The sequence below is a fragment of the Ruditapes philippinarum genome, unplaced genomic scaffold (genome assembly GCF_026571515.1).
Source record: "Ruditapes philippinarum isolate M1 unplaced genomic scaffold, ASM2657151v2 ctg420_1_1_1_1, whole genome shotgun sequence".
In the NCBI taxonomy this organism is placed as follows: Eukaryota; Metazoa; Mollusca; class Bivalvia; order Venerida; family Veneridae; genus Ruditapes; species Ruditapes philippinarum.
In genome coordinates this window covers 198,888-270,976 of record NW_026867374.1, presented here as the reverse complement: position 1 = coordinate 270,976, position 72,089 = coordinate 198,888, and the positions used below count along the sequence as shown (strand labels likewise).

Genomic DNA, 72,089 nt, shown 5'->3' with positions numbered 1-72,089 from the left:
ACAACTCAGTTCCACACTGGAACCTTTTTTCACTTTTCAAAATCTCAAAACATTACATATGATTTTGACCAGTCAGCCGTCATCCTTTCCAACTCACTGAGGAAATGAATTTACATAAGTCTTGGACTTATTTTAAAATCCTCTTCCAAATGTAATTAAGTTAAAAATTCTTGAGCATTGTATATCTTCAACTTATATCATCAGTCTTTCATGTATTTTATTATACAATGTATTCTGTTTGTAATGTATATTTATGTTTTGTAAATTCTGGAAATAAATATTGTTTAAACTGAAAGGATTTTCTGTAATGACAGTGGTATGACGCCGATGAATCATGTGGTATTAGAGAATATTGGTTAAAAACGAGTGGAGAATAATATATTCAATACAGATTAAGAAAATCGGAGCTTTATTCGTATCAAATTAGGCGTCTTGGAGTCAAATTAAAGAAGGAAATTGGAATTTACATTGCTAATTAATGTCGATTTGTCCACAACGACGACATTTTCCATCAGTAAATGTTGTTTTTTTAATTTGTTAAAAGTAGAAATGTACACATTTGATATTCTTAAAAAGTATTTCTTGACAAAAAATGTTGGTGGAGTTCTGAGTGATTTATAACGGACAAGAATTTGATGAACAATAATATTTTGTTTTAGAAAGTTTTCTGACATGTAGGCGTTAACTGTGTTAGCCAAGACTTCTAATGAAATATAAAAGTGCGCGGCGCACTAAAATCTTATATATATATAACTTCACTCAATTAAGCGAATATGTTAAATGAAACATTCGCATAAAGCTGATATCTCTTTCATTGTCCTAGAATTCAGACTCTCATTTATTTTATAATGGTTTATATGTACTAATACAGTGGTAAGTGGATATGAACTTTTTTGGATTATGGACTCTGGAAATGAAAACAAGGCAAAACGGGTGTGATATGGATTTGACATGAACTTTTCGGACTCAGGAAATGACAATTATGCTATAAGGGGTCTGATATGGACTTTTTGGACTATGAGAATGAAAACAAGGCTGAAATGATCAGATTTGATCCAATAATTATTTCTGTTGGAACATTACGTGGTGCATATTCTGAAAGGGCATTGGTTAAATTTTGATTATATAAGGTGTGAAATAAAACACAATACAATGCATAATTTATGATATTTTGTTATATAATTTTATATTGGTTTATTGTCATTTATGGTACAAAACACTATCAACATAATCATTTATCATGGACAAACAACCTTCCATTAAATGTAGACACAGGCAAAATTTTCATTCCTTTGATTTGAATGTTTCATTAATTATTCTGTAAATGTCCTCAAAATGAATACACTAGGCAGTCACAGGAACAAAACTTTCCTCCCTATAAAGAATAAAATGGTGATTTCCTAACTTGACCCACGTGGGTCAGGTTAGAGTGTTAGTATTTCACAAAAGTTGTCACAGTGAACTCTCGAAACGTTAAAGAACATGTCAAATGAATGGCTTATTCTTGTTTTAATCCTACAATATCCACAATATCTGTTTTTGTAACTACCAAGCGTTAGTTCAAGTCACATGACTTGTTTTAAAACTACTCGGTGATACTGTCCGCGTCAAGATTTTGTTCAACATATATAGAAGTATTCAAACCCAAATATATAGAATCTATACAGAAATTCATGCTGGGACTTTCAAAAATGTCATTTTAGCGTGATTTTAGTACAAAATATCATTTTAATAGCTTTGTCATTAATTTACCCGAGTATCCCTTTAACGACCAGTTCACTTAAACAACAATTTTTGTATTTTACTTATTTATTTATCATATCAACAAAAAAAGACATTTACTGTAATTATAAAAAATGTTAATTGAGAAGAATTTTATTAAAATAATATTACATTTATAAACCACTGGATCTTTCTAAGATAACCTTAGAATGAAATAAAAATGGCATCTCATTGACATTCTGTTAATTGAGAAGAATTTTATAAAAATAATATAACATTTATAAACCACTGGATTTTTTTCTAAGATAACCTTAGAATGAAATAAAAATGTCATCTCATTGACATTCTGTACCATTTTCTTTCTCAGCTAAAAATTCTTTGACATTGACATTCTGTTAATTGAGAAGAATTTTATAAAAATAATATAACATTTATAAACCACTGGATTTTTTTCTAAGATAACCTTAGAATGAAATAAAAATGTCATCTCATTGACATTCTGTACCATTTTCTTTCTCAGCTAAAAATTCAGGGATTCTTTGGATTATTTCTTATAAGAAAGCTATGCAGCTAGCTTACAGAAGGTCGGTTATTCTTCTCAGGTGCCTGCTCGTTCCTAAAAAATTAATGTAGAGAGTCGGTCACTCAAGGTCTTCCTTCTTCATTAAAGCTGAAAAAGCGCCATATGATCTTTTCATACTGTCGGTGTCACTTAAAAACCGAAACAGAAAAAAAGTCAATAATAAACAGTACAACAAAAGTTATAACTATGAACGTTTAATGTCGGAAACATTTTTAAATATTAGTTTTGATCATGGTCCAGATGTCTTTAACCCTTGTATTTTTGTCCTGCTTAAACCGAAAGTGATAAGCTTGTTCCACCAATATAAATCCAAAATAGTGCAAATCTGTGAAGTATGACTAGGTTCTATACTGTCGACTGACTTACTTCATATTTTATCTTGATATCCCCAAAATTGATAAAACTAGTAATAAGAAATTTATTATGTAAAGAAAGTAGAAATAAACGGGCCTTAAAAGTGGTTTCAAAATAAAAAGAAAATGAAAAATAATAATATGTTCTCTATTCATTAATTGAAAAAAATAGCTTCAATAGTTTTTCATAAATTCTTTAAGCAATTGACAAAATGTTTTAACTGGGCTTATTGATAATAACGGTAATGTGTATATTTTATATTATATATATAGAGTATTTAAAATGCTTCAAATGCTTTTTGTTTTATTTCATGTAACAAAATAGATTATAAAATACCAACGATTTGAATTCACAAGTGAAAAATTATTAGAATTTGTTGTTGGTCATCGGCGATCTATTTAATAAATTAAAATGTTTACGCCAAATAAGTCAAGAAATGCATAAACAGAAGCAACTATAGTGAACTTCCTCCATTAGTGCAAAGGAATAATTTTATAGATAAGGAGTCACTGAAAATCATAGAAAAAAGAAACGCAATGAGACCGGTTGCCTTTCGTCTTGTTATCATCCAACTGAGGGAACTTTACATTTCTATTGCACTATTTATTTGAGGAAAGTAAAATAGTAGCTGCTTTGATGCCTAGGATCTATACTATAGTGTGTGTATTGAAGGGTAGTGATGAATTGTAAATAATTACATATATTAATTACCGTAACGTAGGAAATCTGCAAACCAGTTTATCGTCAAGTCATAGATTTGACTATTTTTACACTGCTAAAAAACACTGCTATTTTTTACACTTTCTTTCAGCACCTCCGAAATTAACTGTCTTAAGCAATAAGGAAATGACATACAGCTGTAGATTTAATATGTCAGAACTTAGGCTGTTAAAAAGTTAAAAAGAAAATTAGAAAATATAACGTAATCAGGGAAACATCAAGTATTGGAAATCATTATTTAACCAATCTGATTATTAATGGCTAACGAAGACATATATATGTAGTACATCTTGCATAAAGTATATTTCTTCTAACTTTGATTTTAGACCTGATCGAAATGAAAAAAAAATGATTGAATGTTGTTTATAATTATCATTAAGGTATGGTATGTAAGTAGAATGAGGTTATCATGCATTGTTGGGTACAATACTGATTTCTATTGGACACATACACATCTGCCAAAACTATATTGGGCGAGAGGCTTGCCGAGTCTGATATATGTTTTGCAGCTTTTCACAAACTGTTTTGGAATTTGGATAATTCAATGTCTCACCTATTTATGTAACTCAAAATGAAAAGTACGGTTTTAACAACGCACACAGCTCTTTCTTTTGCAATTACATCGTAAATGCCATTTGATGTTTCTTTCCTATTTTTAGTTAATTCGTTGTCCAGAGGAATTTGTACGATATCAGTCAAATAACATGAAACTTGACAATTGAGGACCTCTCTTAGGAGGTTGACATTATTAGAAAAGTTTACAGTTCATTACCTAGACTATACATGTCACTATTGTTATACTCCTCCAAGCAGATAAGTCAATAACATATTCCACTGATAGCCAAATGAGTTTTATACTTTTTCCTTTAAAAGTATGACTTAATAAACTGATTTGTTGCATGACTTTTCTCTACGAAAAAGGACTCATCGACAAATATTTTAAACATGTACAATAATGAAATTATTTAGAAGGGCTTATCCATCGGTAGCAACGAAAACAACATTTTTCTTATAGTAATTTACTTATCTGTTTTTCATTAACAGGTGGCATTAATATGTTACTTATTACATAATGTTTTAACTGCATTGCTTGCTAATTAACGTTGCTTTTTTCAATCTACATGTATATTAAAATGTTATGAATAGACAAATGTATTCTATGTATTTTCTGTAATATATGGCATCAATTGTCCTCTACTCTTTTTCTATAATTTCATATTTGCAAGAATACAACAACTGTCTCTAGCCCTCTATTTTGCTTTGTCGAATAAATATTTATTAATCATGAGGCTGGTTATGAAAACATATTATTCCTACAAATTTACTTATAAAATGATATTACCAATTTAAATGCAAACTGTCTGCTCTGGCTATTGCCTTTGAGGATAGATATTCATCTAAATAAGCCATTTAATTGGCAAAATATTCGATTACAAGACATTGTTCTTAAATGGAACTAACAAATCGTTTTCGTATCTATCTTACTTGACTGATTCAACATGATTTCATGTTGACATCGAATAATAAACTAGACAGTGTCTACTGATGATTAAACAAAGTAGTTATGTGTACATAATTGTCTTTGTCGTGCTTGCAGTTTTTGGTATGTTGTATATTGGAAACAATTAGCAAGTTGAGTTGAACAGTTGCCGAACATATAAGGTGCCAGATAATTGTACAGTAAATTCATAGATATTGTATCATTGGATCGAAGTTTACAATCATGAATCTCAACGATGCATACTAAATCACATTCAATTTTTTTTTTTAAAAAAACTAATAAAAAAAAGATAAACTGCTAATAGGAAAATTTCTCATTTTTCTTTTGTCATAACCTTTAATAGGAAATGTAAACCTAGAAAAATGTCGGCTTCTTTTTAAGTTGTATGTAAGTTTACTATTCTAATCTGATTTTTGTATCTCGAATTAAGATTATGCGAAAGCATATATTAAAGTAAGTAAATTGAAAGAGACTGTCTCTAAAGTGTAACTTTATTAATTATTACATAATTATTTATTTAAATATCAAGAATATGTTCAGAAATGGACTTTATAAATTTTAAATGATCAATTATGTTTTTTTTGTAACAGGCAGACGGAGACATCTATTAATTGTTATTTAAAATTGTAGTAATCGGGGTATTAAAGTATCCTTTCTTAATCTTTCGCAATTACCGAACAACATCAATTTATGATATTTAATATTAAAAGAATTTTCTGTAATGACAGTGGTATGACGCAGATGAATCATATGGTATTAGAGAATATTGGTTAAAATCGAGTGGAGAATAAAACATTAAATACAGATTAAGAAATTCAGAGCTTTACTCGTATCAAAAAAGGCGTCTTTGAGTGAAATTGAAAAAAGTTAATTTGAATTTACATTGCTTAATTAAAGTCGATTTGTCTTTAACAATCATATTTTAGTAAATGTATTTCAAATTTGATAGAAAAAAATGTAGAAATGTCAGCATTTAATATTCTGATAAAATACTTGTAAAGCCCGACAAAAAAATGGTTGAGTTCTGAGTGATTTATTTATTTAATACAAACATCTATTTGATGAACAATAATATTTTGTTCTAGAAATTTTAACATGTAGGTCTTAACTGTGTTAGTCTAGACTTTTAAAGAAATAAAAAAGTGAATGGTGCATGCCTAAAATCATCGCTAAATGGATAAAATATGAAAAAGTCCTTTGATGTGAAAACATTATTCAATCTGGCCTACGGACTTCAAGGTAAATTCATACCCATCGAATCTACAAACAGGTGTTTAACAGCCGAATAAACACCACTCAGACTGATATAGTTTCTTAATCGTAACATTTTACGCTGCTTAGGCCGCATTCTTGTCTGTTTTCAGGACATTCAGAATTTTAAAAAACAAAATTAGGTAATTTTGAAACACAATATCAACTTCTCACAAGAAACATCCTCACTTGGAATATGTTTATTACTCCTATTATATTCTATATGACCCAGAGTATGTTTATTACTATAATAATAATAATAATAATAATAATCTTAATGACCTAGTATATGTTAACACTGTTATAATGATATTATATTTGTAAACAACTAGGATATGTTCATTACCATTACGGTACAATTATATTCAAAACGACCCTAAATACGTTTATTTCTGTAATACCTAAATTTTAAATGACCCAGAATATGTTTTACAGTTATAATGATGTTTAAAATTATCAAAGGTATACTTTCAATGCTAAAGAAATATTCTAAATGACCGAGGATTCCGACTATCAGATATTATTTGTTTTACAGAGAACAAAATAGATACAAAATCCTCATTTGGTAGTCTGGTCATTTAATTAAACATTTCCAACACAGTGGCGACTTCAGCCATAATAGTTCCTGTCTGATTTAAAAAAAAAATAGCAGAGGTTATTTAAACATATGTTTCTATATAAAATATAAAACTTGAATAATGTTTAAAGGTAATTTTGTCAAACTTTTGTCAAACAAGTAAAGTAATTTATTTTTATTACATTGCATGTACAAAAAAGTGATTTTGTTTATATGGAAAGTTGACCTAATTCGCAGCTTCATGAAGTGTGGAGTGTGCTGGGTTTCTCTTTCATTATGTAGGAAGTCCTCTTGTTATTAAAAATATACTATATCCTTGAGTAAAATACTTTAATCAAAGAAGTGTATAGAAATCTATGAAATTCTTACTGAAAAGGTCTCATTTGAATAAAAGAATGAAAATTCCATTTTTTTGAAACTGTTTCCCATTTTACAGGTCAGGTAAAATTCCCAATTTCTTTAAAAAATGCCAGTTTTTTAATTAAGCTATATACTCAAATTGTGACTACCTATAGTGTGTATAGTTTTAAACAGATCATATCTTCTTTGTGTGAAGTCAAACATGTTTATTTTATATTAACAAAGGGACTGGACTGTTAAGCAATTTTAAATATTTTCTAATATGAAATTTCAGCATAGTATATCTTTAAACATCGTTCCATATAAAATTTAAATACGATGAAATAATCAACAAAACAATAATCTTAATTTTTTAGAACTTGGTTTCCTCCTTTGGTGGTTTGTCAATCCTTAACTTAAATAGTCTTCATGCATTATTATAAAGAAAACTAACCATTATATCAATAGAGCTCCTACACATTAAGCGACCATCATAAAACTCGTGTTTGGATACACCGAACTAATATGGTAACTTTGAATTAAAACAACATGCCATGCACTAATTTGAGTACACAAAATGTATTTTTTTTTTCATATATTTGCCTATTATAACGACAAGTAAAACATAATACATAGAGGATATTCAAGTTTTTCAATAAATGGAGGATTGAGTTTCATTGAGTGGTATATAAAAAGATGTGTCATGAGTGGTGGCAGTCACTCTTTTTTGTCTTTTTGACATTACAATTTGAAAGGCTTTCCCTTTTATATTGTGTACTGGCAGAATTCAAAAGAAAGTGGTGCAATACTGATTTCTATTATACAACTTCACAACTGTCAAACCTGTATTGGACGAGGCACAAGCCGAGTCTTAAATAGGTTTTGCAGCTTTGTACAAAATATTTTGGAGTTGGGATAATTCAATAATTCACTTATGTAACTCAAAATGATGAAGAAAACAGTATTATAGACGACATATTCATTTCTTATGCAATTACATCGTAAATGCCATTAAATGTTTATTGCCTATTTCTAATTAATTCGTTGTCTAGAAGAATTTGTGCCATATCAGTCAAGTAACATAAAACCTGACAATTGACGACCTATTTTAAGAGGTTGACATTATTAGAAAATTTTACAGTTCATTACCTAGACTATATTTGTCACTATTGTTATACTCATCGAAGCAGATAAAATTATATGATCTAATTATAGCTGAAATCTTATTGCTAAATTGTATTTTCCCAGTTTAAAAATAGATTGAGACTCATAGCCAATGACATTCATCGTAGACTGTTAATAACGTGTGCTTACGAGTATTAAGAAATAATTGTTGCGTTTTGTCCTTTGTGATATATTTCTTGATTAAAGTATCAATACTTTACAATTATAGTTAAAGTTACACCGCAATGATAAACTTGAATTACTTTTGTATGCACAGTTGCTCCACGCCTTACACCGCGCTTGAATGAAGTAGGCAAAAGTTGTACAAGGTATAAAGTTGTACTTTCTGTGTTTTTTTTTTTAAGTTCTTATAGCCTATTCATATAATATTTGAATATTGAATATGATGATGATATTTACTCGCAGAAAATCATATTGACCTCGGCTATCGCTTCGGCCAATATGTCATCTGCCGGCGAATATCACATCATATTCAAAGGCACACTAGTCAATAATTGTAAAGTATGCAACTGACAGCCAATTGAATTTGATATTTTCTCTCTCAAATGTTTGAGTTCATAAACTGATTTGTTTCATGATTCTTCTCCCAGAAACAAGAACTCATCGATAAATATTTCAAATGAACAAGAATTCTTATTTGGATAAAGGGTTATCCATCGGAAGCAACGAAACCAACATTATTGTAATAAAAATTGCAGACTCAGAGACTGTTCATGATAGATAACGTAAATGTGATACATCTCTCACCCTAGCACCGGCTTAATCGGTAACCAATCTTCAACACAAATGCGCTGCAGTCAATGATACCGAAGGACTAGAAAAATATAACTACACCGAAGTGACAGACTACAAAGCTAACTTCAAATCACTTGCCCCTAACAGCTCTGGGTTCTAATTCCGTCAGGGACTTTATGTTTCTTCCATGTGATGATACAATTAAGCTAGCTGCTGGAAAGATTGTGACAGCTTTTTTCTGCAATCGTGCAGGAAGAGGCACCTGGACACTTTCTTCACCAGTAAAAGTTCCAATATCATTTTAACAGTGTTGATGTAAAATGCCACAAAATAAACAACGAAACTAACAAATAATGCATTGGTATGTTAAGTCATCTGTAGGCATTAAATATTATTTGAATGTAATCAATAAAATGGCCACACTATTATGTTATAAACAGATCCTTTGACCTTTACCCTGGACCACCAATCTTTTTCATAACATCTTTATATTGTTATACAAGTATGGACCACGTCTACCTATAATATAGAATTGTGTATTTAACATTACCTCATTTCTCAGAATATCTATAATAATTAACATTCATGATTCCTTTATTCTTTTAAATTGTGTTACTGATCAATAGAGTGATAATTTAGTTGCTTTAGATTATGAGGAATTCAAACCTATGCATAAAAACTACCATACAAGTTGGTGTGGAGTTGGTTTAGAAAGTTTTAGCTGAAACTGTTAATAAACTCTTTCCAGTTAAATAACAAATTAAGCGTTTGGTTGATCAAAATATATATCAAAAGCCATAGAGAGCTCTTATGTTGCCAACCAACTTTCAGTTTGAAAAAGAAAGTTGCAAAACAATTTTTTTTGTGATTAAACAGACGGCTTAAACAATGAATTGCAGTTCTAAAAACTATTTGTTGTTGGTAATACAATGTAATATAAGGCTGTACACATCAAATACACCACATATTGCCTTTTTTGTTTACTAGGAAGATAAAGAATAATACATTATTATCTATGTAATACTACAAAATATTTCTTCTAGTAATTCAATTTGTTTTTATTGAGCAATAATAGTTCATGTCCGATTTTTTTAAATGTATGCAAAAATATTATCTTAACATATATTTCTGTATAAAATATTTAAAACAGAACTATATTGATAAACGTGAATAATGTTTAAAGGTACATTTCAAACTTATCAAGTAAAATATTTTATTTTTATTACATTGCATTTACAAACAAAGTGTTTTTGTTTATAAAGAAAGAGAACTTGATCCGCTGTTTCATTTATTTTATTATTTAGGATGGGCTCTTGTTTACTATCATAAAGATATTAAAGGTCGTTGCTAATTTAAAAACGATAAAATAGTGTTAACAAAACAATACTTTTTAACTCAAACGGCTTGGTTTCCGGTGGTTATTTGTCAATCCCTTTATATACTTCAGGCATTATTATTTAGAAAAATACCATTTTAGTAATACAGCTCCTAACATCAAGCGACCATCCTAAACCTGGTATTTGGATACAAATAACTAATATGGTAACTTTGCATGAAAACAACATATCCATGCACTTTTTCTAATTCAGAAAATGCTAATTCAGAACTTTCATAAGTTCCCCTATATAACGAGAAGCAAAACATAATACATGTTATCATACTTTTAAGGTATTTGATCTGCTTCAATACGTTATTATTCTATATATATTAACATTAAATAGATTATAAAATAACAATAACAATTTGAACTTACAATTGTAAAATGATATAAATTTGTTGTTGGTCCTCGGCGATCTATATCACAAACTAAAGGGCTCTTGTCTGTCTAATTAGTTAAGAAATGAATAAAAAGAAGCAAGGATACTGTACTTTCTCGGTAAGTGCAAAGGGATCAGTTAATTATGTACCACATAATAAGCATTTTAAAGGAATCAACAATGTGAAAATCATAGAAGAAACGTTTTTATTGTTATAATATTATGATCAATGATCCAGAGTATGTTTTGTATTGTTAAAGTACTATTCTAAATGACCGAGGATTAAGACTAGAGGTTTTTATTCATTTCAAAAAGAGCACCATAGATATAAACTATCATTGAATTTCGTCGAGTCATTTGCTTAAACCTTTTCAACACAGACTCCATTTGAGCCATAATAATTCCTATCCAAATTTTTAGAAAATGTTTGCAAAGGATTTACTTAAAAATGTTTCTGTAAAATAAAATATTAAAGACAAACTTATGCTGATAAACCTGAATAAAGTCTAAAGGTAAATTTGTCAAACTTATCAAGTAAAGTATTTTTTTTAAACTTGATTACAGTGCATGCACACACAGTGTTTTTGTTTATACGGGAAGTGGACCTGGTCCGCTCTGTCATGACAAGGAGTGTGATTGAGTCTCTCTTTCATTATTTAGGATGGACTCTTGTTTACAATTATAAAGATATTAAAGGCTGTTGCTAATAAAATCTAAATGCGATAAAATTGTGTTAACAAAACAATATTTTTTTTTAAAATATAACATTTAGGTTTCCGTTGGTGGTTTGTCAATCCCTTTATATACTTCAGGCATTATTATCAAGAGGAATACCATAAAATCAGTAGAGCTCCTATACATCAACTGGCAGTCTAACACTGGTGTTTGGATACACCGAACTAATATGGTATTTTTGAATGAAACAACATGCAATGCCCTTATTCCTAATACACAACATACTTATTAAAATCTGTTATATAACAAGCAGTAAAACATGGTTCATTTAATATAGAGTATTTAAACTGCTTCCAATGCTTTATTTTATTTCATGTTACATAAATATAAAATACCAACGATTTGAAATCACAGATGAAAAATTATGTGAATTTGCTGTTGGTCCTCGGTGATCTATTTAATAAATTAAAATGTTTACGCCAATAAGTCAAGAAATGCATAACAGAAGCAACTATAATGAATTTCCTCCATTTGTGAAAAGGAATAATTTTGTAAATTTTGTACAACAATATTATAATTTTATAGATAACGAATCAATATGAAAATCATAGAAAAAAAGAAACTGTAAAACGCACTGAGACCGTTTGTCTTTCATCTTGTTATCATCCAATTGAGGGAACTTTACATTTTTGTTGCAATATTTATTTGAGGAAAGTTAAATCAGTAGCTGTAAGATAATATCTAGGATCTATACTAAATACGGCAGATTGTGTATTGATAGATAGTGATGAATGGTAAATATACCTATATATTAATTACGTAGGAATTATGGAAACTAGTTTACCATAGATTTGACTATATTTTACACTCTTAAAGGGCAGCATCTCCAAAATGAACGATTAGGCAATAAGAACATGACAAACAGCTGTAGATGATAAATATCAGATCTTACGCTGTTTAAAAGTTTACAAAACCTTAGAAAAAGAAAATAAGAAAAGATAACCTAATCAGGGACAAATCAAATATTGGAAAAAGCTACAACAAGAATCCTTGACACATGCAAAATTGATACATAAATAAGTAATTAAATTAAATAGATCAAACATAATTAAACACAAACCAACAGGAAAGTCATGGCATGTATAGTCTGATTTTATTGACCTGTCAATTATGAATACAATAAAGCACTCATTTAAATATTCGATCCCACTTCAGTTTGATCCGTGTAGTTTACGAGAACTATTGTGGAGTATATAGTCAATGTGTTTTGAAAGTCACATCAGCTTAACGTGTAGGTTTTCGTTAATTCACAATAGCACATTCGGTTAAGTGAATGTCTGATAATTGAGAGGTCTTTTATCCGATCCTTGCAGATGACTTTGTTTTAGGCCTACTCTTTCTGAATCGATTTGTAAAGTGTAATGACATTTATTGATTTTAATCCGAATGATTTTTAAACATGAATTCTTAAACCATGTTAATTAAAAAGAGTATAGACTTTACAAATTAAGGGAAACATAATAAAACAAAACTAACAACATACAAAAATCATATATAGCATCAAAATAAGAAAAAAAACACGGACGAACGCGGTCTCGAACTTAAAACACGTATGGCACTTAGATTTTAAACTCGTACTTCACCCTATTGCGCTATAACAGTCAGTACACATTGTTCACAGATACAAATTAAATTAAATTCCATCGTACAGGGTACATCTCACGAAACTTACCGAAAATCTACCGAATATTAATATATTGTGTGCATTAACCGTGTAATGAGTATGTAATTGACAGGTTAATAAAATCAAACAATATTACATTACAAGACATAGAAAATTCTTTGTGGTGATAACGTATCAAGTGAATGCATAGATTTTAACCAATCCGGTCTATTATTGCTATCGAAAACATAGATATGTATAGCTTGCATAAAGTATATTTACGTTAATTTTCATTTTAGACTTGATCGAAAATGACATGAAAGGATTGAATGTTGTTTAGAATTATCAGTATGGGATGGTATGTGAGTAGAATGAGGTTATTATACATTGTTGAGTACAATACTGAATTCTGTTTTCAAGTATACAAATTTCAAGACTATATTAGACGAGTGGCTAGCCGAGTCAGATATATGTTTTGCAGGTTTGCATAAACTATTTTAGAATTGGGATAATTCAATATTTCACCTATTTATGTAGTTAAACTTAAAATGAAAAGTACGGTTTTAACACCGCACACCACAGCTCTTTCTTTTACAATTACATCGTAAATGCCATTAGTTATTTATGTCTTATTTCTAGTTAATTCGTTGTCCAGAAGAATTTGTACCATATCAGTCAAGTTACATAACACCTGACAGTTGACGACCTATTTTAGGAGGTTGACATTATTAGGAAAATGTACAGTTATTACCTAGACTATACTTGTCACTATTGTTATACTCGTCCAATCAGATAAGTCAATAATATATTCAAATAGCCAACTGGGTTATATACCTTTTGTCTTAAAAGCATAAGTTCATAAACTGATTTTTTCATGACTCTTCTCTGAGAGGACTGACTCATCAATAAACATTTCAAACATGAACAATAATCCTAATCTAGACAAGGGGTTATTCCTCGGAAGTAATGAAAACAACATTATTATATAAAAAAAAGTTCAGACTCAGATTGATTGAGTTTGTTTATGAGTTGCAATGTCCACTTTGTTCCCTAGCACCGGCATAATCGGTATCCAATCTTCAGCTCTTATAAATGTGCTCGAAAAACCGAAATCAAAGGGCCAGAAAATTTAACTGCACTGAAGTGACATAATTCGAAGCCGACTTCAAATATCTTGCACCTCACAGCTGTGGTTTCTAATCCTGATTCATGTGAAAACACAAACAAGCTAGCTTTTGGAAGGTTTGTGACCGCTCGTACCATAAATCATGGGGCACCTGAGCACTTCTTTTACCATTAAAAGTTACAATATTACCTTGACAGTGTTGGTGAAAATCCGACAAAAGAAAAAAAACGAAACTAACAAATACAGCATTGGTATGTTAAGACAGCTTTAGGAATTAAAAATTTTAACATTTGAATAAAGCCAATTAAATTGCCACACTATTATGTTATATTCTGATCCTTTGATAGTTATCCTGGACCACCAATCTTTTTAAATTGTTATAAGAGTATTGACCACGTCTACCTTTAATATAGAATTGTATATTTCACATTATCTCACTTCTCAGAATATCTTTATGAATTAACATTAATGATTCCTTTATTCTTTTAAATTGGGTCACTGATCAATAGAGTGATAATTTAGTTGCTTTAGATTATGAGGAATTCAAGCCTTTGCATAAAAACTACCATAAAAGTTGGTGTGGAGATGGTTTGGAAAGTTTTACCTGAAACTGTTTATAAACTCTATCCAGTTAAATAACAAACTGAACTTTTGGTTTACCAAATTTTATATCAAAAGCCATAGAGAGATCTTATGTTGCAAACCAACTTTTTGAGAAAAAAAGTTGCAAAACAAAGTTTATTTGATGTCAGCATGTTTCTGTGATTAAAAAGACGGCTAAAGGAATGAATAGCAGTTCTGAAAGCTATTTGTTATTGGTGATACCATCTAATATAAGGCTGTATACATGAAACACACCACATATTGCCTTTTTTGTTTACTAGGAAGATAAAGAATAATATATTGTTATCTATGTAATACAACAAATATTTCTTCTAGTAATTCATTTATCTTTGTTTTTATTGAGCAATAATAGTTCCTGTCCGATTTTTTTAAATGTATGCTTATCAAGTAAAGTATTTTATTTTTATTACATTGCATTTACAAACAAAGTGTTTTTGTTTATAAAGAAAGAGAACTTGATCCGCTGTTTCATGTATTTTATTATTTAGGATGGACTCTTGTTTACTATCATAAAGATATTAAAGGTCGTTGCTAATTAAATTTCAATACGATAAAATAGTGATAAAAAAACAATATTTTTTAACTCAAACGGCTTGGTTTCTGATGGTTATTTGTCAATCCCTTTATATACTTCAGGCATTATTGTTTAGAAAAAATACCATTTTAGTTATAGAGCTCTTAACATCAGGCGACCAAAAACATCCTAAAACTGGTATTTGGATACAACTAACTTATATGGGTGACTTTGCATGAAAACAACATATCCATGCACTATTTCTAATTCAGAAAATGCCAATTCAGATCTTTCACAAGTTCCCTATATAACGAGAAGCAAAACATAATACATTTATCATACTTTAGAGTATTTGATCTGCTTCAATACGTTATTATTCGTATATATATTTAACATTAAATTAGATTATAAAATAACAATAACAATTTGAACTTACAATTGTAAAATGATATAATTTTGTTGTTGGTCCTCGGCGATCTATATCACAAACTAAAGGGCTCTTGTCTGTCTAATTAGTTAAGAAATGAATAAAAAGAAGCAAGGATACTGTACTTTCTCGGTAAGTGCAAAGGGATCAGTTAATTATGTACCACATAATTAGCATTTTAAAGGAATCATCAACGTGAATATCATAGAAGAAACGTTTTTACTGTTATAATAATATTATGATCAATGATCCAGAGTATGTTTTGTATTGTTAAAGTACTTTTCTAAATGACCGAGGATTAAGTCTAGAGATTTTTATTCATTTCAAAAAGGATACCATAGATATAAACTAACATTCGTCGAGTCATTTGCTTAAACCTTTCCAACACAGACACCATTTGAGCCATAATAATTCCTATCAATTTTTTTGGAAAATGTATGCAAAGGGTTTACTTAAAAAATGTTTCTGTAAAAAAATTAAAAATAAACTTATGCTGATAAACTTTATTCAAAACCTTAATAAAGTCTAAAGGTAAATTTGTCAAACTTATCAAGTAAAGTATTTTTTTTAAACTTTATTACATTGCATGCACATACAGTGTTTTTGTTTATACGGGAAGTGGACCTGATCCGCTCTGTCATGACAAGGAGTGTGGTTGAGTTTCTCTTTCATTATTTAGGATAGACTCTTGTTTACAATTAAAAGATATTAAAGGCCGTTGCTAATAAAATCTAAATACGATAAAATAGTGTTAACAAAACAATATTTTTTAATATAACAAGTAGGTTTCCGTTGGTGGTTTGTCAATCCCTTAATATACTTCAGGCATTATTATCAAGAGGAAATCAGTAGAGCTCCTATACATCAACTGGCAGTCTAACACTGGTGTTTGGATACACCGAACTAATATGGTATTTTTGAATGAAAACAACATGCAATGCCCTTATTCCTAATACACAAAATACTTATTAAAATCTGTTATATAACAAGCAGTAAAACATGGTACATTTTATATAGAGTATTTAAACTGCTTCCAATGCTTTTTTTATTTCATGTTACATAAATATAAAATACCAACGATTTGAAATCACAGGTGAAAAATTATGTGAATTTGTTGTTGTTCCTCGGTGATCTATTTAATAAATTAAAATGTTTACGCCAACAAAGTCAAGAAATGCATAACAGAAGCAACTATAATGGATTTCCTCCATTTGTGAAAAGGAATGAGTTTGTAAATTTTGTACAACAATATTATAATTTTATAGATAACGAATCAATATGAAAATCATAGAAAAAAAGAAACTGTAAAACGCACTGAGACCGTTTGTCTTTCATCTTGTTATCAACCAATTGAGGGAACTTTACATTTTTGTTGCAATATTTATTTGAGGAAAGTTAAATCAGTAGCTGTAAGATAATATCTTTGATGCTAAGGATCTATACTAAATACGGCAGATTGTGTATTGATTGGTAGTGATGAATGGTAAATAATCCTATATATTAATTACGTAGGAATTATGGAAACTAGTTTACCGTCAAGTCATAGATTTGACTATATTTTACACTGTTAAAGGGCAGCATCTCCAAAATGAACGATTAGGCAATAAGAACATGACAGACAGCTGTAGATGATATATATCAGATCTTAGGCTGTTGAAAAGTTTACAAAACCTTAGAAAAAGAAAATTAGAAAAGATAACCTAATCAGGGACAAATCAAATATTGGAAAAAGCTACAACAAAATCCTTGACACATGCAAAATTGATAAATAAATGAATATATAAGAAAATAATATTAAATAGATAAAACATAATTAAATACAAACCAACAGGAAAGTCATGGCATGTATAGTCTGATTTTATTGACTTATAAATACATAAAAGCACTCATTTAAATATTCGATTCCACTTCGGTTTGATCCGTGTAGTTTACAATAATTATTGTGGAGTATATCAATTGGTTTTGAAAGTCACATGAGCTTAACGTGAAGGTTTTCGTTAATTCACAATAGCACAGTCGGTTAAGTGCCTGATAATTGAGAGGTATTTTGTTCGATCCTTGCTGATGACATTGTTTAAGGCCTTCTCTTTCTTTATTTTTCCAGTAATTTTTTAATGAATCGATTTGTAGTCTGTAATGACATTTATTGATTTTAATCCGAATGAATTTTTAAACATGAATTCTTGAATTATTTACTATTTAAAAAGAATATAGACTTTACAAATTAAGCGAAACATAATAAAACAAAACTAACAACATACAAAAATCATATATAGCTTCAAAATAAGGAAAAAAACAAGGACAAACGCGGTCTCGAACTTAAAACACGTATTGCACTTAGATTATAAACTCGTACTTCACCCTATTGCGCTATAACAGTCAGTACACATTGTTCACAGATACAAATTAAATTAAATTCCATCGTACAGGGTACATCTCATGAAACTTACCGAAAATCTACCGAAGATTAATATATTGTGTGCATTGACCGTATAATCCAGTATTAATTGACAGCTTAATAAAATTAAACAATATTACATTACAAGACATAGAAAATTCTTTGTTGTGATAACGTATCAAGTGAATGCATAGATTTTAACCAATCCGGCCCATTATTGTTAACGAAAACATAGATATGTATAACTTGCATAAAGTATATTTCTGTTAACTTTGATTTTAGACTTGATCGAAAATAGTATGAAATAATTGATTGTTGTTTAAAATTATCATTATGGGATGGTATGTAAGTAGAATGAGTTTATCATGCATTGTTGGGTACAATTCTGAATTCTATTGGACACGTACACATCTGTCAAAACTATATTTGGCGAGTGGCTTGCCAAGTCTGATATATGTTTTGCAGCTTTGTACAAACTATTTTGGAATTTGGATAATTCAAAGTCTGACCTATGTAACTCAAAATGAAAAGTACGGTTTTAACAACGCACCCAGCTCATTGTTTTGCAATTACATCGTAAATGCCATTTGATGTTTATTTCCTATTTCTAGTTAATTCGTGGTCAAGAAGAATTTGTGCCGTATCAGTCAAGTAACATAAAACCTGACAATTGAGGACCTAATTTAGGAGGTTGACATTATTAGAAAAGTTTACAGTTCATTACCTAGACTATACTTGTCACTATTGTTATACTCTTCCAAGCAGATTAGTGAATATATGTAATATATTCAACTGATAGGCAAGTGAGTCTTATACTTTCCTCTCTCAAAAGCATGAGTTCATAAACTTATATTTTTTCACGACTCTTCATTGAGAAACAGGGACTCACCAATAAATATTTCAAACATGAGCAATTATCATAATATTGAAAATGGATTATCCATCAGAAGCAACGCAAACAACATTTATGTATTTAATAGTGAAAATTGCAGACTCGGTTCGAGTGGGCCTGTTCATGATAGGTAATGTAAATATGTAGCATCTATTTTGTTCTTTATCTTTATCTAATATTCAGCACTTATGTGCTGGAAACACGGATATCACAGGACCAGAAAATTTAACTTCAATGAAGTGACAGACAAGAAAGCCAACTTCAAGTTACTTGCCCCTCACAGATGTGGTTTCTTATCCTGCTAGGGACTTAGGAATCTTTCATATGAAGATACGATCAAACTAGCTTCTGGAAGACTATGATTCTTCTTTGGTGACCGATTGTGCTTGTGATTATGCAGGTAGGGTCACATGAGCACTTTTTCCTCTAGCAAAGGATTAAAAAATTCTTTATAATGTTGGTGTAAAATCAGACAAAACAACCGAGGAAACTAACAAATACAGCATTGGTATGTTAAGTCAGTTGTAGGTATTTAAGATGGATAAATGTGATTGTAACCAATAAAAATGATTACACCATTATGTTATGTTCTGATCCGCGGATATTTATCCTGCACCGTATTGTGATAAAAGTATGGGCCGCGTTTGCCTATTATGTAGAATTGTATATTTCATATAACCTGACCTCCCCGAATATCTATAACTAAATTACTTTAGTAAGGTATCAAGATTTTCAAACTTATGCATAAAGCAGCACCTTAATTAAAAGTTAATGTGGAGTTGGTTTGGGAAGTTTTCGCTGAAACTGTTAATAAACTCTACCCAGGCTAATCACAAATTAAGCTTTTGGTTTATCAAATTTATATCACATGCCATACTATGCCATAGTAGCTTATGTTGTCAACCATCTTTCACTCTGTGAGAAAAGTTGTAAAACAAAATTATTTTAAGCGGATTAAACAAGCGACTCAAAAGAATGAATTTCAGTCATAAAAGCTTTTTGATAATGGTCATACCGTCTGATATCAGGCTGCAGACATGAAAGACACAAGAGAGTGTCCCTTCTTTAAGAAGATGAGGAATAATATATTATTATCTTTGTAACACCGCAAGATATGTCTTCTAGTAATTCACCTTTCTTTTGTTCATCAAAAGGTGAAACTAATAAGTAACCAATTACATGGTGTTTTAACTACATTACTTTGCCAATTGAGGTTGCTATCTTCTTCAGTCCTTATAAACATTTAAAGGTTATGAATAGACAAATGCAAACTCGGTATTTTCTGTAATAATTGTTTACCCTTTACTCTATTTCCGTAATTTCATATTTTCAAGAATACAACAACTGTCTCTAGCCCTCGCATTTGCTTTTATCGAATAAGTATTTATCAATCATGTTGATATGATAACATAGTTTTCCTTCAAATTTACTTATAGAATGATATAACCATTTTAAATGCAAACTGTCTGCTCCGTCTATTGTCTTTGATGATTATACAAAGTAGTAATGTGTATCTAATTGTCTTTGTCGTGCTTGCAGTTTTTGGTATGCTGTATATTGGAAATAATTAGCAAGTAGAGTTGAAAAGTAACCGAATATATACTATGTTAGAATATTGTACAGTTTGTGTATAGATATCGTAACATTGGATTGAAAGTCACCATCATGAATCTCATACAATGTATGCTTGATAAACAAAAAAAACTACAATGTAATAGAAAATAGGATAAAGTGTTGATAGGAAAATTTCTCATTTTTCTTTTGTCATAATCTTTAACAGGAAATGAAAACCTAAACCGGCTTCTTTTAAAATTGTATATAAGTTTACTATTCTAATCTGATTTTTGTATCTCCGATTCAGGTTATGCGAAAGCAAGTAAATTGAAAGTTACTATCTCTAAATTGTAACTTGCTTTTAATTATTATCTTATTACTTATATGAATATCCAGAATATGTGCAGAAATGGACCTTATAAATTTTAAGTGATCAATTTTTTTTTTGGATACCATAACAGACAGACGAAGGCATCTATTAATTGTTATTTAAAATTGTAGTAAGCGGGGTATTAAAGTATCCGTTCTTAATATTTTGTAATTACCGAACAGTTTTCATTTATGATATTTAATATTAAAAGGATTTTCTGCAATGACATTGATATGACGCTGATGAATCACGTTGTATTAGAATCGAGTGGAGAATAATATATTCAATACAGATTAAGAAATTCGGAGCTTTATTCGTATCAAATTAGGCGCCTTGAGTCAAATTGCAAAAGGAAAATTGGAATTTACATTGCTAATTAAAGACGATTTGTCTACAACGACGACATTTTCCATCAGTAAATGTTTTGTTTTTTGTTGTTTTTTTTTTAACTTGTTAAAAGTAGAAATGTACACATTTGATATTCTTATAAAGCATGTAAAGTATTTCTTGACAAAAAATGTTGGCGGAGTACTGCGTGATTTATAACGGACAAGAATTTGATGAACAATAATATTTTGTTCTAGAAAGTTTTCTGACATGTAGGTGTTAACTGTGTTAGGCAAGACTTTTAATGGCGCACTAAAATCTGGGAATGAAAACGAGGCTAAAATAATAAGATTTGATCCTATTATTATTTCTGTTGGAACATTCCGTGGTGCAAATTCTGAAAGGGCATCAGTTAAATTTTGTTTTTATAAGGTGTGAAATAAAATACAATACAATACATATAATATTTTGTTATATAATTTTTATTGGTTTGTTTTATGATACAAAATACTATCAATAATATATAATCATTTATGGACAAACAACCTTCCATTAAATGGAGACACGTGCAAAATTTTCATTCCTTTGTTTTGAATGTTTCATTAATTATTCTGTAAATGTCCTCAAAATGAATACACTAGGCAGTCACAGGAATAAAACTTTTCTCCCTTTTAAGAATAAAATGGTGATTTCCTAACTTGACCCACGTGGGTCAGGTTAGAGCGCTAGGATTTCACAACAGTTGTCACAGTGAACTCTGGAAACGTAATGAATTACTTCTTTTAATCCTACAATATCCACAATATCTGTTATTGTAACTACCAAGCGTTAGTTCAAGTCACATGAGCTACTTTAAAATTACTCGATGATTCTGTCAGCGTCAAGATTTTGTTCAACATATATAGAATTTTCAAAACCAAAATATATAGAATTTATACAGAAATTCATGCTGGGATTTTCAAAAATGTCATTTTCGCGTGATTTAAGTACAAAATATCATTTTAATAGCTTTGTCATTAATTTGCCTGAGTATCCCTTTAACGGCCAGTTCACTTAAACAACAATTTTATTATTTTACTTATTCATTAAGCATATCAACAAAATCAGACATTTAATGTAACAATAAAAAATGTTAATTGAGAAGAATTTCATAAAAATAATGTTACAACGATAAACCACTGTTTTTTCTAATATAACCTTAGAATAAACTAAAAATGGCATCTCATTGACATTCAGTACCATTTTCTTTCTCAGACAAAATAAAAATAATCTCAAAACATATGTGGTCAGAAAATTAATTAAAGGATGGGACGATGTCATTAACTATTATTATATCGTAGACTGATGTGATAATTAATTTGTACATATTTAATTAAAAAAGAGGTCCTTATCGAATATATAGTTCAAGACCCAATACACTGACATTTATTCTACACTTTAAACTTTATCATCGAGCGCATTAATCCAATACCGCCTCGCTCCAAAGGCGTCATGTAAGAGTACCCTCCCTTGCTTTTATGACGCCTAAAATATACAAGTTTGCTTTTTTAAAAAAGAAGCATGCGAGAGGTCTTTTTGCTGCTGTAGAAGATTTGTTTAATCTGAAAATATTTGGAAAAAAAGACACAATGAATAGTTATAAATTACAATTATTTAACAAAATAGAATTTATTATATAAATTGAATATATAGTATCATAATGAAAGTTTGTTTTACACTTCATTTTTTAATGTTTTGAAAGATTATTTGCCGGAGAAATGGACTTTTTCTTGGCGCATTAGGGATACTTTTTTTACAAAGGGAACTAAATTAAAATAAATGATATGTATATTAAAAGTAGTATCATTTTTTTTTTTTTTTTTTTTGGTAAAATTCAATAAGCAAATTTTCTGTTAATGTTTTGGTAAGTATATGGAAACATTTTACATTTTCCAAAACGGGCATAAAGTATGTTAATCAGACGATTTTAAGTCCAGGATTTACATAAAAAATGTTTTATATCATTTGATTGGAATAAACAGAATATAAAGCTGCATGCCTCCAACCACAATATTTTAAGAAAATCAAACTTGTGTCAAATTTGTGCCATTTGCGCCAAAAAATCCCCGTTGCGTTACTTAGTCATAACGGTTCAAAAAAATTTCGGTACATGGTTTACTCGGTCATATAAAAGTGTACCTATAATGTTCACTGTTACTATTTATCTGAACATGAAATAGTAAAATGCTATTCAGAAAACAATACTGTAACCGATTTATACAGTTTAAAAGATTAAAACGAAATGAAACATCCACGTAGCGCTAAGTAACATAAATGATATTTTCCGATTTTTCTATGTACCGATTCGTTCACTTCGATGTTAATTTTTCGTTTAAGTAACATGAGTAAAGTCGTATTTTGAAACGGAGCATGCGCAAAACAAATTTTGTAGACTGCTCCTAATAGTTTTAAGCTGTAAATGTGATTCATTCACTACAATCAGATACGCAAAAATGGATGCCGCCAGCAATCAGTCTGAACAGTGGAGAGGTCTGATGACCCCTCCAATGAATTAAATAAGTAAAAGTATCTTTGTTATTTCCTGTTCATTACTACTGATACGTTGTATACATACAATAATTGAGCCGTGTCACGACAAAACCAACACAACAGGTTTGCGACAAGCATGGATCCAGACCAGCCTGCGCATCCGCGCAGTCTGATCAGGATCTATGCTGTTCGCTTACCAACCCTATTACATGTAGAGAAACTGATAGCGAACAGCATGGATCCTGATCAGACTGCGCGGATGCGCAGGCTGGTCTGGATCCATGCTGGTCGCAAACGCACTATGTTGGTTTTGTCGTGACGCGGCTCAACTATTGATCATAGTTGTAAATAAAGTTATTATAATGTATACTGATTAAAAAGTTCAAAGTTTTTGTATAGGTAAATAATTTCAAACACTAAATTGGTTATGCACCGTTATTGGCCAATTTTATTTTGTAAATGCTTACAATTAATCATTACATATTTACTTTGGTATAAAATCAACTAAACTTAATCAGTCTTTTATAAAAAAAATAATTTCAAACACTAAGTATAGGTTGGTGCCGATTAAATACTAAATAAAGTTTTATATACCAAGGAATATTAAAAATTAAAATATATAATTGGACAAAATAGAATTTACAGCATAAAAATTGAAAAGAAGTTCGGATAAGAGAAATGTCTGTAAAGGGCAACAGCTAGTAGCTTTGAAGATATACTGTGCTCATGACAGAAACTTATTAAAATCTATGAAATTCTTACTTTATATAAAAGAATGAAAAAACTATGTATGGAAAGTTGCGTTTCCTATTACAGGTCAACTTAAGTTGGTCCTTTCTTTAAAAAAAAACTGCCAGTATTTTTTTTTAAATATCACTATATATTCATATTGTGACCACATATAGCGTGTAGTTTTAAACGTTTTAAACATATCTACTTTGTTTGAAGTCAAAACATGTTTATATTATATTTTCAAAGGGACTGGTAGCAATTATCAGTGTCTTCTCATATCAAAATTGAGCATATTTTATCTTAACCTAACCTCTTTCATTGAATAATTAAAAGTAACTAGAGTCACATCTTTTGTTGTACGACCATAATGCACTTAACAATCATTTCAAATAATACTTTCTTTAAATGCATTTTTACAAAGTGTTCTTGCGCCATCATCTGTTTTGATTACCATATTTATGCTCAGAATTATCATATTATATAGGCCCATATTTTCAATGTACATGATCAAACAGTAGTAATTAGACCGAAATCGTGACAAAAGAGATTATAGGTGTTTTTCATATTTTGCTCAAAATCGCGTTCGTTTCGAGAAAAAATATCGAAAATAATATTAAGCCTTTTTTTACAACAATAGAGTGCGCTGTTCTAATCATCGGTCTTGTAAAGTCAAGATAATTAGCTTTGTTTTTTGGAGAAGCAACATTAGTGTTTGGAGGATATGTGATACGTTTACAGGGATATAATTAATTTCAGAGCGGCCAATTAATGTTCTAAAACAAACGTGTTGAATCAGTGAGGACTTTCCGTACACGATATCATTTTTCCGCTACTAATGATTTGGTCTCACGTTATTATTAAAAGATACGAAACTAAGGCTCCCTGTCAGAATATTAAAAGCAAATTTGAACCTCATCAGATTATTATACATGTAAGAGAGAGAAAAAAGAGCACCGCAAAGAATAAATTCCCAATAGGCTTTGCGCAATAGGTTTATTTTTTTTTATTCTGTTTCAAATTAGCTCTGAAAATAAAAGCATTTCGTATTAAACATCTATCAATAGACGCAACCTGCATCCACAGGCCACTGGTTTCTTATGTTTCATGTACGTTTTATTGATTATTTAATGTAACGTAGGGCTGTCTTTTGTCATTTAATAAAAATGTTGGTCGTTCTTCACGGGGGTTGTCCTGAATGTGTAATCCTATTTTTTTAAAGTGAGTATGAATACTTACCATGTTTTATGTTTTAAAAATAAAGCATTGGGTTGAATGGTAATAATATAATATTATTCTTGTTTGTAAATCACTTTTGCATTCAATCCCGTAAATGAAAGAGTTAGCTGATAGAGTATTAGTCTGAGTCCCCCTCTTAAACTGTGTTAGTGTGTGAGGTAAATGCACATAGCCCGTGACTTATCAAGTGTGTCGAGTCGATATTGGACGAATCGAATGTGGGGCGAATCGTTATATTAACAGATAAAAATTCTTTTTTAAGTTTCAAATCAACACGCCTAATGTCAGCTTAAGAAAATGTTGAATAACAAGGCATATTCAAAGATGTGCACGTCACTTTTTTTCTCAGATAATAAAACAAATATTAAAAAAGATGAAACATGGTCCACATTTTTAGAAATGAAATTGCGCTAAAGTCTAAATAATTCTCTTTTTATTAATAACTTCACGTAATTGCCATAACTCGACATCTTATTTTTCTTGACAGGTTGATAAATACGTGGTATTTTTTATACAGGATGGATTTAAGGGGTGCTAGCTAAGGACGATATGTCATGTCATGTGATCAATACTGGATTTAAGGGATATACAATATAATCATTATAATACAATATAATACGTTTTACGTCTTAACTTTATTATTAATAAAACACCTGTCTAGTGACACCTTAATTCCAGACAGGAAAGTCGAATTATTTTGCTTGATATTTTTGTACTCTTGCAAATCGTTTATTATATACTTTTTACATGAAGTAACAAGACAGTTTTTAAAAGAAAACTTTTCAACTAACGGGCGGACATTTCACTCTTTGGGAGTCATTGATTTAGGTTATTCTGAAAACACATGCAAGTCATTCATGGGAAAGCAAAAGAAGTATAAATGTTTCTTAACGTTTCGTAGAAAACATAAATGAATTTGTAAGTTTCCTGTTCAATTATGTAATTATGTTAAATAGTACAATATTACAATTCACTCTAGGAAATAAATTAAGAATTAAAATTTCTTTGACCGACTGTTGGATATTTCACTCTTTTTACACTGTATACGTACCCCATGTGGCTGAGGGATGGTGTTTCCCGGTTGAGGCATAAGAATGCAGCCATCGTTTATCCCTGCGTGATTGTAAGAGGCAGTTAAATTAGTTCGAATTACTGGAGTCTATGCATCTCTTAGCTCCAGCAGATAAGGTGATTTTAAACCCTTGTGTTGCTTTGAAGTTTGTAACACCCGACGTTAGCCAAACCATCTTTCCTGTTTTGGCGCCATATGACCTAAACTGGGTTGGTGCGCCGTAAAACCACGCAAACAATCGTTTATGCACGGCAATAACTTGCCAAACTATGGCGCATTTTTAATACAGCGCTATTCTTTTGATTGAGAAATTTTGAAATGATTTTAATGCGTGTTATAAAAACGTAAAAAGTTTCAAAAAAAAAATTGGCGCTACAAATGTGCGGTAATAAAGATTCAGAAATTCATGTTCATTTATACATATTTTTTTTAATCTTTTGTGTGCATAAACACGATACATTTTTGCGTATACCTTATGAATTATGGCACGTTGTCTTTAGAACTAACCCTGTATAATCATTTTAATAAATATCAATACAAATATAAAACAATACATGCTGAGATTTATATAGCAAAAGGATTTAATGCAGTAAAAACTATAGTTTTCATGGAACGCGTGTCTCACATAAACCGAAAATGTCACATTCGAACTTTCGCCTGTTTTTGTTTTATCAAAGCTAATTGATTCCCTGGAGTTTTACTGCAACATGGTGTAAAGTAGTTACCCCCTACACAATAAAATAATTCCACCACCCACACCACCTAAAAATGCAGAGATTTGTTTTCTAATTTGCGAGACTTATTGTTCCGTATATAGTTTTAAAGATGATCATGTATACACTATGGGGAGATAGGTGCTCTAATACAATGCTTTTCTTGCTGTTTTGTTTCCTGTGCAATATCAGTAATATTAATCGCAATATTTCTTTAAAGCCTGGGCTAGCTGAACCAGTGCAGACCAAAATCAACCGGCTAGTCCACGCCTTCTCAACAAAGCTTGCACTGTACGCTATTCAGTCGGTACATTAAAGTCACATTATACCCCAGAAATACCTTTTATTATTATTTCTCTTCAGCTTTTATTTTTTATGTCCTGTTAAAGTTTTCAAAAAAAGCTACTCATTAGCCAATTACCTTAACCATCATTTGCTTCTGTTGTCTTTTTGGCATTTTGTACAGTAATAGTTATGGAAGTCAAAATACTACTTTGTTTACATATGACTGCTTTTATGACAAATATATTCACAATCAGTGGTATTTTGATGTGATAAGCATCTAACATGCTCTATAATTGATGGTTGTAAAAAAAAGCATATTTGACATTTCAAAATAAGAAACAAAAATGTTTCTGAGGCATAAGTTAGTTAGATTAGTTTTATTTGCTTTTTTTTTAGGGGGAAAGGGTTGTAATTACATTAATTGTATGTATTTTTATTTCTATGGACTCCATTGGAAATAGGATTTTAGCTTAATTGGCTATCCATAGGTGCATAGTACCTTTTTTTAAATGACAAAAGTGTGCTCTTTTATGCTGTTTTATGATCTCATTTTATATATATGATTTATATATGTTATCTCTTAAATGTATGATTTTATATTTTGTATCATGTGCTATGTTCCTAAAATGTGTAAGTAAATAAATAAATATGCCTTATAATAGGAATTACTCTTGGACTGTCCCGATTAAAAGATGATAAAATCGTGGTAAAGGTTAAATGAATATTTTTATTTTCTATTTTCGGGCTAATTGATACGTAATTACCACACAATATAAAATAATAAAATATATTAAGTTCTTTTCTGGCTTTACGACAACATGTGTAGCGGATGACTTCCTCGTTTTTGTAGTCAGGCATGTAAATAATTCGATACAACATTGACATTCTAGGTTTGAAGATAGGGAAAACTGTGGCTAAGTTATTGACAAATAATCTTACCATTATAATTATATATTTTTCTGCTCAAACGGTGCACGTTTAAGTGTGATCTCTTTGATAATATGCATCATTGGCCATGCATAATGATATCAATATATCATACTTTATATCCCGTCCTTAAAACGCGTAGAGGCAAAATCGTCCATGATTTACACTAAACCTTTTAGTACATGGTCACATTGTTACAATTTTAATTTATCATGTTACTTTTTTCTTATTTCCTTGACACAGTACAGATACCAAAAAATGCAAAAAGAAAGATGTGTAATGTGAAAAGAAATAATTCCAAAAAAGGGATATGTCAAAGTTTCATCACTGCCTTAGAATGGACACATCAAGGTTGAAAAAGAGTGTTCTAACACTATCTGAGTTCGGGCATGCCAATGACTTCAAACACAATCCATGACGAGGCATGTCAAGGTTAAAAGCATTCAAATACTTCATGTCAAGATTAAAGGAATTCCAACACTCCCTACGACGAGGCATATCAATATTAATGGAATTCCTACACTCTCTATGAAAGGGGCATGTCAAGATTATAGGAATTCCATCACTACCAACAAGGGACCAGATCAGGATTATAGGAATTCCATCACTACCAACAAGGGACCAGATCAGGATTATAGTAATTCCATCGCTACCAACGAGGGACCAGATCAGAATTATAGTAATTCCATCACTACCAACGAGGGACCAGATCAGGATTATAGGAATTCCATCACTACCAACAAGGGACCAGATCAGGATTATAGTAATTCCATCACTACCAACGAGGGACCAGATCAGGATTATAGTAATTCCATCACTACCAACGAGGGACCAGATCAGGATTATAGGAATTCCATCACTACCAACGAGGGACCAGATCAGGATTATAGTAATTCCATCATTACCAACGAGGGACCAGATCAGGATTATAGGAATTCCATCACTACCAACGAGGGACCAGATCAGGATTATAGGAATTCCATCACTACCAACGAGGGACCAGATCAGGATTATAGTAATTCCATCATTACCAACGAGGGACCAGATCAGGATTATAGTAATTCCATCATTACCAACGAGGGACCAGATCAGGATTATAGGAATTCCATCACTACCAACGAGGGACCAGATCAGGATTATAGTAATTCCATCATTACCAACGAGGGACCAGATCAGGATTATAGTAATTCCATCATTACCAACGAGGGACCAGATCAGGATTATAGGAATTCCATCACTACCAACGAGGGACCAGATCAGGATTATAGGAATTCCATCACTACCAACGAGGGACCAGATCAGGATTATAGTAATTCCATCGTTACCAACGAGGGACCAGATCAGGATTATAGGAATTCCATCACTACCAACGAGAGACCAGATCAGGATTATAGGAATTCCATCACTACCAACGAGGGACCAGATCAGGATTATAGGAATTCCATCACTACCAACGAGGGACCAGATCAGGATTATAGTAATTCCATCACTACCAACGAGGGACCAGATCAGGATTATAGGAATTCCATCACTACCAACGAGGGACCAGATCAGGATTATAGGAATTCCATCGCTACCAACGAGGGACCAGATCAGGATTATAGTATTTCCATCACTACCAACGAGGGACCAGATCAGGATTATAGGAATTTCATCACTACCAACGAGGGACCAGATCAGGATTATAGGAATTCCATCACTACCAACGAGGGACCAGATCAGGATTATAGGAATTCCATCACTACCAACGAGGGACCAGATCAGGATTATAGTAATTCCATCACTACCAACGAGGGACCAGATCAGGATTAAAGTGATTCCAGCACTACCCATGAAGGGGCATGTCAAGATAAGTACCAACGAGGTGGCATGTCAAGGTTAAAGGAATATTTGCGTTGAAAAAATATATAATTGTGACAAAAAAAGATGCGTATCTAGAATTTGTGCTTAAATTTCGGGCTGGAATAACACATAATAGGTTGAAGACAAAATGCAGTTGTAGCGGCCTAATGTTGAAATATATCTTTTAACAATAAGGTAATCTCCAAAAATTAATTCAATTCAACAAAATCGCGCAATCGGTCTGAAGTGTATGATTTAAAATAAATAAATCACATTTTAATAACAGTTCCATTGTTACGAAATTTTGTATTGTTGACGAATTATGCAACTATTTGGAATAAAATATTGAATTCCCATAACATGTTTATGCCAAATTACAACTAATATTTGTAGTTGTATGGTAAATTTATTTCATATTGAATTTCATATAATATCCCGAACACCCTTTCACATTAATATATTAATCATTCTTTCGACAGTGTTTTCGATTAAATAAGACTTGAAACCAATTTATTACATTTAATTGAAATCGCGAACGAGGTCTTATATTGAAACGGTGAAATAAACTATGATCATTTTGTCGGGTAGATAATTAACTCTTATAAATATTTATCCCGACATTATTGCTAAAATGTAAGACGGAAATGTCATTTGGAATAAATAGTCCAGAACTATTTTTATAATGGAATTGATAAATAATTTACAGCCGTAATTTACTGCTAATGAAATATTCTATTCACCAATGCATATGAAAGTTTAACCCATAGAAATTAACTGAATCAGTTACTCTCGCTTTTGAATTTCATTAAGGATTGTTTCAACAATGGTAGTTTAAATGTCAGGTCAACCTTATATTCACCGTTCGCGGCATTTGATCTCTCTATAACTAATATTGCACAAGTTGAGAATGTTTAGATATTATGACACTGTGTGGCCCGGAGAGAGTTCTGCCGTCAAAATCCAAGTGGCGCTCGAATGTGGTGCATATGAACTTGAAAATTTTGAAGGTTGTACATTAAGTACTGTAAGAAATTAGATTGTTTGTGCGCTATCGTTGATCATTTTAGATCGTTATTAAAGATATGAATCAAAGCTCGCTGCATCATGTCGTTTTTGATCATCGTTAGGTGCGGTTGCATGGCGCCATATGGGTTTTAATTACGTCTTATTAACATCGCTTTAGCTTATTCAATAGATATTTAATTAAGTCTTTATTAGTTTTCTTTGCTATCATGTTTAATCATAATTAGCACACATTCTAACTTGAATGAGCAAGCATGATGTGTACATAAACCCGGGACTGTAAATTATATATAGAGTCCATTAGCTATCGCATAGGTCGATCTTTAACCAGCTGTTAATTCTCAGTGTTTAGTTAAATTAGGTCTCCCCGATTATATCGATGTTAACACAAGATAGTCCCTATTTAAACATGTTTTATACATCTCGCCAGGTGTCCTTCCAAATATGTGGGCTCCATTCCGCCCTTTTTTTAAAGAAAAAAATATTAAATATCGCCGTATTTGTTTTCTTAAACGCAGTCCGACCGTATTTATGATTTATTTGCATACCGCGTTGTAAACATAATTAAATTACTTTCCATTTTGTGAAGAAGTTAATTTACTGATACACAAATTCATAAATGCTTTGCTCGCTGATAAAGTAGGAAATTCGATTAAACCAGCTGTGAGTTTAATTAAAATATGTTAAAAGTAATTAGATCCATGAAATAGAGTGGTATAGTCGGGGAATGACCAAGTTGTGGATTTCTATTGGATGAATATTGGGAGTTCCGTTCAGATATGGACTATTCTAATTATAGACTGGGTGAGTTTTTGAAAAGTTTCATGTATTGGAATATGTTCGCAGGCTCTCGCATTTAGTTAGCAGACGCCTATGTGACAAGCTACGCGGTGTTTTTGTTTTATACAATTTCAGGTGCATTTCGTTAAGTGCCTTCTATTTCGTCGTGTTTTATTGCATCAAATGACAAAATGTGAAACGTATTAACAGTATCGTATATCGTACTTTATTGTCAGTAGTTAATCATTCTTAAAACGATCGGCGTTCTTTATTGACGAATACTGGCTATTAATTCAAAACAAACACAGTGAAAATTGCATGAAAATTGCTCTATACACAGGATACCAGTTGTTTTGTATATGAAGTGTAACAAAAAAATTGAAAATATTTTGATTCCGCGGCAGACGACAGGAGTTTTAACCATACAGTAGCAGACGATAGGGATTTTATTGTTAAGCAGACGACAGGATATTCATCATCGTTGGGTGTTTCAACAACACATGGACCCGGCTCGTGCGGGGCTCGAAGCTATGACAAGTGGTTAGTGTCAATCTTTTACATCTTTTTATCTGTAATGTATTAAATAAATGTACATGTATTAAATAAATGTATATGTATTAAGTGAATGTACATGTATTCTGTAGGAATTCTGGAAGCTACAGTTATCAAACAGAAACTCTTCTCTTGAATAAGTTGTATCTAGAATAATACTAGCGTTTCATGTTATAAAATAAAGTTCACATATTCTGCACGTGTGATTCTTAACAGCTTAGGCACAAATATTGCACGTTATCCGTGGTGCTTACATAATGTTAATGTATTTCGGTGTTTTATCTACCCGTTTGATTGCTATTTGGAGATTACGATATTAAAATATGTCGATATAATGTACCTGAAAAAACCATCATGGCCTAATTACAGCTTTTTTTTCATAGCATAACATTGTAATTATGTTATCAGATATTTCAGGGTTCGTTTTAGTTTAAAGACCTACTTAGGTACAAGATCTAGACAAACTACTGTACTTAGCTGGTAACTTTCTGGTCAATTAAGATGGGGCTGGAATATTTATCTATGTGACACATTGGATACAATGTTACATTTTGGCACACCAGTTGGCTTCACTAATACATGTATACTTAAGGGGTCCTGACTCTACACGAATAAGTCTGTTTATTTATATAATGACTGCATTTGATTTCCTTTTCATAAAGGATAAGGCTAATATGCCAAATTCCTATCGTAAGTAATGCCAGAATATATAGCGATCGCGATGGGTCTTTAACTTACATAGCGATCTATCATACATTAAGACACAGTTTTACTTCCTGTGTTTGAATTATACAGCCCAACCTCTGCACAGCGGCCCACTGTATAATAATCCCTCTGCCTTATTACATCATCAATATCATTTCTTAACCAAGTAAGATTTCAACCTGTCTTAAGCAACAACCTCTCTTCAACAACCAAAATTTATTGCCTCTTACAGGATATCGGTGTGCAAGAGTTATAAGAGAATGCTCGATCATCATAATATTACTAAAACACGAATTGAACATTACTATACAGTCGTGTATAAATCAGCCATCTTGTATTTTATCTTACCATGTGATCATGTAGACATATTTTACTTTGTATGAATACAATATGAAATACAGATACATCAATAGATTAACAACTTTATAATGAGGGTGTCTCTTATATCGTCAGGCGATACGGGGATATTGTTTTCATATTACAAAACCTCGTCACATCAGGTATATACCTTTTATATTAATACGCTAGCATTTGATTGGTTAATACGGAGTGAGTATAATTTTCATATTGACCGATCTCGTTATTTCGAACCAAGCTTCAGATATTTAAGTAATGTTAACATACATTTAAATTCTAAGTTATTAAGATAATGTATATAATCAGTGGTATACCGTGATTTTTACCATGACCTAAGTTTAGAAAAGTATCCACTATATTTTAATAGAATTGCAGTCATTGGATAGGGCGGGGTATAGAGGGGGCGGGGGGGGGGGGGTGGAGAACTGAGTTCTCACCTTTCGCCTGTACCTGCACTACCAGGTCCATTCGTTGGTTAAGTTAAACTGCTAGGAGATACTAGTATATCCCAATCTCAGAGCAGAGAATTTTAGCGCGATTTTGATTTTTTCACAGTTCCCGAAGGGCGGGGCCTTCCTTGGTGTTTGGAAACCAAAAGTTATCGCTACTCCCTGGTGAATGGGAATCATATTGTAACATATCTGACACTGCTATCTCAATGAATTCCTCCTCTTCCTTTAGTTTTATTCAATATTCAAAAACTTTTTCTATTCATATGATCTCCCCCAATCAGAGTTTATACTTTAAATTCGTAGCCTATTTACTCTTTGCATTCGTTTGACTTTCTTATTCAAAGTTGGATATGAAATTCAATGCATAAATAACCGATAGAAATCTTTATATAAACACAGGAAATTATGTTTTCTAATATTATTCATTGATCAATGAAATTTTGATTATTTTAAACATCCTCAAATGCCAAAATTTTACCAAAGTGCATGCGGAAAGATTGTAAAGAATGCATGAATTTTGCGTGAGTGACATTTTGCATTTTAGCTAATATTTAGCCTATTTTGCTTCAACATACTATCGTTATATCGCGATTAAAAATATCTTGAAGCTTAGTTTGCTCTCCACACAATGTTGAACTTTATAAAAAGAAGAAACATTACCTTCCTTTCGCAAACTGTCCAATCTCATATGTGTAAATTATCGTTAAAAGTAATCTGTCATGAAAATAAGCAATTTTCGCTGACGTCATTATGACGTCAATAACGTTCGATTTTGTTATGCGTGACGTGTTATTGCAATATTAAATGTTAAGTGATTAACAGCTTTTAAAAAGCTAAGTTGTTGAATACGTAACGTTTAACCAATTGCGTCATTGAATGAAAATTTGCTTTATTAGTGAGAAAAAGTATTCGGTACAAAAGAATATTATTAAAAATGATTTTTAATCCTACATTTTCAAAAGTAGACATAATAGACGTTTCGTTTTCCCCGTTCTTGGAATAATCTATGTAACCTCTGCTGCTCTGGCATGTACACACGATATCAGTTCCTTGCGAAAGTAAAAGCAACTATTACTGTACTGGTAAACGGCTTAACAACTTACCCAGGCTCCCTGTAAGCTTCCAACACCATCACCAAATTCTTGTAGCATATTTGAGAGAGTGAAAACAATATTGAACGACAAGGTGTGATTTAAGTATGCTATAGGGTGAAATAATGAGTTTTAGTAAGAAAAGACACTTCTCGTTATCAACATTCATTATTTGAAATATTTTAATAATGTATTGTCATACACATATAGACCTTTTGGATATATGCTGTTTCAAATGTCCTCTCAAAAAGACAGAAAGAAATGTTTTATTTTCTTATTATAATGCAGTTTAGACGTAAACAAGAATTTTTTACTTCTTCTGTATCGAAATTACTTGATAGTTTTACACGAACGCTGCAAGGCCGTCCATTAAAATATTGAAACTCAAGTTAAGTGCCGCTAGGATTTCCGATGTCACCGTTTACTAATTAACAAATTGATGAATATTATGCAGCCCCTGAGATGCAAGTTTTTAGACATTACTGTCAATAAAATCTCCCCAACGCAGAGTTGTCCATTACTGAGTTTAAAATCCCCTGATGAAAATAGACCTTTAATTGACTGAAAACTTTATTCTCGTTGAGTGATTGTTCTATTATGCTCTATTATGATTCATACAATTGATCGACTTTACTAAAATGCATGCATTAGCGCAAATTGAAATAATGGAATTAAAGTCGAAGCGTTATCGTAATATAAGTGACAAAGCCGGGAAAATACATTATAGGTATTATAAGCGAAAATGCTTTTTACGCAATTATCGCAAAGTGCCACCAAGGCTTGAAACAAAGCTTTTCGTATATTGAAACGTTTTTGTGGAAAATGAGCGCAAATGTGATTGCTGGTAGATCGTTATTGGGGCTGATAGACTATCTAATGTATAGGTCTTAATGGATAACCTGTCACGAGGTACGATCTATACATAATACTTATGTTTGAAATAACATTGTTTGCTGTTTAATTTAGATAATGTCTTCATATAGTATATTGTATAGTGAATATACGAGCGTATTGTATACAGTTGATTGTTTTTAGAATTGAAATGAGATTATTTTTACATCTCTGAACAAAATGGACTTTTTTTAATCATCCGCGCTCCATTTTAAGTTGCGTTATAAGATAATAGTTGTGTGTTTTAATTGCATAATCCCAGTGGGATTCGAATCCATATAATCTAAAGACTGAAAAATGACGGAAGTAAATATCACAATATGTTTTAAGGATTGGTTAAACAATGGAGCGAAACAGTATCCATATGGCTGTACAATCCGGCACAGTAGTATCAGCTTGTGTTTACATACTAAATAAATAATTTAAAACAAAGAAAAACAAATACGCAACGTGTTTAATATGAACTGCGTCATGACAAAACCAACATAATGGGTTTGCGACCAGCATGGATCCAGACCAGCCTGCGAATCCGCGCAGTCTGATCAGGATCCATGCTGTTCGCTATCAGTTTCTCTACTTGTAATGGGATTGGTGAGCGAACAGCGTGGATCCTGATCAGACTGCGCGGATGCGCAGGCTGGTCTGGATCCATGCTGGTCGCAAACGCACTATGCTGGTTTTGTCGTGACACGGCTCATATGTAGAACATACTGTAACATAAACCATTGTTTCTTATTAGTTTCCCACATATGCTTGAACAGAATAATTTTGCGGTAACTTTTTAAGTAGGTTTAATAAATAAATAATAAGTAACTCAGGTCGACGACTTTGCTATTACTGTTTAACTTCACCACCGAGATTCGAATCCCGTTAGACTCGTTAAACCACTATGTGTGCAGAAATCTTACGCGAGTAGTTGATTCCACTTTTAAGTGGCCGCTTGTGCTTATAAAATATATAATATCGCAATATTGCCTACCTGAATTTTCTGGTGGGTAAAGATCGCCTTTTTGAAATAAAACCAACGGATTAACAAAGTGACAAAAGTATTAACATTTTTAAGCACATCCGATGTAAAGATATCTGTTATAATGTGTGTCTTTTGCGTTGAGTAGCCATAATATATATTCTCCATGTATATTCAATTATGTTTTACGTTTTAATTATGTTAAACTGGCAGCTACAATATGGTGTCCCAATACGCTATGATTAATGTCCTCAGTGAATGAAATTCGTTTGTCTTCTCCATTAATTGCCAGAATAAGCGCTTTAATTGAGATGGATGTAAGCGATTAACACCATCTGTTTCATACAGAAGATTGGAAATTTTGTCAAGGGAATACACATTTTTCACAATAAGACTAAAATTCTCTGTCGATTATTTTAGCAATATTGATATCCGAACAAACTGTCGCTATTATCCGCAATATCATCTTGCAATTTCTAAAACGTAATCAAGCCTGTATGTTTAGATATGGAAACATTTGCATTTATCGTAAGAGACTGAAGATAAACGTAAATCCACTGCTGTTGAGTGTAAATTATCGCACCTCCGAGTGGAGTTCGCTCTTCAGAGAGGAAGTTATAGTGAAATTGTGGTGTTTAATAGTTTAAATAACTGACAATTTTATAAATATTAGTTATATACTGTTTATTCATATTCGGATCTTAAGACGCCATACCAATTTTCACGGGAAGTTAAATAATACATTGTCTATTGATAACTTTGTCACATTGTCTACGGACAAATTTACCGAAGCGTTCCGATTGAGTTAATCCGAAAAAAGCATTAAAGGACAGGCGGAAGTCTTTACGGAAGATAATGGATTCGGATTTCAACAATCTTTACATTAGTGACTTGTTAAAAACCCTCTCTGTTGACACTAAGCGTAAATTAAGCGCAGTGTAAATATCTTAACATTATAGGAATAAAGAAAAGTCATTCATGTACGCGTTTTTAAGTTGTAATTGAATAATTACAGCATAAGGGGAAGCCGAGTGTGAATCTGGATTACCGGCGATCTTAATGTTTTCAGAAAGCAGTTCTCTCCGCAGACGTTACCTTTATGGTAGATAGTATGTAAATAGTCATAGGAAGAAGTTGATTTCCGACTTGACAGAAGTATATAGTAAAGATTGTTTTTCAAGTTTGACCAACGAGTGCGTGGTTTGCTAATAGTGCTAATAGATCTTTCTATAAAAAGCCGGCGAACAATGGATAATTTGACAGTCAGTGAATTATTGGAATAAAGTTCGTCATTTAAACGTAAATGTTACTTTCTTAATATTTCGACTTAATACTTTTATATACAACTTGTCTTGATAGTTTATCTTTCGTTTTCGCTTTTGTTTAAAGTAAATACAACATGTTGTGGGTAATCTGCAAAATGTTGCACACATATGAAAAAAAAGGTTGTCTAAATTGAGTATGTTCAGTTGAGTCAAATAATGGAAGTATTAAAACAAATTATTTGGATTCTTAAATGCTTGAAATGCGCTTTTGTAAATCATTTAACAGTTCGTCAAAGGGAACTTTGATATGTATATGTTATTAGTACAGTATGGAGATTTAATTACACGGGAAAGTATTATAAATTGTTTTGTATTTCATAGTAACATCAAAGAATCGGTTTGAAATTGATGAATCTAATATCCGTTTTCTTTCATATCTTTTCCATTTAAACTTCAGTTTATCATTTAAAACTGTTTGAAAAGTATCGTTTCAAACCGGTTACTTTCTTATTGCAGACGACAATTTCTTTAGAAGATTAATTGTTTACAGAAATTTGTAATTTTTTTCAGGATCTCGGGAAGTAGTTCATCATACAACAGGTGGAAACATGCATTCTGGGAGTCAATCAGCCAATCAAAACGGTCACATGGCACCTCATAGTGTTAAGTCATGTGCCGGATGTGGCGGTCGGATCAACGACCGGTTTCTACTGCACGCTGTGGATAGGTACTGGCATACCGGATGTTTGAAATGCTCCTGTTGTCAAGCACCACTGGCAGACTTCAATTCGTGTTTTACAAAAGCAGGCATGATACTGTGTAGGAATGATTACCTCAGGTGAGCCCATTTAGCGCTAAAATGCTTTTCTTTTTATTCTCAATAGCTTGTTTAACTTTTAGTATCATAACATAGTTTCCAAATAGTTACGTATTGACCACGTTTCTGAGCCATCCTTTGCTGCTTTTGCTGTTTAAATTTGGTGATTAGTACACATATAGTGATTTAGTATTTTGTATAAATTCAAAGTACCATTTCGTTAACATTGTGTGCAACCTTATTACAAACTACCACAGAAAGCCCTGCTTATAACGAACTTATCGGGACATTCAAAATCTGTTACTTACATCCGGAGTTCCTTGTAAATACATTCAGAGTTGTTTTTCCTATAGGTGATTAGCTATCTTATATGCCCTAAATTACAACATCATAAAAACACATGTTTGTCAATTGATGAAAATTTGTATTCACTTCTGAGGCTTATATGTGCCTTTATTTTGAAACAAAGAAGTATGTCGTGTTCAGTTTTTAACCCAATCCGATTCATCGGTTAAATATACATTACGTCGAGTTCTACTGAATTAATTTGTGGAAACATAGAATTAATTAGTTTGACTGTCACCCGAGCTCAGCCTGAAGACATATCTGAGACGGTGGCAAATTGTTTTCAACTTTTGCCATAATTGGCCATTCGATGTCAGCTCTTAGAATGAACCAATCAGAGTGTCCTTAACTTTTAGCGCTTAAAAGTAACCAATCAGGTTGTCCTTAACTTTTACGCTAAGAATGAACCAATCAGATTGTCCGTAACTTTTGGCGCTTAGAATTAATCAATAAGATTGGCATTTAGAATGAACTATTCATATTGTCTTTAAGTTTTGTTACTTAAAATTAGCCAGTCAGATTGTCCTTAAGTTTAGTCGCTTAGAATTAACCAATCAGATTGTCCTAAAGTTTTGTCGCTTAGAATTAACGAATCAGATCGGCCTTTACAATTTGCGCTTAAAATCAACAAAGCATATTGTTCTTTGCTATTGGCTAGTTTTTTCTCAGTGCCAATAATGAATCAGTCAGATGTAGATGAATTATACTGGTCTCTGAGTGTAGAGTAATCTAATTAAACCTTAAAATGTTTTCTAATAGACGAATATTGATTCTTATATGACCCTCAATAAACCCAAAGAATCAAAACTAAAAGCTGAAGATCTTCAAATGCTTTAAGCGAATACAATGAATGGTGGATTAAATTATACTAAGTGCCGATATAATGGTAAACACCGTTGGAGCTACTTTTCCTTTCAGTTAGTCAGATTCTTTCATATAAACACTATTATAGGTGTAATGGAAATAATAATTTAATACAAACATAATTAGCGTGGTCCAATTTATAGAGTGAAGCTCTCAATGACAGACTGTGTGTACATTTGATATTCACTTCTAATTACCTAGTGCGCTCTACATAAAAATGTAATTAACGGGGAGTTGCGAGGGAAATAAGAACATGTTGCTAATAAAAACATAAAGTAATTGGTTTCCAAATTACCCCGGAAAGTTTTAATTTTCCCTATCTAAATATATATCTACTTAATATTGGGAATTACTACAAAATTAACATCTGCATGAGGTTAAGTTGCTACTTTCACAAATGGTTTTTATTCTTTCTGATTTTTTTCTTAACCGAATAAACTTTGATAAAGAAATTTTAAGATAGGAGATTCGTGTATTTTCTCCTGTATGTTTTTACTAGATTTTTAAAAATCGTCGCTATTTTCAAGTTTTGTTCTTATAGCTTTGTTACAAAACTATGCATTTATATACATTGAATGACGAGAAACAGAAGTTTAGAAGTTTGTTGGGTTGGCTCTTTGTGCTCTGTGGGCCTTGCCTCTGTATGTCATGCGGTCTGTTCGATCATAAGTTGTGTCGATCTTCAGTTTTAAGGGCTTGAGTCCTCAGTGTCGTAACTTCTGTGGATAGTGAGTTTTGGGAGTCTCGAGTTCTAGTTACACATGTATCAGGGTCGTGATTTTGATCACAGATGAGACCATTTGATATTTACGGCTGATTTACACGGGAAGATATTATGTACTCATGTTACTCAAGCACGATTTCTTGGTATGTGAACATTATTAAGAGCATTATTGTATATATCCTGTTGAATCCGTTTAAATTAAGGATAACTTGACATTATATGTAAGCGAGTCGCCATATTGTTACTCTATGAAATAAAATTATGTCACAATGTAAAGCAGCTTATAAGAAATACGTATTTAGGAAGCTTCCGAGAGATTCCCGGGTTTATAACGATACTATCCGAAATTAGTCGGTTTTTACCGGTTAAACGGTTATTCCCCTTTTTTTCTCTACCTGGCAATTTAATTACGCCATTTGCAAATCCTGGCTTTCATATATACATTTACATTTACATTCATAATGAAGACAAAAATATGAATTATCTTTTCAATGATTATATCAACAGCTCTAGCTAAATTAAGATTACTTTAGAACGGATATTATGAATTTCAGATGTTATTTTCTTCTTGTCACAGGGAGAGGTGATTTATGTATGTAATTATTTGAATAAATAGGAAATGAGATAGTTGTGTCCTTGTCGGTGAAGATAGCATTTATATATATACATAATGATTATTAACAAGATCCGTGGTCTAAACAATTTTTATAATAAAAAATTGTTTGGTGTTAACTAATGATAATATATTAATTGCCTAGGTTTTGCTTTTAGAGGAAATAGACTTTAATCCGTTAACATTTCGAACATAACGCCTGTAGTCAGAGATCTAAATCTTAATCAAAACCACAAAATTAAGCTAAAGTCCGTAAGACAGATCTATGAATAAGAAAGAAATAAGTAAATAAAACAAGGCGCGTCTTACATAGATATATCTTTAACAGGTGCGTTTCAAATAATAAGATACAAAATTATTTCTAGAAATAAACCAGTTATGGCTTGAACGATATATGCCTTAAACCAAATATGCCAAGAAAACAGTTATTTATCAAGATATGCCTTAAACAAGGGGTTAGAGTGGATGACTTCTAATCCAGTTACCTCTCTGCCTAGGGTTCGATCCCCGGGAGATGCTTTGGTAGTTTAGCGCGGAGGAAGGTAGTCTAGTACTGGTGTTACTCTCCAGGAACGATGGCTAGGAAACTGGGACCGCCTATATGACTGAAATACTGTAAGGAAAAGGCGTAAAATGAAACAAACAAACAAACAAGACGTAAATTGAAATGGAAGCGGTGACCTAGTGGTCAATGTGATTGTCTCTTAACCAAGAGATCATGGGTTCGAGCCCTACTCGGTTCACGATCACGTTTCCTCATATATCACCAGTACTGGTTACTTATTTATAGGAAGCGGGCTCGTAAGTGATTAATATGAGTTGCAAGAACTTGTTTCGCATTCGAGTTTAAATAAATATGTTTATACCAATTGCAATGTTCATTGTATAGGGTTGTTTTTAAGAATCACAATTCCAAATTCAACGCTGGATAAGTCCGTTTCACAAAGTTTACCTACTGCAATTAATACATGTATCTGGCTTATCATGAACTTAATCGGCCATGACAGTTGCTTTCAATGTTTCAATTTATTAAAATTTACGGTAAAAATTAAAGATAATATACCTTTAACTGACTCTGTCTTTGAACAATACGTGCATTTTACCAGATGTATTAGGCAAGCGAATATAATTATTGTACACAGATTGCATGTTTGGGATAGAGAATTCAATTGATGATCAACTCGGAAGACTCTGTAATCATCGTGCAGATTACTAATCATGCCAGTTCGATATAAGACCCAATGTTTGAATTAGGCCTTTAATTATTAATAAAGCAATAACCGCGAACACGCAATCCCAGTGTAGTATTAATTGCTGAACACAGGTCGCGTACCCTCGCTAATTAAAATATCTTTCCTTTAACTCATGAAAATCGACAAAATTAATTACTTTCAGCAGACGGGGAGATAACTGTGTCCATAATATAAGCATCTCTTATTTGATGTGCTGGTGTTTTTTTTGCAAGAATTTTCGCGTAACGTAAACTAATTTATGTTGTAAAATCAAAGTTGGAAAGGTTTTCGCAGTTTTCTGCTTTATTCAGGTTATACTTGTAAAAGATAGATATAAGAAAAAACACGTATCTTCCAGAAACAAGAGAGAAAGTTTCTAATATAATTCTAAATGTTTAATTTTGAGAACGCTTAAGTCTTTTGAAATACCATTACAGAAAAAAAAGACATACTGTATTTACACGGGAAGTGACGTAACCTCTCATCCAATATTTACCATTTAATATTTACCAATACGGACAAAGACTGTCCTTGTTTGTTTGTTTTTCCCAAACCTGCTGGCGGCTGCACAGTTTACCTATGTATATAGTACAGACAATGGCCAGCTGGCACATCCGTGCTGCCTGATCCTGGTTTGCACTGATCCCTTTTCAGTGAGTAATGTTTGATCCTCTCACTCACCCAACCACCTGCCAAAAAGTGCTTTTGTTTAGACTGACGGACAAGTTCATTTAAGATTTTCATGGTGGAAAGGGTTGATATTTACTTTTAAAAAAAGATCATATGAACTATTTTATTGCTCGAGAGCCTTCATAATAATGTAATATTGTTTTTACAGACTAAAATCGTCAATTCTAGACAGTCATTATATCAATAATGATATATTATTAATTAAATAATATAATATTCCGACCTCGTATATTTATTAATTAAATGATACAATATTCCGACCTCGTATACTACGTGTAATACTGCTTATATTCTTTATTTATATTTCTAATATAACCTGTAGAAATACGTAATACAATACTACCGTCTATGTACTCCACACTAACACATATTAATTACAACATAGAAGAAAGGTTTTAATTATATTTTTGTAATATTATGACAATAGTCGTCTAGCATAAGGGATGCGCATTATTTTTTGTACAAAATAGTAACTTCACGCGTATTTAGCGCTACATTTCAACGATGGTTGAAAGTTAAGTGTAATGGGAACTAGGGGTGTGGATTGATGTGAAATGGGAACGAGAGGTGGGGATTGAGGTGTAATGGGAACGAGGGGTGAGGATTGAGGTGTTATGGGAAAGAGTGGTGATGATTGAGGTGTTATGGGAAAGAGGGGTGAGGATTGAGGTGTAATGGGAAAGAGGGGTGAGGATTGAGGTGTAATAAGAACTAAGTGTGAGGGTTGAGGTGTAATGAGAACGGAGGGTGAGGGTTGAAGCATTGTGAGGACGAGGGATGGAGGTTGAGGTGAAATGAAATCGAAGATGTTGTGTGTTTTGTGGATTTACTGTTTACTAGCTTCTAACTGATTCCAGTTGTTGTTAAACTGTAGATTTGTATACACATATATTAAGTATTTGTATTAGGCAAAATATGTTGCTTACATTTAAATTGAATTAATTTTATAGATATGCTTCCTGCTTATTGGGGAGGCATTGTCGTAATTCCTAATTTGTTCAAGTCAGTGTCATTTAAACCTTTAGACATTTTTTTAAAATATATTCATTATGATATATAACATATTCATGTGCGTAAGATTTGAACATAGTCCGGATTAAACTAAACACATGTTCATCTCTTTCTGTCAGAGTTAATTATAATAACTAGTTATAACATTTGGTTTGAAAAAATTCCCAACATATCGCTTTTGCCCTCGCAAAAGGGAGGTAATTAAATGAAAAATCAAGGAAGACAACTTCAGTGTCTAGCCACACATACTCATTTTCATTTCCAGTTGTAGGATATACAATTCTGAAAACTATGGAGTCGAGAGCTTTACATTTAAGTGTGAAACTTCCATTATTTAAGATAAATGGGGAAAAATGTGCTATATTTTCGTAAATGATCTAATTCAGAAAATGAGTCCAATCCATATTCCATAACACTCGCGTTACAAAGTCACTTCATGAATATTTTATGTTCACATTAACACTTCACATATACATAGGAATTATAATGTTTCATTTTATGATCTGCGCCTTTTATATATCTTTTACATAAACTTGAATGAAAATGAGCTATCCTTGTACACGACCTATACGTTTGTGTGTGGCTTTTTAACATTTCTTCCACTTGGTTAGCTGAACTATCATTTCAACAGATGTAGAACCGGTGAAATATGAGTTTAATAAAATCATAAATCTTATCTGAGTAATAAAAACAAACCATAAAACCATGCAGCCGTAAATCAACGTTTATAGGCGCTATCATATTTTTAATTAACTTGCTTTTATATATAATACAATGTTTTATACACGAACTTATGTTTCAGTAATATAGTATCAAGAATGCATAGTAATTATCTTTAAAATTATTCATGTCTACCATAAACAATTAACATTTATTTCTTTTCTTAATCCAATTTCATCATCATGCTAGATAAAATGTTGACGAAAGTACGACTTTAAAAGGCCCACTACAATATCATGATTTAAAGGCCCAATACGACATTATGACTTTAAAGGCCCACTACGACATCATGATTTAAAGGCCCAACACGACATTATGACTTAAAGTCGCAATACGACATTATGTATTTTATGTCCAAAACGACATTATAACTTTAAGGGCCCAATACGACATTATGATTTTAAAGGCCCAATTCAAATATTATAATTTTTAAAGCCAAAATACGATTAATGAATTTTTAAAAAACCCAATATCACATTGATTGATTTCAATCGACTAATACTTAAATATATGCGACAATATAAGTTTAATAAAAATTTGATTAATCTTAAAGGCCAAACAAACTTAATATTTTTTAAAAGGCCCAATAACTAAAGACAAAATTATGACTTTAAAGGGGATTAATAGCATGCATATACCATTATAAAGGCCCAATACGACATAATATCTTTTAAGGCCCATTGCGACATTATGGCTTAAGATGTCCAATGCGACATAATGACTTTAAAACGCCCATATGCGACAATATAATTTTAAATACCCAATGTGACATAATATCTTTAAAGACCCAAGGTGACATCAGTATGACTTTTAAGGCCCATACGTTCTAAACGAAAACAAAACTAAAAAAAGAAGACAATAGGTTATGAATTTCGTTGTAAGAGGAGATAATGTGTGCATGATACCAGTTTTATGTTTATGCTGTTCTTGTGACCTCGTCTTTTTTATTTGGTACGGAAAGTGACGATACTGTCCGAAATTTAACGACACTCGTCGGAATTTGAAGGAAAAAGTCGAAACGTTACAATTGATCCATGCATAATAGGGAAACGTATTTCCTTGTTAAGAAAATCTTGTTTCTGTCTTCAAACATAGCTTTTATAGACACTTCAGTTTTTGCTTTCCTTATTCTCCTTGCATTTATTTCTTATTCAAATTATGACGCTTTTTTGTGTGTACACAAGCGGCCACAAATAATTCTTCAGTAAATCATAAATTCTCGTATCTCTAGGTGATATAGTATCTAAACAGCTATCAGTCAAGGCCAGATAATGCTATATTACAATATTCTTATCCGTACTAAATATCTCAAGATATTAAATGTTTGATACACAAACCTTTCTACTTGTAACCCCGTGTGAGATTTTCCACATAGACCAATTTTAGGATCATAGATCGCCGGCCCCAGCATGCATTAAGAAAATAGTTTATAAAAACCCTTTTCCCAATTTAAAAATTTTTAATTTCATCAAAATTTTAGATGTTTAAAGAAATTTTCGTAGCACTAGGTCCTTTTTTAAAAAAGTAAAATTTTCTTTAAAAACATGTTTTGCTTTTTGATGGTGATAGTGTGGATGGTGATGATGATAATGATGGTTGTAGTGGTGGTAGTGAAGACGGCGATGATGATGATAATAAAGATAATGATTAAGGAGTTGGTGATGGTGATGATGTTGTGGATGATGATGATGATGATGATGGTGATGATGATGATGATGATGATGACTATGAAGATAATAAATACAATGGTTGCATTGGTGTTGTGAGGAAGATGATAATAACGATGATGTTGAAAATTAAGATGATGGTTGTAGTCTTGGTGGTGATGATGATGATGATGTTGTTTTTGTTGTTGTTGTTGTTGTTGATGATGATGATGATGATGATGATGATGATAAATATGGTGCTGTTTAAAATTAAGATTGTTGATGAAGTCTTGGTGGTGATGACGATGATGATAATAATGACATTGATGATAATTAAGATGATGATGGTAAAGATGATGATTAAAATGTTTTTGCGGACTGATGATGATAACACTGAAGAAAAAGATGATGAAGATGAGTGGTTAGCAGTTAATATTTTCAGCTCTTGAAATTGTGGTAGTGTTTTTATTTTGGATTGCGACGATAATGACTATGATGGTATTCGTTTAAAAACAAAACAATGATTGCATTTTAATAATAACTGGGGAAAAAATTTGGGGTTTTGAAAGTGTATATTTTAAAATCAGCCAGAAAATCTGCTGACAGTTAAGACATCATCCAATTATCCGTATTCTACGAGAAACGAACCGGTTTATCATCAATCCATTAGTGTTACATGAAATCTAATTTTCACAAATAAAAGGCGTGAGTGATACATCATAACTGCTAATTGCGCCTTTAAAGCAACATAAACCATCCGATTAACAATGCGTTCCTATAGAAAACTTCTGCATTGTTTATTTTCTATTTTCTACTCAGCTGATTTTTTTGTTGTTTGAGAGAATTGTTCGTAATTTGTTGTTACGTGATTATACTAGTAAGTTACTTTGTCTTTGTTAACTTCTAAGTAACGAAAAAACAACAAAAGCAAACGTTATAAGTCCTTATTTCTAGGGAACTATTTTTTCTCTACGCGAAGTATTATTTTTAGTCGGCACGTGTACTTTTCTTAGATTGATAAGAGAACAGATGCTGTATTCGGCAGAATATTTTCACTATGTCACTCAATTTGTCAGCTAATTATGATAAAGCTAGGTGTATCGTATTTCGTTCTTGTGGCAAAAGAAAAACCATCTTTCTTTGGCAAGTGCACTATTTTTTCTGGTGCACACGTGGGCGTGTTTGGTATCGTAGAAAATCTGACTTTCTTTCACCAAACTGTCAGATATCGAATTTGTTTTCTTCTAAATAGGTTTTTAATTTCTAAATCCGAAAATTTAATTGACTATAGTTAGAGCCTCTTTGTCCTACACTTGGCCACGAAGCCAGTTGACTTCTTAAAACGTAACCGCGTGACAGTGCAAACAATGATGCGAACCAGACAAATGGAAGGAGTATAGCGAGCAATGAAAGTATGAGAAGTGAAAGTGGTTAGCGTACAGGACAGTAAAAGAGAATTGTGACAATGTGGAGAGGATTAGAAACGACAGGACATTTAAAGAGAATGTAACAATGTGATAGGAATAACGAACAGGTACATTTAAAGATGATAAAAACGGACAGGACAGTGAAAAGATGTGATAGAGCGAACAGGACAGTTGAAAGAAAGGATAAGCGACAGTACAGTGAACGAGGATAGCGACAGGACAGTGAAAGAGGATAGCGCAGAGGACAGTGAAAGAGGATAGCGAACAGTGAAAGGGCGATAGAGACCAGGAACAGTTGAAAAGGGGATAGCGACAAGTGAAAGAGGATGGTGACAGTGAAAGAGGGTTAGCGACAGGACCATTGGAAGGTGATAGCGAACAGTGAAGAGAGGATGGTGACAGTGAAAGAGGAATAGCGACAGGCACATTGGAAAGGTGATTTTAGCGACAGGTGAAGAGGATGGCGACAAGTGGAAAGAGGGGTAGCGCGACAGGACATGTGGAAGTGATAGGCGACAGTGAAAGAGGATGGTGAACAGTGGAAATAGAGGGTAGCGACAGGGACAGTTTGAAAGGGGATAGCGACAGTGAAAGCAGGGATGCGCGACAGTGAAAGGAGGATAGGCGAAAGGACATTGGAAGGTGATAGGCGACACAGTGAAAGAGGATGGCGGACAGTGAAAGAAGGGTAGCGAGCAGGACATTGGAAGGTGATAGCGACAGTGAAAGAGGATTGGTGGACAGTGAAAGAGGATATCGACAGGGAACAATTGGAAGGTGATAGCGACAGTGAAAGCAGGTTATGGGACAGTGAAAGAGGGTAGCGACAGTACATTGGAAGTGATGAGCGACAGTGAAAAGAGGATGGCGACAGTGAAAGAGGATAGCGACAGGACAGTGAAAGGGGATAGCGACAGGACAGTGAAAAAGGATAGCGACAGGACAGTGAAAGAGGATGGCGACAGTGAAAGAGGGTAGCGACAGGACAGTGAAAGGGGACAGCGACAGTGAAAGAAATTGGCGACAGTGAAAGAGATTAGAGAGGGGATAGTGAAATAGGAAAGGGTATAGTGAATGAATAGCGACAATGAAAGTTGGTAGGGACAGTGAAAGAAACAGCGAACGATAGAAGTGTATCTCAAGCCATTTACGATATATCATGACGTCAGAGTGAGGCAACGTTATGAACGTTATAGGTAGTGACATAAATCTCCCACCGACCCTGCTGCAGTTTTAGTTAAATTTCATATTTATCCCCCATCCCCAACAAACAAACAAACAACAACGAATCAATGGCAAATATATATTTTTATTAACTATCATATCTAAGTACTTCAACTCTTCAACGCAATATTGCAGATCCAAAATTAAAAGCAAATTCAATATTAAGTTTTAAAACAAATTTGTTCTGCAGAGTGTCTAGTAGAGAAAAAAGCTTAATCCCGTTAAAAAAACTTGTCAGAAACAATTTATATCGGTTTAACAGACAGTATATCCTATAGACAATTTTAACTGAGCTGCCTCGTTTTGACAAAACACGTTATTCTCTTCCATTTTCTCTAAAAGCTATTAGACCTGATTATCCATAACCACTCTCCATCCATACTCCACTAAATTACGCACACTAGAACGATTTCTAATAGTGAGCAAAGTGGTTTCGGGTTTTATGGACGAGATATTGAATTGATAAGATAACTGGTATTCTGTTTTTCAATTTAGTTTAATGGGTTTTTGTTATTATATCCAGTCAGAAGATTATTATTGATGTTCCTTTATAAAAAGCAATAATTTCAATAAAGACAAGGGATCCGGCGATGAAGTTCCATTATTGTTGAGATAAGAGGGGGTAACCCAAACGTTTGTCTTGAATTGTTTTTCTGTTTTGTTTTTCTATAAAACCGAAAAATTTAATGCTGATGCGCCGTTTCGTATCTTTAGGCTCATTTTGCATTTTGGATAATTGAATTAAAGCCCCCTTCTTGCAGACGCTTAATAACGAAATTCATTACAACATTCTGTAAAACAATGCGGCTGTACGAACGTAATTTATCATGAGACTTTGAAACTGGAAAGATGTAAACATAAGATTGGACCCAGTCGGATATCAATAACCCGGTAATGGATGTCAAATTATTTTCTCTTGCGAAGAAAGTGGCTGCTATTATTTCATTACAGTAATGTCCAATGATTGAATATCATTACAGGCGAGATTGTTAGTGAGATAAAGAGCTTTTATTTAGGCGACCTCTTCACAAAACATCCTAGTTATCTTGTCGTTTCAAGTCATGACTTTAATCAATCAATTTAGGCAGTCTAAATAAGGTTGAAAAACATCGATTATGTCCCATAATTCGCCCACCACCAAAGACCGCTTTAGACTCCGGGTAATATGACCAATGGCTGACATTGCTTTTTTTTAAAATTGTAGATTTACCACGTATTGGAATCACCCCTTTCCAAGCTCAATATCTTAAATGGTCTTGTCCATTTTTTAATCTTGACGAAACCATTAATTATATTTAAGGCATATTGCCTAACTTTTAACAGTCCAGATTCGAAGCGTTTGGTCTCCGTCTGCATTGGTCGCATGAGTAGGGCAGGGTAAAGGTTAAACTGGTGCGTATGGTGTACCTTCTGAAGAAGAAGAAGAACAACAACAAATTAAAAACAAAATTCGTCAATAAATCGCATAAATACTAAATTTTAACATGTTTCACAAAAACATACATCGTCTTATAATACAGTATAATAAGATGGGATATTCTAGATTTTATTTGTTTTATACTTAATCTGGATTGTTTTAAACCATGGACTGTTTTCTCTAACTTTAGAAGGTTAAGAAGTTAAAAAATTTGATGGAAATAAAAAAACCTCCGTATAGAATGTTTTCCTTCTCATGTAAAATGTTCAAACCCACGTATAAAATGTGGAGGCCATGTTTATATTGCTATTAACAAATTTCTTCAAAAATAAGCATATTACGTTTCAATGACGGTGCTTTAAATGGATTTATATAACTGAAAAGGAGGGAATTTGAATTCAAATAAGTGGTCTACGTACAGCATTACCACAAACAAGCAAGTATAACCACGGGACCGACGCCATTTCATCCGTATATATATTGATAAATTCAACACTCTCAAATAATCTTCCTGCTGATAATTGAACAATTCTGTAAATTGTCAATTAACCAAATGCCAGAATCTAGCATCATACCGTTTTAGTCATTTTGGAATTCCGGAGAGTTAAAAGCAAGCGTCTATTTGAATGTGATCATGTTCGGAAGCCCTCATTAACGATCCAACAAAGAGGTTTATAACGAGCGTCTTAATGATTCCGTGCAGTCTATCAATGAGCTGACGCTTAATAAAACCATTAGTAGAAGAGTGAAAGAATTACCTAATGACGTTACCATTTTCTTCTCATTATCAAACTGCTTGCTTGCCGCTAACTAGCACCGCCAGTATTTACAGTACGTAATCAGTGTTTGGCTTTGGTAATGAAGGCCTATAATTGGTAATAGCTTGGAGGGGATGAGATAACTCTTTAGACCTTTACACGAGTCCACTAGTCAGGAAAATTAGCGTGCTACTGTGATATAAAGACGAGGTTATTGACAAAACTGATCCGATTCAGTCGCCCCCTCCTCCCCGTCTCCCCCATCTTTATCCTAAAATATCTACTATTGTTTATATCATATTTAATTATGTAATAAAGCTAATTGCAAAGTTCCATACAAACGCTGATACTTTACACGAGAAAAACTTAAAATCATCATTTTGTTATCAATTTTGTGTAGATACAGCCTATAGCAGTTTAGACTCAAATTCTATATTTTTACCATATTTGCAGCATTAAGATAAAAGTGAATTTGAGACATGGGTAAATTAGCAGAACGGAAAGGAAATTAAGATTTACGGATTTTTATACTTGCATCTAGGGACGCTTTTAGTTTACTTTTATCTTGCTGTTACATGTAATATTGTAAAAGATACTCTGGAACACAAAACTAAACGAACTACGATATACACGTACATGTATGTTGATACTGCAAGAAGGAATGTAACCCTCAAACGATACAGCCACCAGTACTATGTAATTCAGACATAACCACGCTATATATATTAAATGGACTTGCCTATTTTCAAATCTGGACAAAACCATTCGTCATTTATAGGAGAAATTTCAGTGATAAAAACTTCCACTCTTGTTCCAGTACTCAAAAGTCAATTAATTTCGGCAGTAACAAAGAAATAGATAAGATACTGTTTGTTTTGTAAGAAAATATGCGTAACATCTTGCTACCCCTCCCCCCTTCCTCCTCACACGGCCGTGTTGTAAGCAACCAAATCATTTTGAAGGAAAAGAGTTTCTGTTTTTCATAAAAATAACAAATCACAAAATTTCATTTAATTAAGAAAATATTTTCAATGTTATAAGTGCACACAATTAGTGTCATTTACTATTAAAGCCCAGTAACTCATCCTTAATGTGAAACAAAGGCTTATAATTATATCCTCATTATTGTAAAGTTTCATTCTTAAAATGAAACGGTCGCAAAAATAATTTACAAAAATAATTAAGTCCGCATTAATAATGCAAAAATGGGGAATAGATAAGTCACCGTGCTGTTATCAGAAAAGACATTATTATGTTGTGCCGGTGTCGGATAACATTTAGTACTTTGCAGTCTTATTACACTAATGGTTTATATCTCTGATTAGTTTTTTATGGGAGTTGTTTCATTAAATTTTCAAAGAATGACGACAGCGATATCGAAATATAATAGTCGTACAATATTTAGTATCTTATTAATGGAATGTATATAATTATGCGTATGATTATATAGTGAGAGGTATCAGGGTACTATTGTTGCTATAAGATTCTCTTGACTGCCCACTCCCCTTGTTTTAAAAAAACTCTTTCTGACCAGCCTTTGATGCAATGATATTCTACATGCCAAAAATGGATTAAGATAACTGACAATTTCTCGATGATTTCCGAGAGATATTGAAAGTCAACTGTCTAATTTACATCATGTAAATGATATGCATTTTGGTGTAAAATTTATCATCTTTACACGCTTATTACCTCCCTTTACCAAATTCAGCCACGTGTACTCGCGTGAAACATGGCTGAAAGTCTACAGAACGATTCTGCAGTTGTTCTGCTAATTATCCCCGCCTTTATGGAATCGGGAGGGGGATATAGTTTTCTGGCGTTGTCCGTCCGTCCTTCCGTCCGTCCGTCCGTCCGTCCATCCGTCCGTCGAATTTCGTTTCCGGAGTAGTTCTCTGGCAACTAATGGCTGGAATTCAACGAAACTTTTATGGGAATGTTTTATCAGCATGCTGTGTAAGTTGTGCACCTGGGTATTTTCTCGTGCTGGATATTTTAGTATTTTTAGAGTTATTGCCCTTGACTTAGTAAAAAACGTCCGAATTTCGTTTCCGGAGTAGTTCTCTGCAACTAATGGCTGGAATTCAACGAAACTTTATGGGAATGTTGATCAGCATGTGAAGTTTCGCACCTGGGTATTTTCGTCTGGATATTTTTAGTATTTTTAGAGTTATTGCCCTTGACTTAGTAAAATTTTGTAATTTTCAACTTGTGTCGCATGTAACTCAAAAAGTATTTGACCTAGAGTCATGAAACTTTACAGGAATGTTGATCAGTATGTGTAGTTTCGCACCTGGGTATTTTCGTCCGGATATTTTTAGTATTTTTAGAGTTATTGCCCTTGACTTAGTAAAATTTTGCAATTTTCAACTTGTGTCGCATGTAACTCAAAAAGTATTTGACCTAAAGCCATGATACTTTACAGGAATGTTGATCAGCATGTGTAGTTGTGCACCTGGGTATTTTCGTCTGGATTTATTTAGTATTTTTAGAGTTATTGCCCTTGACTTAGAAAAATGTTTGCAATTTTCAACATGTGTCGCATGTAACTCAAAAAGGATTTGACATAGAGTCATTAAACCTTATTGGAAAGTTGCTCAGCATATTTAGTTTGTTCCTGGGGTTTCGCTTGTGGATTTATCCAGTATTTGTAAAGTTATTTCCCTTGACTTAGTAAAAACTGTTTCATTATGTTGTTATTTGATCCTTGAGTGCTTGAGTTAGAATCGACCAACTTTACAGGAATAATGATCAACATCACTAAATTACAGGAATAATGATTCACCTCACTGTGAAGCTATGAACCTGGGACTTTGCATGTGGATTTTTTTTCAGTTTTGTTAGAGTTATTGCCCTTGAATTACAGTAGTATAAATTTGCAATTTTCAACTTTGGGTTTGCTTGGGGATATATTCAGTATTTGTAAAGTTCTTGCCCTTTACTTAGTAAAAAGATTTTTAGTTTTCAAAAAATATTTGACCTAGTGACATAAGATTGACAGAACAGTGGCGCGGTGGGGGCACCCGTGTCCTATGGACACATTTCTAGTTTTTAATAAAGAAGAATTAAAATGATTTGTTACAATAACATTTAAAAATATTTGAAAATTGTGAGATCCCTTCTTGATGCCTTGAAAATGGCAATAAAGTCTGGAGATTAAGATGTTTTTACATCTAGGTGAGCTATTGTGATCCCCCACCGTCCGTCGTCGTGCGTCGTCAGCAATTTCTTTAAACAACATCTCCTCAGAAACAAATGACTGCACAGCAACCAAACTTTATAGGAATGATCCTAGGGTGGTCCCCTGCAAAAGTCTGTTGCATAAGTAGGTCACAGGGCCAGAAAAGGAGTTTCAAAAATGCAAAATTAAAATATCTTGTCTGAAAGTACAAGGCCTAGAGCTTTTGATATTTGGTATATGATATAACCTATAGGTCCTCTACCAAAATTGTTCAAATTTTAGCCCTGGGGTCAAAATTGGCCCCACTCCAGGGGGTCATAGATTTTCCTTATATGTATATAGTGAAAACTTCTTCTTGTTTGAAGGTACAAGGCTTCAAGTTCAAAGAATATTACAGTTTATGCCATGATTAATATATAAATAAAGCCTTATTTCTTCAGTTGTTGTGTTAATAATAACCAGTACTCGGCGGGGATATAAATTCAACGAATTTGCTTGTTATAATACATGTAATATGGCTCTGCTCTTTCAGAGCGATAAATTTGAAAGGGACAGTCGGTCCAGGTTGCATTGCCGGACTATTTTGTTGTCGTAGGCTGTAGTATTCAACGATTTTAATAGTGTCTAACTCATTTATAAATAACAAAAAGAACAACAACAAATAGTTTATCCTAGAATCGTACAATAATTATATAATCATTTTTACATGCACATAAATAGTACCTGTTATGAAAAACAAGTCACAATTTACAAATTAATAATATTGAACTACATTTAAAATCAATACATATACGTTTCAATTATTTGATACATTTTATTGTATCAATCCCTCAACAGCTCTTGTGAATTCGGCATATTTCGTGTTATTTATTAGTCAAATATCAAATATACTGACACGAAAAAAAGAAGAACAAAAATAAATATATAAAAATAAACAACAAGAAATTGAACTTTTTTTAATATTGAATATCTTTTTTTATTTATTACGCTCAAGGAAACAGTGTGCGGTCGGGAATATAGCGTGATCTACTCTTATTACAATGTGCAGGTTTTTTATCAAACCATCTCGGTATCTATGGCGTCTCAAATCGTAAAATGCAGTTACTCTCTGCTACTTTATGATTGGATACTGGCTTTTCTTGATAAATTCGCTTTCCATGCACGCATTATGCACAATTTCAAACATAAGATAAACGAGAAAAACAATAATTCCAATCAGCTATGAGTATTAACCTTTTTTATCCTTGGCTTCATTTCCAATATTATATAAGTCAATACAATAGAATGATGTTTGAAGGAATGTTTGATTAATTTTTTTATGTTTTATTGTAAAAATAAATGTTCGAATCTTTTATATCAAGGTAAAAAAAACCAAGGCAATGTTTTCTTGCGAAAGTTCTAGGATAGAAATAATTATTATTACATAACTTGAGGCATTCGGACCTCTCTTGAAATTCATTTACTTAATAAACATTTTGATATGAATTGTATTTTTGGCAATTTTTCGACATTTATGATTTCGAGTACAATATAAAGATCTGATATGTCTTATTAGTCGCAGTGTTTCTAGTTTCTGAAAGCCATGTGATTACAACCGAAAGTAAATTCTGTCAATTTTCGTCATTCGGAACACCTTGCCAATTACCAATTATCCATTCGGAATAACTCGCCGATTACCGATGTTTGACGGAAAGAACCTAGTACGTTACGATAGGAATTTTGTTTGGAAAACTGATCTCCAAAGAAATCTGCAAGTCGAAAGACTGATAATTTACTGAAATCGACAGCGATTGGTTCATTACACGAAAACAGTGGCATTATTGAAATGTCGGTTATATTTTGATTCGCACATTTTATTACTTATTAGGAATGAATTCCCGTCAGAATTATTCATTAAACTTTATTTATATAGATTTAGAGCGAAAATAAAAATATTTCAAGAAATATAACACATCTTCATTGCGTTCTGATGAAATCATAAAACAAGACAAAGTGTTGTTCATATTTTCTGCTTTTGGTTGTCAATCAGTCTCGATGGATTTTTTACCTTCTGCTATATTTAATTTAGACTTTGAAAATTCGTCATTTATTACAGCACGTGCTTTTCTGTCAATCATAAGACGTTTATGATTGATTGAATCGGTTTTCAAAAATGATTTCATTTTGTTTTAACATTTTCTCAGAAAAAAATCCGTCTCGTTTATTTCATTTTAACACATGCAGATATGCACGAGAAATTGGAATAGAAACGAGTTGCGTCAATATAGTACTAAACATTACCGCAGTTATTATAATAAGTGTTCTGTTAAATACGACACGTTGCTTTTATCAATATATTTTATATTTTTTTAAACAATATCTTTAATATAATATGAAACGGGACATGTCTCGAAGTACCGTTTTTTATTTAATGCATGAACCGGTCCTACATAAAATGTAAGACTGGCTTAAATATCCTGGTTTAAATATTCAATTAAAATGATGCTGGCTACAAGTGACGTGTCACGGTTATATTTTGCTTTATTTGTGACGTCAGACAAATATTATAGTCCTGTATCTTATACATTGATTGCATATCAGAAACAAGGGGTTAAGCAAAAAGTGATAGCTAATTTTGAGATGTTGCTGTTTTCCTCTTGCCCTGATATATCGGTATATCAGTCTATCAGAAATGTTTTCCAGGCAAGTAAATGAAATATACTGATAACATCACTATTTAATAATTCATACACATATAAGTATGTACGCTAAATAGTGTAAGGCATTGTTGTCAGCTTGTGGCTTATTTAAGCATGCGACATAACATAAGTTAAACGTATTTACATCGGAATTTCTTTGCATTTTGTTCAAATATCTGTCTAAACAGTTGCCTATGTAAAATGTTTCGTTCTAATTCCTTTTTCCCCCAAACCAAAACTGAACTCCCCATAGAGAATGCAACAACAAATGGTGTATGTCAGAGTGAATTTACAATAGTCTATTACATTGGGATTTCATTACTAGAATGAGATCTACAAAATAGATTTGTACACTTAATTCTCTTGTGGACCTTTGAAATTCAGCAAACTAAATTTTCTAATTTACTTTAAACTCACGGAACAATAAGTCACATGTGTTCATTTGGCTTACAATCATTCCTCTAAAATTGTCTTTTCGAATTAATTTAAGGTGTGTGCGTCTAAGAAACGTTAAACTTTAATTAAACTACATTTCTTTTGTACAAAAAAGCAGTTGCGCCACTTTGGTCTAGACTCGGGTCATTCTAATTAAGTACGCTTCCCTTCGGGAATTTCAATACCCTGTATAGTTCTTGAAAAAAAATATCATATGTTTAAAAACTGTTCGCTTATTGAAACATACTTGTGACATGGAATGACATATTTTCATCGAGCTAATAGTACATTCTGTTTGGTGACTTACCAAGAAACAACATGACTCTTTTTCATCAAGATTTGTGTTAAATTGATTGTTTCATTAGCAATCATTTATTTGTCCTTAAAGTCCCCAAAACATCAATAATCATGCATGTACATGAATCCTTGTTACATAAAAATATCATCAGATTTAGTTTATTTGAATAAGAAACCCGGATGTTGCGTGATTTACAGAAAACGTTTTTAAATTGCGAATGTGCAACCTGTATACACACTTTTCAAAATGTTAAGCGAACAATTCGGATTTTATGGCAGAATACTCTACATGAATACCAAATCTTCTTCGATTCTCTTGACTGCCCACTCCCCTTGTTTTAATACAACTCTTTTTGACCAGCATAAGAAAAAATGGATTAAGATAACGTACAGTTTCTCTATAATTTCCGAGAGATATTGAAAGTCAACGTTCTAATTACATCATGTAAATGATATGCATTTTGTTGTAAAATTTATCATCTTCTGTACGCTTATTACCTCCCTTTATTAAATTCAGCCACGTGTACTCGCGTAAATCATGGCTGAAAGTCAACAGAACGATTCTGCAGTTGTTCTGCTAATTATAATACATGTAATATGGCTCTGCTCTTCAGTTTGAGTTACCAATTATGATTTTCAGAGCGATAAATTTGAAAGGGACAGTCGGTCCAGGTTGCATTGCCGGACTATTTTGTTGTCGTTCAACGATTTAGTGTCTTAGTTATAACTCTAACTCATTTATAAATAACAAAAAGAAGAAGAAGAACAACAAATAGTTTATCCTAGAATCGTACAATAATTATATAATCATTTTTACATACACATAAATAGTAGATATTATGAAAAACAAGTCACAATTTACGAATAAATGATTTTGAATTACATGTAATATCAATACTTATACGACGTTTTCAATTATTTGTTACATTTTATTGTATCAATCCCTCAATAGCTCTTGTGAATTCGGCATATTTCATGTTATTTATTACCCGAACATCAAATATACGGATACGAGAAAAAAAAGACAATAAATTTAACTTTTATTTTTAATTTTGAATATTGAATATCTTTTTTTATTTATTACGCTCAAAGAAACAGTGTGCGGTCGGGAATATAGCGTGATCTACTCTTATTACAATATGCAGGTTTTTTTATCAAACCATCTCGGTATCTGTGGCGTCTCAAATCGTAAAATGCAGTTACTCTCTGCTACTTTATGATTGGATACTGGCTTTTCTTGATAAATTCGCTTTCCATGCACGCATTATGCACAATTTCAAACATAAGATAAACGAGAAAAACAATAATTCCAATCAGCTACGAGTATTAACCATTTTTATCCTTGGCTTCATATTCATTTTACAATATTATATAAGTCAATACAATAGAATTATGTTTGAAGGAATGTGTTTATTTTATTAATGTTTTATTGTAAAAAAACCCCAAAATGTTCGAATCTTTTAGGTCAAGGTCAAATGGAAACCAGGCAATGTTTTCTTGCGAAAGTTCTAGGATAGAAGTAATTATTACAACATAACTTGAGCCACTCGAACCTCTCTTGTTATACATTTTGAGTTACTGTATAAACATTTTGATATGAATTGTATTTCGGCAAATTTCAACATGTATGATTTTGATTCCAAATAACGATCTTAAAAAGGGTCTTCGAATAAAAGTGCTTCTTCTTAAGGACATGTGATGAAAACCGGAAGTAAATTCTGTCAATTTTCGTCATTCGGAACACCTTGCCAATTACCAATTATCCATTCGGAATAACTCGCCGATAACCGATGTTTGACGGAAAGAACCTAATAGTTACGATAGGGCTTTTGTTTTATATTCTTAGAGAATTTAGAAGGTAAAAACTAATCGCCAAAGAAATCTGCAAATCGAAAGACGAAATCGACAGCGATTGGTTTATTACACGAAAACAGTAGCATTATGGAAACGTCGGTTATATTTTAATTCGCACATTTTATTACTTATTAGAAATGAATTCCCGTCAGAATTATTCCTTAAACTTTATTTATATAGATATAAAGCGAAAATAAAAATATTTCAAGAAACATAACACATCTTCATTGCGTTCTGATGAAATCATAAAACAAGACAAAGTGTTGTTCATATTTTCTGCTTTTGGTTGTCAATCAGTCTTGATGGATTTTTTACCTTCTGCTATATTTAATTTAGACTTTGAAAATTCGTCATTTATTACAGCACGTGCTTTTCTGTCAATCATAAGACGTTTATGATTGATTGAATCGGTTTTCAAAAAATGATTTCATTATGTTTTAACGTTTTCTCAGAAAAAATCCGTCTCGTTTATTTCATTTTAACACATGCAGATATGCACGAAAAATTGGAATAGAAACGAGTTGCGTCTATATATTACCATACTTATAGTACTAAACATTACCGTAGTTATTATAAAATTAGTGTTCTGTTAAATACTACACGTTGCTTTTATCATTATATATTTTTTCAAACAATATCTTTAATATAATATGAAAAGGGACATGTCTAGAAGTACCGTTTTTATTTAATACATGAACCGGTCCTACATAAAATGTAAGACTGGCTTTAATCCTGGTTTAAATATTCAATTAAAATGATGCTGGCTACACGTGACGTGTCACGGTTATATTTTGCTTTATTTGTGACGTCAGACAAATATTATAGTCCTGTATCTAATACATTTATTGCATATCAGAAACAAGGGGTTAAGCAAAAAGTGATAGCTAATTTTGAGATTTTGTTGCTTTCGTCGTGCCCTGATATATATCAGAAATGCCATTTTTGAAATGTTGTTTTCGTCATCCCCTGATATATATCAGAAAAACAATTTTTGAGATTTTGCTGTTTTCCTCGTGCCCTGATATATCGGTATATCAGTCTATCAGAAATGTTTTCCAGGCAAGTAAATGAAATATACTGATAACAGCACAAGTAAATAATTCATACACATATAAGTATGTACGTTAAATAGTGTAAGGCATTGTTGTCGGCTAGTGGCTTATTTAAGCATGCGACATAACATAAGTTATGCGTATTTACATCGGAATTTCTTTGCATTTTGTTCAAATATCTGTCTATACAGTTGCCTATGTAAAATGTTTCGTTCTAATTCTTTTTTTTTTCCAAACCAAAAACTGAACTCCCCATAGAGAATGCAACAACAAATGGTGTATGTCAGAGTGAATTTACAATAGTCTATTACATTGGGATTTCATTACTAGAATGAGATCTACAAAATAGATTTGTACACTTAATTCTCTTGTGGACCTTTGAAATTCAGCAAACTAAATTTTCTAAATTACTTTAAACTCACGGAACAATAAGTCACATGTGTTCATTTGGCTTACAATCATTCCTCTAAAATTGTCTTTTCGAATTAATTTAAGGTGTGTGCGTCTAAGAATCGTTAAACTTTAATTAAACTACATTTCTTTTGTACAAAAAAGCAGTTGCGCCGCTTCGGTCTAGACTCGGGTCATTCTAATTAAGTACGTTTCCCTTCAGGAAGTTCAATACCCTGTATAGTTCTTGAAACAAAATCATATGTTTAAAAACTGTTCGCTTATTGTAACATACTTGTGACATGGAATGACATATTTTCATCGAGCTAATAATATATTCTGTTTGATTACTTACCAAGAAACAACATGACTCTTTTTCATCAAGATTTGTGTTAAATTGATTGTTTCATTAGCAATCATTTATTTGTCCTCAAAGTCCCCAAAACATCAATAATTATGCATGTACGTGTTTCCTTGTTACATACAAATATCATCAGATTTAGTTAATTTGAATCAGAAACCCGGATGTTGAGTGATTTACAGAAAACGTTTTTGATTTGCGAGTTTGCAACCTGTGTGCATTTCCAAATTTTAAGCGAACAATCCGGATTTTATGGCAGAATACTCTACATGAATACCAACTCTTCCTCTGTTTGCAAATTATGTTTAGAATTGTTATGCTGCTTCTACGGATTTCATAACGGACTACGCGCTCAAATATAAAGCCTCGTTCTGGAGTATATTCTAAAACTAGTAAATAAACAAAAAAGTGCGGGATTTTTTATTTGCACCATACTGTAGGTACAATGTTTTCCTGTTGGTGTTACCAATATACACATAGATATAATTCATTACAAGTCCTCATTAACGACACTGTAATTACTGAGATGGCAATTTCCCTGTAGTCTATACTCATTTGTCTGACTAAGTTATTCTGTCGTCCCGTCACATACCGTATTTGTCTTGAAAAATGCACGTTAATTTAACAAAACAAAATATGTTGAGAAACGACCCATGCAAGAAAGATGTAGATCTAAACTTTAGTTAGATTTTGCTGAGGAGTTTATGAAGTTGGTTATCATTTGATCGGGATTCGAGGTAAAGTACCTCATAACCTTTTTTTTTCTCTCGATCAGTTGGCCCAATAACATTTATTCATTTTTGTTTAAATTTTATTTAAAAATACTTAAAAGAAAAATGTAACCAAACGATCAATTCCTTATTGGATCTACACATGTTTTATTTATTTTAGGAACGGGTACATGACTGTTCAATTTCTAATGTTATTCAATTTTTTTTCCGACATCACACTAAAAGTAAACATGCATATTATATTAGAAAATGCAGTGAAATACCGTATTTATATATACTGAGTCATTTTGATACTTATTTTTTTTTAAATTTTATTTGCTTGAAGATAATCTGATCTTGGAGTCGTCTCATAATAGTTTAACTTAAAGATTATCAATTCTTACAAATTTTCATTAAAAAGGCAAACAACCTTACGCATGCGTCATAAAAATATAGAAAGCCTTATTTTGCAGCATATAATGATGTGTATTTCACAACCACTACCACAACAACAACAACAACAACAACGATTACAACAACATCATAGACAAAATAATATTAAATCCCTGTATCCATTGGTTCATCAATAAGAACAAATACGGTAGCGAAAGATCGGACCAATACATTAAAGTAATCAACTCTACTTTCACAGTCTTAGATCAGTAATTAATCAAATTGAACCAATGAAATTAGCAAAGAAATATAACACCATCTGTGTGCAAAAAACCTAGACTAGATGTAGATTAGAACTTTTAATTTCGACGACATTTGTACGCGTGAACATAGACGAAAAATTAACCAATGAAATATCACGTTCGGCGGAAAGTACTTAAGTTCTAAAAGTTGGATACATGCACGTATAAACGAACGTGTAAACATTTGCATGTACTTTTGCTAAAATGAGTAAAAGTCCTTATAGCCCGTCTCACACAAAACACGGTTGGACACACGATTCCCATACGGTATACTCGGTTATACACGGGTTGACTGGTACGAGTTTTGAGCTCCAACCGTGCTTGTGGTTTAGTTGGCACGAATTAGACTCGAATATAGCACGAGTATGTACGAATTGAGCACGGATATACTCGGTCAAGCAAGGTTTGAACACGATTTGCATACGAATACATACGACTGTTGTACGGTTCCAAGTACGGTCTAGTTCGGTCTGGTACGATAAAACACGACTTTTACTCGATTTACTCGACTTTCACAGGGTTTACATAGGGTCCCGCCGACTTTTGTTCGAGTTAGGCCCGAAATATCACACATTTGTGTATGTTTTGATATAAATTAACCCATTTTGATGACTTGGCTTCATGAATTTTCGAAATTTCAACGACTAACACTAATATATAGATCATTATAATACTGCACGTTTGTAACATCGCTTTTCATTGGATAATCGTGACGTTTATATATTTTTATATACACGGCTGCTGTCGATTTATAAAGAAATCTCGCTTTATTCCTCTAAAAATGATGCTTGCTGTTTCATAAATTCGTTATAAAGATTGTTGACAGGTTATATGGCTTTATATAAACGACTGTTTGCAATATAACCCTCGCCTAGCGGCTCGGGTTATATTTACAAACAGCCGTTTATATAAGGCCATATAACCTGTCAACAATCTTTATAACTAATATTAACATCAATAAATGAATAAAAAGTGAAGCAATGTAAAATGAATGTGTCTTTTCTTGTTGTGTAGCGGTTGCTGGAGGGTCCACCGAGCTGGCATTGGAGTCTGAATCCCTGGGAGACACGGTTATTGCCGGTTGGTCCTCTAGCTTATCAGGGTCAATAAGTTGGAGTGGTCGGTGGGCCTGGATGGCTCTTCTTGTATTCCTTCTATGCGTCCAAAACTTCTTCTTTGGATACATTCTAGTGTGATGCAGCAAGCACTCTTGGTAGGGTGGCAGCAGGTAGTTGTGTTTTTTGTACAGTTCTTGCTGACGTAGAGGCCGTGTTAGACCGTACGAGGCCGTGTGAGACCCTGTTTACCCGTACTTTACCGTGTCGGCCATGTATGTTTCGTATATGAACCGTATTGGTCGTATGGCGATCGTATGAAACCGTGTGTGCACTCGTTTGAATCGTACCGTGATCTTGTGACATTCGGGTGTTAATCGGGTGTTGGATGTAGGACTTGGGGACGGTCTCGAACGATTCCATACGATTTATATACGACCTTGATACGGTTGGGCTCACTCGTGGAGTGAACTTCACATACGGCTGTATATACGGTCTCATACGGTCTCACACGGTCTCTTACGGTCTTGTACGGTCGCTTATACGGTCATACACGGACATGGCATCCTTACCAGTTTTTTTAAAAGTTTTAAAAATCATACACGGCTTACACGGATACACTCGAATGGCCCGAGTGTAACTCGGATAACGCTACGGTTAGTTCGGTTGTATGTACGGTTTACACGGGTTGTCAACCGTGTAAGCCGTGTGTCCTGTGTGAGATGGGCTTAACGTGCACGGCGTTGTTCGAATATGTATATACTGTTTAAAACGAATGCAGATATTGAAAACCCCGTGTAATTACTCGAACGTCTACACATCACAAAAATGTATTAGTAATTAAACGGGAACTCGGATGTGAACACCCGTACCAATTTTCTTTTCTTTGCAATTGTTATTGATGTTTTATCTCTGAACAACGTCCATAAAACGCGACTTGATTTGGTATTATCTTAGTGAAGTCATAGTCAAGTACAAATAAAATTCTACAGCATAAATCACCCTCGTTACCTCTGAGAATTTTGTATATTATTTCTAATTTACATCTCATGCAGCTGGGTTAATATAATATTCTTGCAGCGTTAGAAGTTGCCTGTGTGTTTGAAATTGTAACTTAGAAAATAAAACTTATTATGAACCTCCCTGGCGTTGCATGCAGCGTTTAGAAACGCCCGTTTTACGTATACTCTCTCATTTTAAAACTGTTTGTGAAGGCGCTCATTCAATTATGGTAAATTTATATACTTTTTCGTTGAGAATGGGTTACATTTCCACAAGGCAGTAATAACTAGATTTCACACGCCTTGCTTACGAGACATAATTGGTTCCCGCCGTGTGAGCTACCCACTGCCTTATTAGTTTGCCTCCGTGTAATTTATGTCTTTAATGAATCTTCAAAAGACAGAGCGAAAAAATGTTTCTATTGTAAATTTGTTACTAATGATTTTACAGTAAGAAGAAGCGATGCCGTTACGTTTAAATTAGACTAATTCTGAAATTTACACCTGAAACATACTAAATGTACGCGTTTTGTGGAATTAAAGCAGACGTGAAACACTTATATTGGGCTGGATTCTTAAAACTTAAAAAGTACCGTCTTTTGTCTGAAAAATGTTCTTTGGTGTCGATTGGCAGGAATATGAAACTTAGTGTAATAAGTCCAGAAGCTTAATTCAGCCTGTGAGAATACTGGAGAATACAAAAGTTCTATACTCATTAAGATAATTGCATTATTCTTATGTTTGCACCGCTTTTACTTTAATCTAGAAACCTCCCTAGGGCTATTTTCAATTAGAAGCACACGTTTTTTTTATACTGATTCATATACGATATAAATTGTTTAAATTGCTTTTAATTTCTTAATAACAATATTTGAAAGCGACTATCATTGAAATAACATTGAAGTTTGAATTTCAAAAGCACGTTAATATCATAGAAATGAAATGATTTATAAAGAGGGTTGCTCGTCTGTCACTCAGAATAAAGTTCTTTGAACATTATATTACTAAATACTTTATTGAGCATTAGATGTTTTATGCGAGACAGCTTTCATTAAAATTTAATATTGCAATAATATGAAATAAATCAACACAATAAGGGATAGAAAAATTAATCTAAAAATTTAATATATCTCGTACTTTGGTTATTCATAAATAAAACACGTTCAGGATATCAAATGATATCTCGACTTGGATTTGTAGGTTTTTAATTAAAACCCATTTGTCGCTCATTGCTAGCTAAATATGCATAAATTACCAGTTTGACTTATAGCTTTTGATAAACGTTGATACATTGATCTTGTGTAGTCACTTAAACCATGTAGAGTCGGCGCTTAATTGAAATTTTCAAAAGAACCGGTTTCCAAAGAGATATTTACACATTTTAATCATTTTCTAATATACATTGAATGGAATAAAGTATCATTTCATTTGAAATCAGATGATTAGAGCAGACATTTATTATCAAGCTTTCAATCATAGAAATTAATTAGTTTTAAAAAAGTTTTATCTGTGTAACTAGTCTGGGGTTTTCAATAGTATTAGTTTTTTCTCCCCTTTAAATTTGGTTTCAATGTTTATTAAGTCCACCATTGAAAAATTTAAAAGCAATTAATTGCGGAATCCCCCCCCCCCCCAGATAAATTTGCTGGTTTGATATATTAACACAAGGAACACTGAAAAGGGACTTCTTTGATTTGTTTTAAAGACCTACCCTGAACAATTTTTGAAAATGTCTGTTGTTGTTTCCTATAAAAGATGTAAGTGTGTTATTGCGATATTAATAAATGGTAGGATATAGCGAATTAAAATTGTATTGATTTTTCCAGGTTATTTGGAAACGGTGCAGCGTGTGGATCATGTGGTCAGACTATTGGCGCTAGTGAACTTGTGATGAAGTCAACAAATTCTGTGTATCACGTGAAATGCTTTGCGTGTGTCACGTGTCATAATCAGCTGGTTCCCGGTGATAGATACAGTATTGTGAACGGTTCCCTATTGTGTGAACAAGATTATCCAAAAATGCTCAAAGAGCAGGGACACAGTCAACTTCAGGGTCGAGGGAATCAGAAAATGCAATTTTCAACGGCGATGGTGTGAAAGAAAAACGCTATGAATATTGTTACTTCAGTTATTTAAAGTTCGTTCCATATTGTTATTTTTTAGTATTTTGATCAACATCATTTTTATCATAACTCAGTGTTTTGGAAACGCGTGATAGTACCTTTTACAATATACGATAACTTTATTTATTTGGTTGAAGAAATATTGTTGGGACTGATAGAAACGCCTGCAAGATTTTGTCATATCATCTGAAGTAGAAAATAGTGTAGAGGGCATCTCAGAGGAAAACACGGCAATTCTGCGTGTTAATGTGAATGGTGCAAACATAGGCGTTAAACTTTTAAAATAAATGACAGTATGCTGTCTATTGAGATTAATGTTTTAATGACACTAATTATACAAGAAACACACGTGAAGCAAACAAACAGTATCATACGGATGTACTGTGTGAAATTTGCTGTGACAGCATCATGACAAAAATTGTAAATTAGTTGATGCCATTGCGCGTGACAGAATTAAACAGTTGTAACGCATGACTAGATGACGTAATGCATTGTGTGACGCAGAAATAAAAATTGAAGTAATGCTCTTTACGTAATTTCCGCACGTGCATATGATGTTAATGCGCATGCCAATTTATATGAACGTTGGGGATCAGTGATGGTAGTGTGCAAGTCAAATAAACGCTTGAGTGTGCAATGTTTGACTCTGGAAGTGTCATGTTTTGTTTACAGTTTGTGATTATATTACTTAGTTGTATCGAGTGTGTAAAACACACAATATTATGGGACGCAAATGACAAGAATGTGTCGCGCATGAAAGTTCTACGAAGTAACAGATGGCGTGTTTATTAAACGCATTACTTAAAATGATATACATGTTGCACAGTGAGCGTCTGTGACGTTACAAAATGGTATGTTTCACGTACACAGTGCGTATTTTACAAAGTCATCGGTAATTCCGGCGTTCTTATAGTGCTCATGACATGAAACTTGGTTTGCGCAAAAAAGAAGTGATGTCACCATCGCCGAACGCGTCACAGATGTTCAGCGACTTCCGGTTGTTCGCTTTGTAACCCAAAGTGGCTTTGTTGCTCAGATTTTAATTTTCTCTCTCTATTATTTTCATATTTTATTGTTCATTATACATGTTGGAGAGTGTCGCTGGTACTGGTACGTACTGTCTTTTTTCATTATTTCACATCTGTTCTTCTCGTACAGCGAACATATAAGAGAGTAGCACGAGGTACCAGATTTACGATTGGAAAAGCCTTTTTTTTATTTTTGCCATTAAATATTTAATTAGTTACGTGTCTTGCACGTGCATTTAAGTGCAAGCTGTTGGTAACACATGTGTACTTAAATGTAATTTGTTATATTTTTTTTCTAATTTAAATTTTATTGTATTTATTATACCAAACCGATTTTAAAGAGGCATGCCTTTGATTTAATGTCAAATTTATTCTTTATTTCATTTAAGACGCAAAGATGTGAAAATATTTGTTGATTTAACGACCACTACTGAATTAATGTTAACATTTTGCCTATGTTTCTTTTTGGATATAGCGTAACTGTATTTAGATATATTTTAAAAAAGGATTGACAAACGTAATCTAAGGACCTTCGTGGTCAAGTGGTTATGGCCGCGGATGTCAAATCACTTTCCCTTCACCGCTTTGGATTGGAATCCCGTCAGAGACTTTGGATTCTTTCATGTGACGAAGTTATACAGTTAGCTTAAGGCAAATCGGTGGTTCTACTCAAGTGCTCGCTTGTGCCGTTTGATCATGGTTTTCAATGTTCGCTTTTTAGTAATGCATTTTGTATATAAAGGGCATGCCACTTTAAAACCGTTTTACAGTTTTGTATGAAAGTTGTACAGCGTGAGCACAATCAGCAAGTTTTCTTCAACATTTCTATTTTTAGAATGATTTTAAAGCGGCACACCTCCAGATAATTTTCGATTTTTATAAAAACTTATGAATTGTTGTAATCAGTACAAACGTTGTCAAGCATGTACAAGTTATCTGATCACAGAAATCTTTAGCTATACTTGAAAATATCCAGAATTTTGTCATACTCAGTAAAAGGGTAGAGGTCTGGTGTTATAGAAATAAAATCATCGTTTCACCTCGATTATGTGAAGTGATACATTTCATAAATATTTCTTTTCTAAGTTTGATTCTTATCTGGAGACGCGCCTCTTTAAAAGGAGGACCACCATAAATGTACACTTAATGTTCCCATGATTGTGATACGTTATGTTTTTAAATTTTGATAAAGATAAAGATATGGTATATACTAGTAGATGAAGAAAATTTTGCCACAGGAAATTAAAAAAGTTATATCGTTTATTGGCAAATGTTTTACAGAATACAAGTAAAAAAAGTCATGTTTAACGAAACTGTTTAAATAGCCGCCGCCTTATATGATGCCATTTAAAAAACATGTTAATTTTTGCAATTAGCGTATGAGTGTGATCTAAACAAATGGAACGTGTGCCAGCCTTCCTTGTTGATTTCATTGATTTCAATTAACATACGCCAGCTGACAAAACGATTTCAATTAAACGTGTGCAAGCTGACGTTATTGATTTTAGTTTAACGTGCGTCAGCTGACGTAAGTAATTTCAGTGAAACGTGCGTTATCTGACATAATTGATTTCAATGAAACGTGCGTCAGCTGACGTAAGTAATTTCAATGAAACGTGCGTCAGCTGACGTAAGTAATTCCAATAAAACGTGCGTTAGTTGACATAATTGATTTCAGTGAAACGTGCGTCAGCTGACGTAAGTAATTTCAGTGAAACGTGCGTTAGTTGACATAATTGATTTCAATGAAACGTGCGTCAGCTGACGTAAGTAATTTCAATGAAACCTTGCGTCAGCTGACGTAAGTAATTTCATTGAAACATGCGCCAGCTGACGTACGTTATTTCAATGAAACGTGCGCCAGCTGACGTAATTGTTTTCAATTTAACATGCGTCAGCTGACGTAATTATTTCAATGAAACATGCGATAGCTGACGTAAGTAATTTCGTTGTAACGTGCTTCAGCTGACGTAAGTGATTTCATTGAAACCTACGTCAGCTATCGTACGCGAATTTCTTTGAAACATGTTGATAAATTAGAAATATTGTTTTGATAAATCTAGTATTTAACTGAACTCCTTTCTTTTATTTGTAAAAACCTGTGAAATGCTTGAAGGCATTGGTACTAAACTAAATAGTTAACATTTAATTGAACATGGGTCCAAAATATTTTGATTTTTTTTCACATTAAGATATTTGAAATTTTATTTTACACTTTATCTAACATAGTGCTTTAAGAGTACATGGCTATTATTATTATTATTTTGCTTTGAAACTTTACGTCTTGTTTTTTTACCAATAACGCGTTTATATATATGCTCACCATGTCAGGTAATACTTAGTATAAGATAAGTATCAAAATCAAAGAAGTATAAATAAGTATAAATTACATGAATTGACGTTAATGCTTGAACGTAATCGATTTTTACATACATGTACATATAAGTTATTTTACGACTTTTAAACAAGACACTTTTTAGAAAAGTTTTTTTTCTAATATGTAAAAAATGATTTCATAATTAAGCATTGCCTTATTATCTTCCTATCGACAAAAAATACCCTTTCATTGTTAAATATGCCGAAGAACTCGTATTTTTCAGAGTGTCGGTGTTGCATTTTTGGTGATGAAAATACAAAATACATGTTTATTCAATTCCGTAACATGATACATTTTAAGGTCTTTTTTCTTGTATGGAATATTTTGTATATTTTTTTAACTATAGACACATTTTTACATAAGTTTGTTTTCATGAAGATTTATTTTACTGTTCTGAAGGGATACCTTTCTAAGTGTCTTGACACAACCTTTGCACATTTACTATTTTCCCCATCAGCTTCATAATATTGAAGGTTACCCTGTTTGCCTTTTTTTTAGAAAAAATATTATTTGTAAACGTGTCCTTTTGCAATAGAATAGTTACAAATGAAACATTTTATATAGAAATACATTTACAATATTAGAGAAAAGGCCACTTTCATCAACGTTTCACTTTTTATCAATGACTTTTTGTTTTGTTCTGTTTTTTTT

At 32.4% G+C, this 72,089-nt stretch overlaps 2 protein-coding genes across 2 annotated transcripts; both read left to right on the top strand.

Annotated features, from left to right (window-relative positions):
- Positions 1–29,202: 29,202 nt before the first annotated feature.
- LOC132735861 (uncharacterized protein DDB_G0290685-like) lies at positions 29,203–30,600 on the top strand. The gene has a single exon (XM_060722876.1). It carries the CDS (start codon positions 29,203–29,205, stop codon positions 30,598–30,600), a length of 1,398 nt encoding a protein of 465 aa, XP_060578859.1.
- Positions 30,601–32,195: 1,595 nt separating this feature from the next.
- Positions 32,196–69,946, top strand: LOC132735854 (LIM domain transcription factor LMO4-like). The gene is made up of 3 exons (XM_060722870.1): positions 32,196–32,973; positions 39,284–39,551; positions 67,737–69,946. The coding sequence occupies exons 1-3, from the start codon at positions 32,934–32,936 to the stop codon at positions 68,005–68,007; spliced, it is 579 nt and encodes a 192-aa protein (XP_060578853.1). The 5' UTR covers positions 32,196–32,933; the 3' UTR covers positions 68,008–69,946.
- Positions 69,947–72,089: the final 2,143 nt, after the last annotated feature.

Bases quoted from the DNA above. Each gene is read 5' to 3' on its own strand.
- LOC132735861 (XM_060722876.1), top strand. From the start codon at position 29,203: ATGACGAGGCATGTCAAGGTTAAAAGCATTCAAATACTTCATGTCAAG.
- LOC132735854 (XM_060722870.1), top strand. From the start codon at position 32,934: ATGGACCCGGCTCGTGCGGGGCTCGAAGCTATGACAAGTG. The intron at 32,974-39,283 runs GTTAGTGTCAAT...AATTTTTTTCAG, and splicing joins GCTCGAAGCTATGACAAGTG to GATCTCGGGAAGTAGTTCAT. The intron at 39,552-67,736 runs GTGAGCCCATTT...TGATTTTTCCAG, and splicing joins TGTAGGAATGATTACCTCAG to GTTATTTGGAAACGGTGCAG.